The sequence below is a fragment of the Brassica napus genome, chromosome C8 (genome assembly GCF_020379485.1).
Source record: "Brassica napus cultivar Da-Ae chromosome C8, Da-Ae, whole genome shotgun sequence".
Taxonomy (NCBI): Eukaryota; Viridiplantae; Streptophyta; class Magnoliopsida; order Brassicales; family Brassicaceae; genus Brassica; species Brassica napus.
Genome location: NC_063451.1, coordinates 30,115,877 through 30,186,957, shown reverse-complemented (window position 1 = coordinate 30,186,957; position 71,081 = coordinate 30,115,877). Strand labels below are relative to the sequence as shown.

Here is a 71,081-nt window from a genome sequence, read left to right as displayed (position 1 = left end):
ATACAACCTGCCACCGGAGATGTGCATGCAACGGGAGTTTTTATTCTTGACCATATTAATACCCGGTCCGAAGCATCCAAAAAGGTCACTTGATGTTTTCCTACAACCACTGATAAAAGAGTTGAAGGATTTGTGGTCAACAGGGGTGAGGACGTATGACTGCTCAACGAAGAAGAATTTTACGATGCGAGCTATGCTTTTGTGGACCATAAGTGACTTTCCTGCCTATGGGATGTTGTCTGGATGGACTACACATGGGAGATTAGCTTGTCCATATTGTAATGGAACGACAGATGCATTTCAACTGAAGAATGGTAGAAAGACAAGTTGGTTCGATTGTCACCGTCGATTTCTTCCAGTTGGCCATCCGTACCGAAGAAACAAGAATTTGTTTAGGCACAAAAAGGTTGTGAGAGACACTCCTCCTCCATATCTAACTGGAGAACAAATTGAAGCGCAAATCGACTACTACGGAGCTAACGAAACAGTTCGCTGGGGTGGTAATTGGCATGTCCCTCGTAATATGCCTGATTCTTACGGTGTTCATCACAACTGGCACAAGAAGAGTATATTTTGGGAGTTACCATATTGGAAGGATCTTCTTCTGCGCCACAACCTTGATGTGATGCATATAGAGAAGAATTTCTTTGAGAACATCATGAATACAATATTGAATGTCCCAGGGAAGACAAAAGACAACATAAAATCGAGGTTGGACTTGCCGGATATTTGCTCAAGAAGTGAGTTACATATAAAAAGCAATGGCCAAGTTCCCGTTCCAATTTTTAGATTGTCTTCAGAAAAAAAGTCGGTTTTGTTCAATTGGGTGGCATCAGAAGTGAAGTTCCCTGATGGGTATGTTTCAAATCTTTCAAGATGTGTTGAAAAGGGTCAAAAGTTCTCCGGGATGAAGAGTCATGATTGTCATGTCTTTATGCAACGACTTCTGCCATTTGCATTTGCGGAGCTACTTCCAACAAACGTACATGAAGCACTTGCAGGTAGTTTACAATAGGACAATAATATTAAATTGGTTTAGTTTACAATAATAGTATTTGACTAACAATGTGTTTAATTGTTTTTGGAATAGGCATTGGAGCATTTTTCAGGGATTTGAGCACACGCACTCTTAAAGAAGAAGTCGTAGAACAGCTTCAGGAGAACATTCCTATCTTATTGTGCAACTTGGAGAAGATATTTCCTCCAGGCTTTTTTGACGTGATGGAGCATCTAGCTATCCACCTCCCATATGAGGCATTGCTTCGTGGACCGGTACATTACGGATGGATGTATCAGTACGAGCGAGCCATGAAATATTTGAAGGGAAAAGCAAAGAACCTCGCCAAAGTTGAAGGTTCTATAATTGCTGGAAGTTTGACAGAAGAAGTTTCTCACTTCACATCGTACTACTTTGCGTCAAAAGTACGTACCCGAAGAAGAGCTCCAAGAAGATATGATGATGGTGGCGTTGCGCCCACATATGCAGTTGTTGGTGTTCCAGAAATCTTTAGCCAGATTGGACGACTTGGTGGGAAATCAAAACAGGTTTGGTGGTCGAGTGAAGAAGACGCTCATAGTGCACACACCTATATTCTACTCAATTGCGAGGATCCATTGATGCGTTATTTTGAAAGGTAACTTAAATTGAGTATACATTATATAATTGAGAGAGATTAATTCATGTAAAATGTGATTTTACAGCATGTTTGTTTCACAAGTCGAAGAAACATTTCCTGGTATATCCACAAGTGACGTAGACAAAAGAAAAGATCAACACTTTGTTAAGTGGTTGAAGAATCAGGTATTAATCAAATACTTTTAAAATTTTCATACATGAATGATTTGTATTTCAACGTTCTTTTTATTTTTAAATAGGTTGATTATGACGACGATGCAGATTATCCTAAGTGGTTACACGAAGTAATTCAATCTCCACTTGTAAAGGTCACCACATCACAGATGTATTTCACACGAGGCTATACTTTTCACACATATGAGTATGGTAAACAGCGGGCAACCAGTAACTATGGAATTTGTGTGAAAGGAGAAACAGATTTCTACGGAATCTTGACGGAGATTATTGAAGTCGAATTCCCAGGGATATTGAAGCTAAAATGCGTCCTCTTCAAGTGTGAATGGTTCGACCCCGTCGTCAATAGAGGTGTTCGGTTGAACAAATTCGGTGTTGTAGATGTCAACGGTGGCCGAAGGTACAACAAATTCGAGCCCTTCATCTTAGCTTCACAAGCAGACCAAGTTAGCTTCCTTCCATACCCTCGGATGAGAGAGTCGGGTATAAATTGGTTAGCCGTGATCAAAGTTACACCTCGAGGACGAATCATCATAGGAGAAGAACCACCATTGCAAGAAGAACAAATAAATGAAGTTCATGAACCTGAACAAGAAATTGATGACATCCTTCTCATTGATCCGCATAATCACGAGTATGAAGATCTTACCGAAGATCCCACGGAGGAAGCTGTTGAAGACGAGTTTCATGAAAATGATGATGTTTCAAGTGATGACGAGAATGTCGATGAATCCGATTAATGTATTTGATATTTGTATGAGTTTGATTTATTATATATAATTAAAGATAATGGGAGTTTATTTATAAATAAGATATCGACATTAATTATAAGTAAAGGAATTGTGTTTTTATAATTTTCGGTTTGGATTAGAATGAATTGCTTGAGGTTAAAGGATAGAAGTGTTTGATATATGAAGTAGAAGATAAAGAAGATGTGGTTTGGGGTTTGGCGTTTCGTTTTAGGGGTTTAGAGACAGTCGTCGTACTTTCCACGTTACCTCACGGGAATTTTACGACGATTTATAATACATTACCTCGCATATTCCACGGTAACACTAAACGTCGTAATAGCCTCGTTAACTTACGTGGAATAAGAGACGCTTTATAATTAAAAAAGCGGACCTCGCTTATTCCACGTAAGACCAAAACGTCGTAAGAGCCTCGTGAACTTACGTGGAATGAGCGAGGTTCGCTTTTTTATTTTACTTTTCGTCGTTAATTCGTCGGTAAATATAAACCCTAAACTAAAATGAAACCCAAATCCCTAAACCCCAAATGCGCAAACCCTAAAACTCCCCATCCTACTTCATATAAACTAAAAAAAAATTATTTTCTATTTTATATAAACTTAAAAAAAAAAGAGAAGAAAGATATTGGAAACACATATGACGAGATACGTCAAATTCAAAATTGTAGAGTGTGTTTGATTTGTTGTGTGATATGTCAAATTCAAAATTTGTAAAATTGTTTTCCAACGTATTAAACCTTTCAAATTTAAAAAAATATATATATTGAAGTTAAAGGGTTAGAAATATATGAAGTATAAGATAAGAAATATAAGAAAGATAGGGTTTGAGGTTTGGAGATAAGAAAGATAGGGTTTGAGGTTTGGGGTTTAAGATTTTAGGGGTTAGCAAAAAAAGCCTCGCTATTTGCACGTAATGTCGATGATAAAAATAAAAATCGTCGTAACAGCCTCGTGAACTTACGTGGAATAAGAGACGCTTTATAATTAAAGAAGCGGACCTCGCTTATTCCACGTAAGATGAAAACGTCGTAAGAGCCTCGTGAACTTACGTGGAATGAGCGAGGTTCGCTTTTTATTTTACTTTTCGTCGTTAATTCGTCGGTAAATATAAACCCTAAACTAAAATGAAACCCAAATCCCTAAACCCCAAATGTGCAAACCCTAAAAAAAATTATTTTCTATTTTATATAAACTTAAAAAAAAAAAGAGAAAAAAGATACTGGAAACACATATGACGAGATACGTAAGATATTGGAAACACATATTAAACCTTTCATATTTGATACGTAAGATATTGTAAAATTGTTTTTCAACGTATTAAACCTTTCAAATTCAAAAAAATATATATATTGAAGTTAAAGGGTTAGAAATATATGAAGTATAAGATAAGAAACATAAGAAGGATAGGGTTTGAGGTTTGGAGATAAGAAAGATAGGGTTTGAGGTTTGGGGTTTAAGATTTTAGGGGTTAGCAAAAAAAGCCTCGCCATTTGCACGTAAAATCGATGATAAAAACAAAAATCGTCGCAAGAACGACGTAAAATAAAAGACGGGCCTCTGTATTTCCTCGCAAAAAAAACACGGGCCTTTGTATTTCCCTGTTAATTTGCGTGGGCCTTACGACGAAACGAAAGACGGGCCTCTGTCTTTCCTCGTTATTTTGCGATTAATCTTCGACGAACCGTAATCCTATATATAGGCGAAACCGCAGGCCCTATTCATTTCCTCTCTATTTCCTCTCTACAGCCTCTCTATTTCCTCTCACCATGGTAAGTCTCTCATTCCTCTCTAAGTAGTTTAGGGAATTTAGATTAGGTGGTTAGTTTAGGGAATTTAGTTTACGAAATTAGTTTAGAAAATTTAGGTTTCGTAATTTTATTAATTACGTAGTAATATTGTTCATAATTTTTTTTTTCTCTTGACTTTAATTTAGAAATTTAAATTTTGCAGACTATTCGCAAGCACCAGCGTACTGCTCACTACTCGCAGATGTTCGGTCCACCGGGTAGTCGGTTAGACCCGCCTTCACTTCCCGGTTCTTCTTCAGCTCCCGGTTCTTCGGGTCAGCAGGAGACCGTCCCCGAGACTCAATCTTCTCAGAGAGTCTCGCCTTCTTCTACGGCATCGCCATCAGTTCCTCATGTGCCTCCTCCGATAGCTCCTCATCCGATGCCAGCTCCTCATGTGCCTCCTCAGATGCCCGCCAATCAGGTTCATGCTGATTTGATGGTGCCACCGAGTTGTCCTTACTCTCAGTACACTGTTGAGGACATTCTCGGTTTGCCAGGCAGAGAAGGCTTACCGATCATAGACCCCGACCGACCTGACGGAACTCTCTGGTATGTATGTTACATTAATTTTTTTAAATTCATTTGTGACTTTAATAAATATTTAAAACTTTAAATTTGTTTTTTTTTTCAGGTTTGGGGTTGATAACTGCCTTGCAACAGAAGTAACCGAGACGATTAAAGGTTACTTCTCCATGGCACATCCCAACTGGAAATCCACTCCGATCTACATCAGAAGGACGTGGTTCAAGATTTACGCTGTAAGTTTTTACAATTTATTCCTGATTTATATTTTTTTAAATTTTATTTTTCTAAACTAATTATTAATATTTTTTTTTTGCAGCAAAAATTTAATTGGTCCATGGGGGTCACTGAGAAGGTGCGGAAAGAGTTTATCGACAAGACGAAGAAACGTTTGTTGGACACGGTCTCCAACTGGAAGGGTGACTGGATCGTGAAGGGCTATGAGCGGGGCAAACCCTCAACCATCACCACGGACGTGTGGGATGGCCTCATCCGTTATTGGAGGGATCCTGATGCCATGAGAGTCGCCCAGTCTTGCTCCGCCTCCCGTAACTCGGTAGATGAGCACGGCCACAGGGCGATGCAACATAGTACGGGCCAAAAGCCACACGCCCGCGTCCGTTTGGAAATGGTACGTAATTTAAATATTTAACTTTTTGATTTTTAATATATATATATATATAATAAAAACTTTCTTAACTGTTTTTAGGCCAAGGAGTTGGGACGTTTACCGACTCTTATGGAACTTTTCGATCGGACCCACAAGAACAAGGCGGGCGGATTTGTAGATGAGAAGTCTGAGAAGATCTACAATGATGTGGCAGCTCGTATTGACGAGCGTGAGACCCAGCTGGCGCAGGAGTCCGCCGACGGATCACCCGTCGTCTTATCCACAATAGAAGTGGATAGAATTTACGAGGAGGTAAATTTTATATAAATTTTTTATTAATTCCATTTTACTTTAAAATTTAAATTTTAATATATATTTTATTGTTTTTTAAGGTCGCTCCTAGGAAAAAGGGACGTGTGTTGGGGATTGGTTCCGTCAACGATGTTCCGAGAGCGACTTCCTCTTATGGCCAGAGACGGGATGATGAAGTCTCTCAGCTGCGCGACGTGTTGGAGACGACACAACATCAGCTGACGTCGACACAAAACGAGTTGGCCTCGACAAAAACGTCGTTCACAGCTCGTATGAGTGGTCTCGAGAACTTCTTGGACGTCATAGCGGCCACAAATCCGGAATGGGAGGCCATGTTCAGGACCATGAAACAACAAAACCCCATTCCAGGCGAGACATCCGTGCAAGTCAACGAGGCAGATCTCTCGAGAAGGAGCGAGGAATTCTACGACGCGGCAATGCAGCATTAGTTTTTTTTTTGTTATTGTATTTTAAAATTCAAAACTTATTTATATATTATATAATTTCATTTTGATTCGGCCAAAAAAAAATTTTCTATTCGATTTAATTTCAATTAAAATTTTATTAATAAATTAAATAAATATAATTTTTATTTTATTTTTATTTATAAATTCAGTAAATAGAAAACAAAGTAATTTCGTCGCTAATTCCCGATGTATTTACGAGGAAAATTAACGACAAAATCTCGAGGAACTATTAACGAGGATTTTATGTGGATTCTATTTCGTATACTTTACGATTCAATTACGACGAAATATTTTAGTGTTCTTTACTTTTTTATTACGACGAATATATTTAGAGGTTTTTGCGGGTCTTTTACGACGAATCCTTTTCGAGTTTATTACGAGGAAGCACAACGACCGCGTTACGTGGAAAGCCCACGTGGTCTTTACGAGGAAAACTTAATTCTTCTTTACGAGGAAAATATAACCTCGCTAATGGACGAGGAAATGGCGACGAATCTTCTCTTACGACAAACGTATAACGACGAAACGCCTTTTATCGCCATTTCCTCGTAACTCTTCTTTTACGAGGAAATAACGACGATTTTGGCCGTCGTTAAATTTGTGTTTTCTTGTAGTGTTCGGTCTCGGGTGCTGCAGCCGACATGTAAATTCCGTAGTGGCCAAGGCTCGAACCCAGGGGCGGACACTCCAGCTGGAACTCCTATACCACCAGACCAAAGCAACTTGGTTAAGTTGATTCTTTCTGAAGATCAAACCAAAGATGCCATTGGTAAAGAAAGGGCATTGCAATATGTTAATAGATGCCGAATTAACTCGAACCGTCCATAGTAAGATCTTACAATTTGCGCTCAAAAAATGGGGTTTTTGTCAAAACTAACCCACAACTTGATTTTAATTCCAAACCTATACCCAAATTTGAATTAAATGTAAAACTAACCTAAAAGCCTAGTGAAATTACAGCTCAACCCCTTGTGACCAAACATAAAAACAGAAGCCATTTTTACGAATATAGCCCCAGTAAATCGTCTGAGTCGTCTGAGATGTTGGAAGTCGTCTGGACGACTGAAGTGTAAGTCGTCTGGTACCAGTTTATTTTAAAAATAATTTATAAATCTTGTAAAAAATATTTTGATGCGTGAAAAATAAAAATCAAGTAATTATAAACAGTTTTAAGTGATATAAATTAAGATATGATAAAATTGAATTTTTTTGAAGATAGATGAGTGGAAGTAGTGAATCATGAAATACTTTGGTTTAGGAGTTTGGCAAACATATGTTGTAGTATTGTATGTATTGTTAGGGTTAGATTTTGGAAAACTAAAATGTTTTTTTCAAAAATTAGTTTTCACCTATATGTGTTTATTTCTGTGTATAGTAAACACTTTTCAAGTTTGATTTGGTTTTATGAAGTGTTTAATTAGATAATTAAGTTTAGGGGTTATGTTTAGGGTGTGGACGACTTATATTTCAGTCGTCTGTTGAATAATTTACCCGGACGACGTATATTTCAGTCGTCCACATCGTACCGAACCTTTAATTTTACCAATGTACGTTTTAACCTAACCGGATCATTTTACTCGGACGACTTACATTTCAGTCGTCTGGTGAAGAATTTAAAACAGACGACTTACATGTAAGTCGTCCAAATATTCCCGCTAATTTTTTTTTAAAAAATTATTTTCCCGCTTAAATAATTTAAACCATTGACGTACTAAAATATTTAATTTTACTTGTAAGTCGTTTGGAAAGTCTTCTATTTTAGTTTTCCGCTAAAAATATTTAATTTCCCACTAAAAATATTAAACTCTTCTGGACGACTTACATGTAAGTCGTCTGTTTTAATTTCTTCAACATACGACTGAAATGTAAGTCGTCTAGGAAGTCGTCTGAGTCAAAAATATTTAACCTAATTGGATTTTTTGTCTCCCTATATAAAGAGAAATTTACACATTCTCTCTCCTCCTCTCAAATGGCTGCAACAAAAATGTAATGTTCATCATTCTAAAACTCTCCAACCTCTCTCTAATCTCTTTGACTTGAAAACACCAAACTTTATATGAATTTTTCAGTTTTGTCTCATGTATTTCTTACTAATCTATCTCTTTTGCAGGTTTTTAATCAAATGGTACTCATCTTCCACTAATTTAAAGGTAGATCTATTAATTTTAGATATGTATTTTTGTGTGTTCTATAAATGTAGATTTATCTAATCTTCCACTCATTTTCTCTATTTTTAAGTCATTTGAACGTTTTTGGATATGCAGGTTTTTCAGATCTGGATTTGATATGCAGGTTTTTCAGATCTGGAAGACTTCTGAGACGACTTACTTGTTAGTCGTCTGGAAGTCGTCTGGACTTCTTGGAAGTCTTCTGACAAAGTCGTCTGGACTTCCAGGAAGTCGTCTGGACTTCCAGGAAGTCGTCTGGATTTTTCTGAGCGTTTTGGTAAGTTCTTATGTCTGATTTTTCTTCATTTGGTAACTTCTTGTTGTATAAAGTTCTTACTTTTTTCCCAAACTAAAACTCTCTAAACCCACTCTAATCTCATTGACTTGAAAACACCAAACTTTATATGAATTTTTCAGTTTTGTCTCATGTCTTTCTTACTAATCTATCTTTTTTGCAGGTTTTTACTTAGATGGTACTCATCTTCCACTAATTTAAAGGTAGATCTATTATTTTTAGATATGTATTTTTGTGTGTTCTGTAAAGGTAGATTTATCTAATCTTCCACTCATTTTTTCTGTTTTTAAGCCATTTGAACGTTTTTGAATATGCAGGTTTTTCAGATCTGGATTTAATATGCAGATTTTTCAGATCTGGAAGACTTCTGGGACGACTTACTTGTTAGTCGTCTGAAAGTCGTCTGGACTTCCTGTAAAGTCGTCTGGAAGTCGTCTGAACTTCCTAAAAGTCTTCTGACAAAGTCGTCTGAACTTCCTGGAAGTCGTCTGGACTTCTTAGAAGTCGTCTGGACTTCTTAGAAGTCGTCTGGTCTTGTCTACTCAAGTGGAATCCAAGCTTGTCTTTGTAGAGGAATGATCTATAATAGTTTTGTTTGTGGTATGTTTTGTGAATTACATGTCTACTCTTTTAGTTGTGAATTTTTTGTAAAATCAGTAATAATGTTTTCCAAGATGTATTAAATGTGCTAACAATGTGTTTACACATTTACAAATCAATGAAATAATAGACTTCAGTAGCCTTTTTCTTATCTTTGGATCTCTCATATGCAATAATAAACTCCAATGGCCTTTTCTCATCTTAATAAACAAGAATGTTGGTAGCTTCATATTGATACAACATTTTAAGAAGCATTTACCCTTCTTACAACTCATAACAATAGTCATTATTATTGTCTATAACAATAATACTTAAGAGATGGAAACAAACAATAGTAACTAGTCAAAGCATATCATATTTTTTTATAAGTTTGCGTTGAAAAACTTAGTCAAATTTAGTAAAACTAAGGGAGAGAACATATTTTGTAAATATGAGTTTTACATATCTTGAAGTTACTTATCACTCTTAAAAATACAAGTTATTCAAAAACTAACGTAGAAGACTTAAAAACTAGCGGAGAAGACGCGGACGACTTCAATCTAAGTTGTCCAGACGACTAAACTATACGTCGTCTGGTCAACGCATAAGTTATTTTTGCAATTGACTTTGAAATCTGTTATTTCGGACGACTGAAAAATAAGTCGTCTACTATTGTTTGGTTAAAAAAAACTCCAAAAAAGCTAGACGACTTACATTTCAGTCGTCGTAGGTTAGTTTTGCATTTGACTGGATTATTTCAGAAGTTTGACTTTTCTGGACGACTTACATTTCAGTCGTCTAGTGAAAATTTAAATAATAATATTTTTTTAAAAGTAGACGACTTACAGTTAAGTCGTCATAGGTTAGTTTTGCAATTGAAAAAAAAAACTTCAAGATTTAATTATATACAGACGACTTATAATTCAGTCGTCCACGAGACGACTTATAATTCTGTCGTCCAGGATTTACGAGGTTTGACCAGAATCTCGGAAAAAAATCCTCGACGACTTACAAGTAAGTCGTCTGGTGGACGACTGAATTATAAGTCGTCTGTGTATAATTAAATCTTGAAGTTTTTTTTTCAATTGCAAAACTAACCTATGACTACTTAATTGTAAGTCGTTTACTTTTAAAAAAATATTATTATTTTAATTTTCGACAGACGACTGAAATGTAAGTCGTCTGGGGACGTCAAACTTTTGTAATTATCCAGTCAAATGCAAAACTAACCTTTGACGACTGAAATGTAAGTCGTCTAGGTTCTTTGAAATTTTTTTTGAAACCAAACAATAGTAGACGACTTAACTTTCAGTCGTCTCAGGTTACAGATTTCAAAGTCAATTGCAAAAATAACCTTTGCGTTGACCAGACGACTTCCAGGTAAGTCGTCTACAGCCATACGACTTCCAGGTAAGTCGTCTACAGCCAGACGACTTCCCAAGTAAGTCGTCTGACGAACAGATCTGGAAAAAAACTCGATGTCATACCTTAAATTGGTGAGATAAGTTCCTTAGCATACATAAGGCTTCTCCAAGCACACATAATCACAAACGAAAGTCACCCACCCAGAATCGTTAGCTTCTATGACTCTATGAACCATAAAAAATTTAGAATCAAAATCTTGGGTTTTTTTAGCTCATTGTGGAGAGAAAGTGATAGATATGTTGTGTTTAGTTCACAAGAATGGAAAAAGAAGAAGGGTAAATCGATTTTGGGAGCATTAAGAGCTTTCAAATTGGTTGTTCATGGTGGTTGTGGTATTGATGAAAATGGCAATCTTGTAATTACTTGAGGATGATGAGGGTGAGAGAGTAAAGATGTCATTTTCGAAAAAAAAAAAAATTGATGGCATTTTCGTAAATTATATGAACTTGTGGGGTGAATAGGGCAAAACCAATTTTCAAAAAAAAAAAGAGGTTAGTTTTGTGTTTGACTTTAAGTTGTAGGTCAATTTTGCAAAAAGCCCAAAAACTTTTCTCTACTGGTCTATAAGTTTATCATTTTCTTAAGAAGGACTTTAGTTAGGCTAAACCAATTTTTCGATAGTTCAAGTATCTGCCCAACTATGATTTTAGTTGTAGAGAACTTAATGACGACTCCCCTTTGTACGTGGAGAAATAGTATGATTCTTAATCGCTAATGCTAGATGATTTTTTTTTTTTGACAGCAAGAAATTTACAGACTCATGTTGACTCTGTAAACCGTATTGGTAACTCCGCATCCATGTGAACGACGAATGACAGTTGCTTTCTTGCACTACGTGCTAAGCTATCCGCCCGAAAATTCGCAGTTCGAGGTACATGGATGATGTCTGAGTTGAGGAAACTTCCTTTGAGGAGCTTGATATCTTCCAAGTAGCTTTCAAATGCTGGTCATTCTTCTGGTTCCGAAACCATCTTCACCAATTGAGAACAATCCGTTGCAAACGTAACCTGTAACTGTCTTAAATTCTTCATGCATTCCATTACCCAAATCAAAGCCTCTACCTCCGAATGAAGGGGAGAGATGCATGCCCTTACATTCCTTGCCCCCAGAAGACCATCAAACCCCGATAAAGTACTATACCAGCCTTGCCCTGACATTAAATCCTTATCCTTCCATGAGCCATCAATAAAACACCATCGACCTGGTGTCTCTAAGAGAGGAATGGTTTGTACCGAGAGCCCCCTCGTTGGTTCATTTCCTACCTGTGCTTCTGCCTAGAGTGATGATTCCACTTCAGCTAATTTTAGAATGTCACGCGGATCAATATCCAAATTACTAAAAACTTTGTTATTTCGGGCTTTCCAAATATACCATAGAATCCATGCAAACTGATGGTCATCCATTTTCGGTTGCACTCTCCAAAAAAGATGATCCATCTTAGCAAATAAAGAGATGATAGGAAAGATATTGGGCGATGACGGAATCTTGGATAGTGCCCACACTTGACGTGCAGGAGGACATTCAAAAAATACATGATTTATTGATTCTTCCGGATCTCCACAACGAGCACAACATATATCTCCTCTTATCCCTCTTGCCTTTAAATTTTTCATTACCGATATACATCCTGAGACCAGTTGCCACAAGAAATGCTTTATCTTCGGTGGACACTGCACTTTCCAGCAGAAGGCTTTAAGTATATCCACTGTGGGGCCATAAAAATCAGGAGGTTTTACCCTATCAGGGTAAACTCGTTCAACCTGATAACCTGATTGGACATAATATTTTCCATTATTAGTAAAATGCCATCCATTTCTATCCTCAATCTGGTTCCTACTTAAAGAAATACTTTCAATAATTCTTGCGTCCTTCGGATCTACTAGATCCCTGATTGCATGTACATTCCATGAACGAGATTCCTGATTGATGAGAGAATCCACTGTGAGGTCCGGATAAATGTTGTGAGAATTTTTGTTTGCTGGTCTCGGGCGAGTGGCTGGGATCCAAGGATCATTCCATACAGAGATAGATGATCATGTTCCCACCCTTTTAATTAGTCCTTTACAAACCAGAGATCTAGCGGAAGTAATACTCCTCCAGCCATATGACGGGGAGTAAGATCGGATCGGTTCTAGGGGCGAAGCATTCCTATAATACCGTCCTTTGAAAACTCTTGAGAAAAGAGTATTTGGTTTCTCAATTAGCCTCCATAGTTGCTTACCAAGCATTGCTGTATTAAAATCCATGAGATCCTTAAAACCCAAACCACCATTATCTTTGGTTTCACACAATTTATCCCATGATTTCCAATGCATACCTTTTGAACTCCCTCCTGGACTCCACCAAAACTGAGCTACTGCGCTCGTTAACTTTTTAACTGTAGCCTTCGGTAACCGATAAACAGACATGACATGGTTTGGCAGGGCCGTAACCACCGATTTTATAATTACCTCTTTTCCTCCTTTTGTAAAAAATCTAAAAGTCCATCCATTAACCCTATTATTCAACCGTTCCTGTACAAAGCCAAAAACTTGTACCTTTGATCCACCAAGGCTTTCTGGTAAACCTAAATAGGATCCCATACCGCCTATGTTATGTATTCCCAGAACATCCCTCAGCTCTTGACGATTAACTTCCTCAATCTTATGTCCAAATTGAATTGAAGATTTCTGGAAATTAATTTGTTGTCCCGAGACATTCTCATATTCCTTTAAAACCCGAAGAATAGTTTGACACTCTTCCTTATTTGTCTTACAAAAGAAAAGACTATCATCTGCAAATAACAAATGAGAAATTGCTGGACACGCTCTTGCCACCTTTAAACCAGTAAGTTATTTCATTCTCTCCGCCTTCTTAATATTCGCGATTAATGCCTCAATGCACATAATAAATAAATACGGAGACAGAGGATCCCCTTGTCGCAGGCCCCTTTGAGGGATAATAAGACCTTGTGGCTGACCATTGATAAGTACCCTATATTGAACCGAAGAAATACATTCCAGTATCAAGTCAATAATGCTAATGCTAGATGATTAATTTATAAAAGTATAGATATTTTGGTAATGAAAATATCTTAAGCTCAATAAAGACAACTTTCAACGTAGTTAAACTACTTTAGTTTAATATAAGTATTCTACGAGATTTGATAACGTATCTTACCTTTGATAGCTGATTACCCGAATTAGGAGATATAAAGTTTGGAGAGTGTTCTAAAAAACATTACTTTGTAGAGCGCCAAACACATTCCGCCATCAGAATGATGCCACCTACACACTAACTAGACACATGTCAACCTACTTTAGAAAGTTAAGATTGCGCAAACCGTAAGTGACAAAACGATATTTTCATAATACGAATTAGTGATAAGAGACTATACACACGTAGAAGTTATATGAAATAGTTAACGGGATGTACAGAAAAAGGTGACCATCTTAATTTCTTGAAATATTGTCATACTTTAGAAAATAAAAACAAAATAGTGGAATTTTCTAAACATTATGTAATGCATGACGTAGTATTCAAGTTTGCGTAGTTTAACATACATGTGACATACAAGTATAGCTTTGTTTGTCAACAATCCCCTTTATCAAATCAATTTTGAAAAAATTACATCTAAACATACTTTTTCATTGTCTTATCATTTAAATTTTGGGCTTACCAGAAATTTTTATTGGGCTATCAATAATTGGATTTAAAGAATAGATGATCCACTGGATTTATAGATAGTATAAATTAAATAGATATAATTTAATATTGTGATACTATACCTCTATACGTTAAATATTTAAATATTTGTCGATGTTAACTTTTAAAATTATAAATATATTTTTTTTTAAATAACAAAAATCATATTATCTAACAATGATTAATTTTTATTACCTTAAATCAATGAATTTTTTTTTAAACTATACAGTTTATTTTAAAAATTAAACAAAAACTAAATGTTTAATTATTTACTCGATAATATAAATCTATGAACCAGAAAGTTTAATTTTTTAAAAACTTTCTAAATTTGTGAAATGTTACAATATCTTTGAATATGACAATAAAATAATATTTTACTAATCTTTATATATATAGTATCGATTTTAATAATGAAATAATAATCCGAAAATATATATATAGTAGAAGGTACAAATACATGTAAAAGTTTAAAACAATCTATTCAATGAAAAAAATATACCGTAAACTTATTATGTTTTAAAAATTGATAGACACATATATCATAATATATACCAATTTAGAATTGAAAACAAAATATTTATATAAAAATAAATGAAAACAAAAATCCGCGCGGTTGCGCGGATCGAGATCTAGTTTAGCTTATTTAACTAGAAAATTGCTCGTTTATTTTGGCTCTTATGAATATGGACAAGAATAATCAACTCTAAACCGAAATATAATGTATGAAAAGAGGCAAACTCAGTTAAAAAGCCAGCTATTCTATAGAATTTTCTATCATATTCACTAAGTTTAGAGCAGTCGGTTTCAGTTTGAATATATATTTTCCATATAAATCAGTAATATTTTTTTTTCTTTTAACCCCTAATGGGAGATACCATTTCTGAACTTAAAGTTTTACAAGGAATATCACTTTTAAGAGAAAATACAACATAACTCATGTGGAACATGAACCCCAAACAAAATGAATCTTGATGCTTTGGTCTAACCCTGAACTCTTTCAAACTAGAGAGAACGATATGTGGTCGTCGTTGAGTGGTGCAGGTTTCTTTGAGTGGCAGAGGGAAGAGCACTTTGCTCCATATCGAGAGAGTATAGCTTTGCTCTAAGAAGAAGGTAGATGTCTTTGACAACAGAGTGGGCGGGCTTTGAAGTCTGATTGTGGAGTCGTGAATTTCGTTCCTTCCAAATGGAGTAGACAGCAGCTTGAATGACCAGATTGTAGATAGTTTTCAGCTTTCTATCCAGCCTGAGAGAAATGATCCAAGGAACCACCATTGCTATCTGTGTTGGGATAGCTAGACCACTTCTTGTGAACATACTCAACACCGTCAAAGAAAAGTCACATTGAAAGAATAAGTGCTCAATCGATATATCAGTAATATGAATATGTAGTACCACGTTATTCCAAGTTTGTAAGATTTGAGCTGGATTATATATGTTCTAGACAGATTACGAGTAACAATAACAAAAAACTATGTGGAGAATGCCAGAATCGGCCGAAAATATGGTCGTTCTCGTGTTACTTGCCAATGCATGGTCTTTAAAAACTTTGTTTCAACGATGATGATGCATAACTAACTTTACAATAGCAGGTGTAACACTCAACGATTTGGTGAAGAAAATGGATAGACACTTGTCAAATTTTCGTTAGGTTTTTGTTTAATTCTTATGCATATAATTATTCGTTATTGCTTAGAACTTTAGGACTTGTTTACTAAAGTCTTGGTTGCAGAAGAGAATAATGGAAACAACAAAATGCAATATACATACGGAGCTTAATAATAATTATCATATAACAAGAGTGTTGTTAATGGTTAGCTCTAAGGTTATAGTCTACACATTAATTAACAAATTTTATATAACCTTCCCAACAAAGTTTTAAGAAGAAGAAGGATACTAACACATTAGATGATGCCTGCTCGGAGAGGTATGTGAGATGAAGAAACGTGTGATTACAGGAGTTTCTAAATATAGTAAATCAATAAAAAAATTGAAACTCTTATTAATCCTCTGGTTGTCTTAGTCTCAGTGCACTCTCCACTTCTTGTTTTATCAACGCCCACTTCTTTCTCCACACATGCTCTATTTTTTTCGTTTATTTTATATGTTTTTGAATAATTAATAGGAAGCTCACATCTAAACATGTCAATATACAAAACCTTTTTCAGACCAAATATTAAATGATTATTGGTAAGTCTATAATCATATCCCGTTACTAATATATAATTCATCAATTGCGAATTTGCGATTTTAAAAAATAATGCAAAATCAAAGAAAATGCATTGAAATTGACCAAATTCAATCAATTGTGGGCACGATATTGCCAAATGCCACATCTTCGGTTTATGACAATGACACTGGCAATCTCCCATTTTTGCCTAAAGAGTAAAAGACCAATCGAATACATTCTTTATGTCTTACCTTTCAAAATGGCCTGGAGTATTCACCCGAAAAGTCAAAACTGTTTCTGTTTGAACATATGCTAGATTTTGATCCGCGATTAGAAATCACCAGTTTAGTTTTTGAATTTAATAATTTTTAATATAAGATATTTTATAAGTATTGCCACATTATTCGGAACCGAATAATCAACCTGTACCAAATTGAAAAAAAAACCAAAACTGAACCAAAATTTATAAATAACCGAACAGATCATATATCTCTAGAACCAAAAAACCGGAACAGAACAAAAAAAGAAATGGATATCTGAATTTTTAAAATACAAATTATATACCTACAAATATTAATTATATGTAATTTCTAAATAACCAAATATCCTAATTATACTATTTATAAACTAAATTACCCAATAAAAACAAATTACTCAAACATTTTTTTCAAATATTAAAAAAATTATCTTAATAAATCCTGAACATTCAGTTTAATTTTCTACTAAAAGGAACCAAAACACCAAAATCGAAATACCAAAACTGAAACTGAATGTTGACGACTTATAGTGAATCTATATTTTAAATGGTGTGAAAAACATTATATATTTATAAATTATTTAACTCCTTTTAATGGATACATATGTGGTTTATAGATGAATTAAGATATAAGTGGTACCTGGAGTAGAACCAGTAAACGCAGTCACCGTATATAATTTAGTTTCAATTTAATGAAAATCCATTATTTAAAAATCCATTATATAAAATAATCTGTTTTTTTAAGTATGTTTGGTGGCACAAAAGTAATATTCCAAAGGGAAACATAGGTAAGATATAACAATGATTCTGAATTAATAATATTGATGTATAAATCTTTGGTGTATCATAGTAAGTTGAGTAATAAATAAGAGCATTGATTATTTTATAGTCAGAGAAATATAAAGTAATTGATTATTGTATAGTTACAGAAATATAAGTTGAAACCAAAAAAATAGTTAAGTCTAATTAAAGGTCCAACAACTTTTCACAAATAGATTTTTTAAGAATTCTTCTTTTTTAATAGTACAGATTAGATAACCAGGCGCTATCAAGCATCAAGAAGATAATAGACCATACTATGTGTATTTTTTTTTATTTTTTGTTGAACACAGACCATACTATGTGTATAAAGTGTGATATCTAGTCTATTCATTACTGTTGACATTTCGATTCTTGGTCGTTGTGGTTGTTTATGCATGATCTTTGATTTATGACCATCGGAAGCAAATCTTTAAAGATCAAGATATTCTTTGCCTTTGTGTGTGGGACTCTTCTTTTGATTTGATACTGATGGTGATGTTCGGGGATCATAATAGCCGCATCCTCGTCTCGAAGTCAACCAAAACCGTGATGCAAACCAAACTATAACATTTCTGAGATAACCGGATTTCTGATGTTTTGGTTTGTAAACCATAACAGGGTCCTTGGAATCTTTTTGGTACCTAAATTAAACTGCAAGGTTATTGGTACAGACGAGAGAGGATTGATTGGTTTACTTTCGCTCCAGCTCGGTTTGTTTTGGTCTAGTTTGGTATGTAGTTGCCGGTTAACTACAACCAAGTGGGTTTTAAGACCACGCATAAAGTCAAACCTAGTTGATACGGATTCTATCTTTAGACATGGAAAATAGAGACAATAACTAAGATTCGAGATGGTTGCAACTTGCAAGAGTAAAAAGTGTTTGATAACAATCAAATATTTTTAGATTTGCCATCAACTGATTAAATCAAAGTGAGTTTTTAATGTGTTTCTGTTCATATGTCCCTCCCTCCTTATAAATCAAATCTCACATTCCATTTTTCCTTTGAAATTCGTGTTTAGAGTCCAATTATTTTCTCTAATCTGCTTCTATCAACAAATTCTATTTCAATACATAATACCGGTCCGGAGTTAAGAGGCACAGAATATACTCGACCTCGCAAGGCTGAAGAACGCTGCCGTTTTGATATTTACCTTTTTTGGAAACATATCATATGCTAAAGAGGAAACAATTCATAATTTTCCTTTTTTTTCTGTAACAAACGATCAAATATCTCCTAAGTCCATGTTCAGTCAATGCAACTATGTCTGAATTTGTAATGACAACTAGATTTTGACCCGTGCATCCGTACGAATGTTTATTTTAATTTGTAAGAACATTATAAATTTATAATTAATCGGTAATTGTTGGATTTAAAAATTATGGTCCTGTTATATATTATTTTTTGACTATTATTGTATTTGTAATACGAATAAAAGAATACTAATACATTCATATATTGTTATTTTTGTTTCATTGTTTATTTGATATCGTAACCCCAATATTATAGCTATTTCTAGTATCATATATCTAACCAGGTGTTTTCCTGCACCATGTGCAGTAAATTTTTTTTAAAATCTAACTTATATTTATTAAAATTTATTAAATATTATAAATTTTACTATTTTCTTACTAATATTTAATATAGATTTGATATATATTAAATCAATTTGTATAAAACTAATAAAAATAGTATAAAAATGTTTAATTATCAAATATTTAACCTAAACAATATTTATAAAATTTGTACATATATAAGACTAATGATCTTACGATTAGATATTTAAATTTTTTAAAAATTGTAGAAATTTTTGAAAGCTTTAGTAATACAAATTGTATAAGTATACAAAGTAATAATATTTCGAAATTTGAAATGTTACATATAAATATATTTATTTTATAGATGATGTATGAACTATTACCATATTCTAATAAGTTTGCCAAAAATACAAATCAACATTAAATGAAATTATCCATGTCATATTTTTCCGGAAGCCATGTCATCAATTTCAGTAGACATGTCATATTTGTTTTGTGAAATTGATTGTAGAAAGGACATGTGGCAAAATCACTTTGCAAATATAGTCTAGGGGATTCTATTTTGGTGGTCCATAAAAAAATTAGAAAGAAAGTTTATTCAATCTATTAGTTCCTTTATATTGTATTTTATATATATATATATATTGGAAAAAAATGATAATGGTTATTGGAAAATACATTAGTAAAAATCAATTTTTGAATACATATATATTATGAATCCATTTTTTCTTTGAATTTTGTTTAATGATTAATTTAGACAAAATATGTTTTTAGTTAATTATATTGGACCAGTTGCACAAAAAAGTAATTAGATTGAGTCATTTTCGTATATTTTAAATCTGGTCCAAACAAATAATTTATAAAAATATAATGGACTTCAATTTTTTTTAATAACATAAGCCCATTATTATTTTTTAATATATTGCTATCCATATTTTCAAACAACATTATACTTCTTTTTAATTATGTTTGTTTCCAAACATTCCCAAAGGTACTTCTACTTTAATAAGATAGAAGATATAATATAGCAAAAATATGTTGTTATTTATTTTTTCATGTCATTATTAAATATCATATATGTGTCATCATATAATTAATCGTATTTTTTACCTACCATCATATAAGTAATCATATAATTAATAGTGTTTTATAATGGTTATAAAAAACATTTTTATAATGGTTATAAAAAAACATTTTAGTAAAATAAATTTATGAATCTATGTATATTCTTGAATCAATTTTTGATATAAATCAAAGCTGGTCCATATATATAGTTTTCATAATATAATGAATTTCTAATTTTTCTTGATAACATAAGTTCATTACTCTTTCACTACAAGAAAACAGCGATATTCTGACGGACATTCCGACGGAAAATAAAATCCTCGGAATATACCGAGGAATTTCCGAGGAAATTCCGAGGAAACACAAAATTGGGTTTCCTCGGAATTTCCTCGGAATATACCGACGGAATTCCGAGGAAACTACAGTCCGTCGGAATATTCCGAGGAAATTCCGAGGAAAACTGTGTTCCTCGGAAAAAACCGATGAATTCCGAGGAAATGTTATAGCCGTTGGAGAGCCGTTGGGGGATTTTACAAAATTCCGAGGAAATTCCGACGAACTAGTTTTGTCCGTCGGAATTCCGTCGGAATGTCGGCAGGATTTAAACTATAAATACAAGCACTCCTCTTCCTCTTCATTCACTTCATATCTTCATCCTCCCTCTTACTCTATTTACACACGAATTTGATTCATAAAAAATATGTCTTCTTCAAATTATTTTCGTTCTTGGATCGATCGACCTCATTTGGATCCGAACACGAGATTGCTTACGGAAGAATACCAACGAGGTATAACCGAATTCATGGGGTTAGTTCACCGACAACCGGAAGCAAAAACATGTATGTTAAGATGTCCTTGCTCTAATTGTAAAAATAGAAAGGTTATTAAAGAGTGGGATGTTTGGACTCATCTATATTTGAGTGGGTTTACACGAAGTTACAAAATTTGGTATCATCATGGGGAAACTGATTATGAACATGGTAGTACTAGTGAACCTCAGCCAGCGGTTAGATTAGAAGAGCCAATTAGAACGGATGTAGATTATGGTGTAGGTACTGAGCAGATGGTAAATGATCATTTTAGAGGGGAAGATTTACCCAATGCAGAAGCTAGGAGATTTTATGATATGTTGGATGCTGGAAAGCAACCATTGTACGAAGGTTGCAGAGATGGTCATTCAGCTTTATCATCTGCTACAAGATTGATGGGCATTAAAACATATTATAATTTGGCTGAAGACTGTGTGGATGCGATTGCTGATTTTGTAAAAGGTATTCTACCCGAGGATAATGTAGCTCCTGGTTCATACTACGAGGTTCAGAAACTCGTAGCTGGTCTTGGTTTATCGTATCAGGTAATAGATGTATGCAGCGACAACTGCATGATTTATTGGAGGGCGGATGAACAGCGGGTTACATGCAAATTTTGTGGAAAGCCTCGTTATAAAGATACGAGTGGAAGAGTTCCAGTGCCATATAAAAGGATGTGGTATTTACCTTTGACGGAAAGGTTGCAGAGGTTGTATCTGTCTGAACGCACAGCGCAACCAATGAGATGGCATGCGGAGCACTCAACAGATGGTGAGATCAGACATCCTTCAGATGCAAAAGTGTGGAAGCATTTCCAATCAAAGTATCCCGACTTTGCGTATGAGAGAAGAAATGTCTACCTTGGATTATGTACTGATGGTTTCAGTCCGTTTGGCAAGAGTGGAAGACAGTATTCTCTATGGCCCGTCATTCTTACACCATACAACCTCCCCCCAAACTTGTGCTTGCGACGAGAGTTTTTGTTTCTCTCGATTCTCGTTCCCGGACCAGAGCATCCTAAGGGATCACTTGATGTGTTTTTTCAGCCACTAATATATGAGTTGCAACAACTATGGGCTCAAGGTGCTGAAACATACGATGTTTCGTGTAAAGAAAACTTTCAAATGCGGGCAGTACTAATGTGGACAATAAGTGATTTTCCAGCATATGGTATGTTGTCTGGATGGACAACGCATGGAAGGCTATCATGTCCATATTGTCAAGATAACACTGATGCTTTCCAACTAAAGCCCGAAAGGAAAACGTGTTGGTTTGACTGTCACAGGAGATTCCTACCACCTGATCATCCATATCGTAGGAGTAGGAATTTCTTTACGAAGAACAAGAGGGTGTTTGACAGTCCACCTCCGGAAATTTGTGGGAAAGATTTGAAGATACAACTAAGAGATTTTGGTGCAGAAAAGACGCCAGAAGTCGGTGGACATGAGCGTTTTCCGGTAGATGCTGTTGGAGAACTACATAACTGGCACAAAAAAAAGTATTTTCTGGGATCTGCCATACTGGGAGGATCATCTGCTAAGGCATAATTTAGATGTCATGCATATTGAGAAGAACTTTTTTGACAATCTCATGAACACGATCTTTAATGTTCAAGGTAAAACAAAGGATAATTTGAAGTCAAGACTGGATTTAGTCGATATATGTGCTCGTTCAGAACTTCATGTTGATGAGAATGGTAGGGCTCCTTTTCCCATATACCGACTTGATGCAGCGGGAAAAGATGCGTTCTTTGATTGGATTTCAAACGATGTGGAATTTCCAGACGGTTACGCATCAAATTTGCGTAACTGTATCGACAGAAAGGAAGGAAAGTTTACTGGCTTGAAAAGCCACGATTGCCATGTAATGATGCAGCGCCTCCTTCCGTTCGCCTTCAAGGAACTATTACCACGAAATGTTCATGAAGCAATTGCAGGGATAAGTGGTTTCTTCCGCGATTTATGCACGAGATCAGTGACTCTTGAAGGTATTGAAAATTTGAAGACTAACATAGCCGTGATTCAGTGCAACCTTGAGAAGATATTTCCTCCCTCATTTTTTGATGTTATGGAGCATCTTGTTATTCACCTGGCAAGAGAATTGGAACTTGGTGGTCCTGTGCAGTATAGATGGATGTATCTGTATGAGCGGTATATGTTCCATTTGAAGAAGATGGTGAAAAATTTAAGTAGGGTGGAAGGTTCTATAGTCGCACAGATGATCAATGAAGAAACTTCAAACTTTGCCGAGTACTACTTTCCAGCAGAAGTTCAGACCAAAAACAGAAGACCTGCTCGGCATGATGATAGAGGCGAACGGGCAACATATCATGTTACGGTTCCAGACATTTTCACAGACGTTGGACGACTTAGCGGAAAACCAAAGGACCGTCGACTTACTGAGAAGGAGCGCAGTCATTTGCAAACATATTTGCTCACCAACTGCGAAGACGTTCTTCAATATGAGAGGTAAATAAATGAGCTTACAAATTTTTATTTTTACAAGTTGAAATTTAAATCTTAATTAATTACATTATTGTCATCATATACAGGATTTTCATGGCAGAAAAGCGGTTCGAGTATAGATACGCCACAGAGGACGAACTAGAAGAAATGAAGCAGAGAGAATTTACTGGATGGATGTTTACTTATGTTAGTGCTTTAAACAAATTAAAATATATTTTATCACATATTTATACTAATTCACATTTATTGATATAATATATATATATGTGCTATTAATAGGTGTCTTCTGGTTTGGCCAGAGGTGAAATATTTGACGATTGGATACGTGAGATTGTCGTTGGACCAAACTTTGTTGTGAAGTCATATCCGAGATTTTGTACTCGAGGATATGTTTTCACAACTCAGAAGAGGAGACGTTCGAGTACGACTTATGATGCTGGCGTTTGTTCTGCATCAGGAGATGATGTATACTACGGACACATACATGGGATTTTGGAAATCAAGTATTTGGGCATGGTTGGATTGCGCTGTACTGTTTTCTATTGTGATTGGCACGACAACACCCCAGATCGAGGTGTGAGAACAGATGCATTTGGTGTTACATCAGTAAATTCGAGGCGAAAGCTGCAATATTATGATCCTTTCATTCTTGCTTCCCAGGCCGATCAGGTAATTAAATGTTAATTATTCAGAATGATTCATCATCATGTGTATTAATTTATAATTTTTCTAAATGTTACAGGTTTGTTATATCAAGTACCCCCGGGTAAGGAACAGAGATGATCCATGGGTTACTGTTACAAGACTCAACCCGAGAGGCCGAGTTCAGGGAAGTTCTGAGCTGGAAGACCCACTACAACTAAGCACATCCGGCAACTGTAGTGCAGCAGAAGATTTAGGTGGAGTTGGCCTTGTAGTCGATTTAACCGACTTTGGAGAGGAAGCCGTCTTTCACGTAGAGGATGAACCAGTGATTGGAGAGTTTCACCAAGATCCAGATTCAGATTCATCTGGTGATGATGACTCGGAAACAGACTACCATTGAACTTATTTTTTTTTTTTTTAAGAAATACCGAAGAAATTCCGAGGAACACTTGATATAACCTCTTTCCTCGGATAATAGTTATTTGGTTTATCTAGCAAGGCAAAGCTGAATACGAATTAAAAGCTACTCAAAACACAACCAAATAAAACGAAGAAACCATGTAAAAGAAATACGAACTCATAATTAAGAAACCTAAAAAAAAACTCAGTTCAAAATTAACAGAAAATAAGACCATAAAACGTTAGAATAGAAAAGAAAATAAAATATCCGCTGATAGCTCCTACTCCTCGTCTCATGCTCCAGATGTTCCTGCATCGTTGGGTCTCTTGGACCTCTTTCTTACCCTGTGTGTACCACTCGAACCCGAACCAGAGCTGGATGGAGAGTTGTCCCGATGAACTACATCATCCTTTTGGCAACGACACGGCCTGATACGTGAAATGGCAGCCCAGATCTTGTGTAGCATGTCGTTGTTTGTCTTTATGCTCTGATCTCTCCAATGTTGTTGTTGGCGCGAAGTGGCGTTCGGTGGAAGCTCTTGCAGCTTGTACTGGCTGGAGTCTGATGGGAGTAGCTGATGGGGTTGTGAATCATCTGGAATGGCTTGTGCAGCCTCATCTTGTCCTTCTTCATCAACCACGCCCTTGCCTTTGGTCTGATATTTGGGCGTGAAGAAGGATGGCTTGTCTACTAGTGCGGTAGCAGGGGGTAGGAACTCAACTGCAGCCTCTGAAAGTAGAGCAGTCAGGCCGATCTGAGGCAGGTGGCAGTAGAGTGTTTTCTTCGCTCGGTCCTGGAATACGTAGACGTAAGGACCATCCCGATGGATCCTCTAGTGGGGACCAGCTATGAACTCCTTACTTACTAGAGAAATACACAAAAACTCTTTTGAGAAGTTCATCTCTTGGATTTTGATTGTTATGTTCTTGTGTTATTGTTGATTTCTTATCTATTTCTCTACATGATTAATCTGAAATCCAATATGGGTTTAAGAGGAATCATGGAGATTAGTGAGTAATCACCTTTTGAATTCATGGGTTAGGGAGATCAAGGGTGATTAGGTTAGTTCTAGGATGTTTTAGTGTAGATCATTCTTGTTCCTTCTAGTAGAGTATTCATAATGCATCTTCTGAGTTGGCCACTCAAAAGTTGATCAATAGACATTTCCCACCCAAAAGGTGTTTGATGAAATGCCTGAGACAACTCTCCTAGGCTTTTAGTATACTTTGCAAAAGACATTTGTTGTTAAAGGTGCTAAAATAGTTAATAGACTTGTTAGTAATGATTGCTTTCATATTATTCAACCAAAGACATTTGATGTTTGAGATATGTTAGCAAATGAGCATTCATCTAGACATAGAGCTTGCTTAGAATTGTGTCTAGGCTTAAGGTCGATAGTTTGATTGATCATTTGTCATCCTTAGTTCGAAACTTGATCACCCAAGGTCTAATCCCTATGCCCATGAGTTCTCTTTTCCCTTAGTCAAGAAAGTATCATTCTGTTATTGCTTTTTAGTTTTAGTCATAGCTTAAAACTCATCTAAATCATTGGTTGCACTTAGATTAAGTGAGTACTTGCATTCTCGGTGCTTTGATATCCCTCAGAACTGGTTCGACAATCATTTATACTACAACATTTGGCTTAGGAGCCTTGAAAACTCCTAACATCAAATTGGCGCCGTTGCCAAATTCTGAGTAGATTTAAACTTTGAGATTTAGTCACTTGCTTGAGACTAAGTCATTTTTATTTTCTTTTGTTACTGATTCTCCTTCTTCACCTCCCTTTACTTTACAGGTGTACGAAATTGAGGAGCAAAGGTCCATCAAACCTAGTTCCAAGAGCCGCAGACATCAGAGCTTTAGAGAGAGAGTGTGCTAGAAAGAGACGAGAAGAAGAGCAACAGTCTCACTTGCAGAGATTGGATACTGATATGGGAGACATACCTCAAAATGATGCCAACAACGTTCCACACAACCAACAGTGAGCAGCTCGACCCATTGGCACTTACGACCGCCCCAACATACATGGTCATAGATTCGGAATCCGAGCACCAGTTGTGGCAGCCAACAACTTTGAGGTCAAGTTAGGACTCCTCAACGTGATCGAGAACAACAAGTATCATGGCTTGGCTCTAGAGGACCCATTTGATCACTTGGATAGGTTCGACAGCTACTGTGGGTTGTCAAAAACCAATGGTGTGTCTGAGGACGCCTTGAAGCTGAAGTTATTCCCTTTCTCTTTAGGGGATAAGGCACGTCAGTGGGAGAAGTCTCTACCCAGCGACTCTATCACTACTTGGGATGAGTGCAAGAGAGCATTCTTGGAGAAGTTCTTCTCTACTTCAAGAACTGCTAAGCTGAGAAATGAGATTTCCAGCTTTCAACAGAAGAACTTAGAAGGCTTCAGTGAAGCCTGGGAGAGATTCAAGGGCTACCAAGCTCAATGCCCACACCATGGTTTCTCTAAGGAGAGCTTGCTGAGCACATTCTACCGTGGTGCTCTTCCTAAGTACAGGGCCAGACTGGATACAGCTAGCAATGGGTTCTTCTTGGGGAGAACTGAGGAAGATGCAGAGGAGCTGGTTGACAACATGGTAAAGAGTGATGCAGTCTACAGTGGAGACCACGACAGAGGCAGTCGAACAGATGATAAGCAGACGAGGAAGGAGTTGAAAGCTCTACAGGATAAGATAGACATCCTCCTTGCTGATAAAGCCACACAAGAGCAGCTGCACTTTGTTGGTAACCCAAGCCAAGAGACACCACCTATTGTCCATGAGGTTGACGGTTTGGAAGGTCAGGAAGAGCTGTGTTTCATCAACAACAATGGTAATTGGTACAAAAAAAAAGAGCTCAACTTTCAGTATAACAACTACCAACAGAAATCCTATCCCAACAACCAACAGAGTGGTTATCCGCCTCGACACAACCAGCAAGGTAGCTATCAACCTCAGCAAAACCCCTCATCTGGTTCCTCTGCTCCTCAAGAGAGCAGCACTGACACCCTGCTGAAACAAATCTTGGAGTCTCAGACTAGAAGTGAGAAGCATGTTGGTTATGAGTTGAAGAACCTTCATTCCAAGATTGATGGGAGCTACAATGAGCTCAACAACAAGTTCTCACATCTTGCTTCTACAGTCAAGAATTTAGAGAATCAGTTTGCTTCCATGAACACTCACCAGACTCGCCAGCAAGGATCTATACCTGGAAAATCTGACCAAAACCCCAAGGAGGCCAAAGCTATCACCCTTAGGAGTGGTAAACATTTACCTCCTACAACCCTCACCAGGGATGCTGAGAAACTAGATGAGGAGGTGGCCATCAACTTAGATGATGAAGTGGTGATTGTTGATGAGAAAATCAATGATGAAATCTTGGAGAAGATTGTGGAAGCCAAGGGTAAAGGAAAGGTTGGGGAAGCGAAGAAAACAGTGAAAGATGGTGAAGTTCTTGCTCCAGCAAGTGAAAATTCTTTTGTTCCTCCTCCCTATGAACCCAAACTACCATTCTCTGGTAGATTCAAGAGGCAGCTGCTAGAGAAGTACAAGGCTTTGTTTGAGAAGCAAATGAGTGAAGCTCAGGTTGCAATGCCCATCATCGATGCTTTCATGTTGATTCCTCAATACAACAAGTTCCTGAAAGATGTTGTAGCTGCAAAGAAGAAGGAAATGGAAAGCATGATGATTCTTACCCATGAGTGCAGTGCCATCATCCAAAGGCTTGATGTTCCAGGGAAGTTAGAGGATCCAGGATGCTTTACACTACCTTGTGCTCTTGGACCTATGGTATTTGAGAAATGTCTCTGCGATTTGGGAGCTAGTGTCAGCGTGATGCCTTTGTCTGTTGCAAAGAAGCTTGGATTCACTCAGTACAAGAAGTGTAAACTCTCTCTGGTGTTAGCTGATCGTTCAGTGAAGTACCCTGTGGGCATCATAAAGGACCTACCTGTGAAGATTGGAAGGTATGAGATACCTACAGATTTTGTGGTGCTTGAGATGGGTGAGGAGGCTCAGGACCCATTGATTCTTGGAAGGCCATTCTTAGCTACAGCAGAAGCAATTGTTAATGTGAAAGAGGGCACGATTGATCTCCATTTGGGTAAAGGGCATGTTCTCCACTTTGACATCAAGGAGAAAATGAAGAACCCAACTGTGTTCGGGCAAGCCTTCTACATTGAAGAGATGGGCACTCTTACTGATGAGCACCTTGAAGAGTTACCACCTGAGGACGACGAGGAGGGAGCATCTCCCTCTACTCATTCTCCATAGAAGGTAACCCACTACTTTCCCTTGTATATACCATTTCGTTTTTGCATATTAGTTTTCTCTTTTTGGGTATCTCTCTCTCCTTGACAACACAGAGACTGTGTCATTTAAGTTTGGGGGAGGTACCAAGTATTTGATCACGTTTGCTTTGATGATTTTGAGTCTCATGCATTGCATTATACATATATATTTGCATTAAAAAAAAAATTCATTTAGTTTGCATCATTGGCATTTCTAGGAGAGTATAGAGCATATAGGTTGCATTTACTTGCATTGGGAGCAATGATTTGAAATGCCTTGTAAAGAACATTACTTTGCACCTGAATAGCTTATGCACCTCTCAAAAACACTTGTATGCTTCGAGCCTTGAAGACTCTTCCTGAAACTTGTTGATTGCTGAAACTCAGTCTTTGAAGCCAACTACAACCTTATTTGAACTGAACGAACTTAATGCTTCTTGCTCATGGTCCCTTGTGTACTGAGTCATGGCTATACACACTTGAGTTGTCACATCCTTTATGCCAATCTTATTTTGACAAACTCTAGTGGAAGACCACTCCCAAAACCTTTCCCTTCTTTTAAGCTTTCATTGTTTGATGAGTGAGGCCTTCTTCGGAAAGTCTTACATGTGCATAATGTTGAGAGTATCGGGAACGACAATGCTTGATCTTCATTCTTGCTAGATTGGGCACTCTATTGTCTAGCTATAGGTGGGGGTGAGAGTTGTGATTATGATTTGGGAGCAATGAAAAAGGAAAAGAAATGACTCTTTGTGTTTAAGTGAATTGTCTTATTGGGATAAGTAGAAAAACCTCTAGCTCAAGTTATGAAAAGTCTTGGCCCCCATCTAAAAAAAAAAAAAAAAGAAATAAAATATGAAAAGAAAAGAAAAAGAAAGAAAAAGGGGGCTAACAAAGTTGTTAGGAGCTAAGTAATGTTTTGAGGTTGTGAAAAATCCTTTGTAGATTTCAAAGAGAATGAGTTAATGTTCTTAGGATCTTTTGGTGAGAGATGTGAGTTGGGTTTGACATTTGGGAATGATTGTGTAATTGTATGTTTGGGAAAAAGGTAGAACAATGGAGATTGAGCATTGTATGCATGAGTTGATCCCTTTCTTAGATATATTATGTGCAATGTCAAGTCTACTTGTTTCGAGAGTAAACCACCTTAAAGATCATATGTTTTGAACCTCTTGAATCACTTGAATAAAAGTCTTCCCTTACTCAACCAAATGATTTGGACCAATTGACCATTTGCAAGAATTCACTTGATGCTATGCTTAATGAACTTGAGAGTTGGCTGATTTACATGTGTGAATGCATGATGATGAGTGTAGGGATGAAAAAAGTTCAGATAGGCCTAGAGAAGCTAGAGTATAATAAGAGAGGGTGTACTAATGCTGAATTTAAATGTTGATTTGAGGGCTTTGTGTGTTTCTTTTGGCTATGAGCTCCCACCTTCAAACCTTTCTCCCTATGAGTTCTAGAAAGTTCACTTGAGGACAAGTAAAAGAATAAGTTTGGGGGAGTTGATATCTTGCATATTCACATTGTTTTATCCATTTATTCATGTGCATTTTCATCATATAGATTAGGATTTAGCCATGTCTAGGTTGCATTTTGCATACATATGTCTCTATCAGGTATTGGAGTACCACATGGAGTTCCTGGAGACACTTGGGTGCATTTGGAGCTCAAAGGAGGTGATTAGAGTGATCTTTGGACGAGCACTGCCTGGAGCGACCAGCCCAGAGCGACTATCTCAAGTCACTCCAGCCAGAGCGACCTACCGGAGCGACGCCATGAACTCGCTCGCCCTATACGCTTCGGATCGACCTCCTAGAGCGACAAGGCGAAGTCGCTCCAGCTCCTAGAGCGACCAGTTCAGAGCGATAAGGCGAAGTCGCTCCAGCTTCTAGAGCGACCTCACCACAGCGACCAGTTCAGAGCGACACAGCCAGGTCGCTCGCGAGGAACGACCCGGGAGCAACGTCTTCGGAGCGACACAGCCAGGTCGCTCGCGAAGAAACGACCCGGGAGCGACCTCTCGCAGCGACGTGCCGAGGTCGCTCCACGTCTATTTGTTTGGCCGAATTCATGTTTTCTCAAGGGCCTTTTGGTCATTTCATTATGCACGTTTTACATTTCTAAAACCTATGTTTTAAACATCTTTGGTAGCCACCAGGCAGATTATCTTTTGATCTATTGAGAAATACACAAAAACTCTCTTGAGAAGTTCATCTCTTGGATTTTGATTGTTATGTTCTTGTGTTATTGTTGATTTCTTATCTATTTCTCTACATGATTAATCTGAAATCCAATATGGGTTTAAGAGGAATCATGGAGATTAGTGAGGAATCATGGAGATTAGTGGGTAATCACCTTTTGAATTCATGGGTTAGAGAGATCAAGGGTGATTAGGTTAGTTCTAGGATGTTTTAGTGTAGATCATTCTTGTTCCTTGCTAGTAGAGTATTCATAATGCATCTTCTGAGTTGGCCACTCAAAAGTTGATCAATAGACATTTCCCACCCAAAAGGTGTTTGATGAAATGCCTGAGACAACTCTCCTAGGCTTTTAGTATACTTTGCCAAAGACATTTGTTGTTAAAGGTGCTAAAATAGTTAATAGACTTGTTAGTAATGATTGCTTTCATATTATTCAACCAAAGACATTTGATGTTTGAAATATGTTAGCAAATGAGCATTCATCTAGGCATAGAGCTTGCTTAGAATTGTGTCTAGGCTTAAGGTCGATAGTTTGATTGATCATTTGTCATCCTTAGTTCGAAACTTGATCACCCAAGGTCTAATCCCTATGCCCATGAGTTCTCTTTTCCCTTAGTCAAGAAAGTATCATTCTGTTATTGCTTTTTAGTTTTAGTCATAGCTTAAAACTCATCTAAATCATTGGTTGCACTTAGATTAAGTGAGTACTTGCATTCTCGGTGCTTTGATATCCCTCAGAACTGGTTCGACAATCATTTATACTACAACATTTGGCTTAGGAGCCTTGAAAACTCCTAACATCACCGTTGCATACAAGCAAACAATGATATAGCCGACCGTGGACATAACTTATGTTTGTGCCCTTTATAGCCGACGGTGGACGTAACTTATGTTTGTTCACGGTGTGCTATCCTGTAATAGCGTTTTCTTCAAGCTATATATGTGACGTTTTCTTGTAATGTGGGTCCTGGTGAAGTAAACGAAAAATACTGATTTATTGGAATGTTCTGGCTTAAGGAGGCAAGTGTTAAATGTTGGAGGAGACTAAGGGCTATTTGGTTTGTCGGTCGGACATGAAAGCTAACAAGTGCAGAGTCATGGGATCATTTTGAAGAGGTAACAAGACTTTTTTTGTATTCCTCTGTTATAAGACTAGATGATAAAGAGGATAACCTAAACAAAGTTGTATGAGTCCATGAGGAAGTCAAGGGGTGACCCTAGGCCCAAGGTCGCAAAAAAATTTATATGAAAATTTAAGAACATCAAAATTTTAGTGATTTATATAAAGTAGATTTTATATTTTTGATGGGAGCGGAAGGGCCGGGCATTTGAGGATGACATGGTTCTAATTTTGTTAATGAATTTAACATGTGTTTTATATTATATTCTGGCTTTTTACGAACATTAAGACTTTTTTTTTTAATCAAACGGCTCACGGAATTATGGTGTTGAACATAGTTTGGATTTAAAAATTATTAAACAGTGTCAAAAGTCAAAATCTCATTGTTATCTAGGAAGCAACAAAACAAAAGAGCAAAAGAAAACTATCCATGGCCGAAAAAGAAAAAAAACATTTTGTAACTTTTAGCAAACTTTGTTGATTGTTCAGAAAAAGCAGAATTTGATGAAAAGTGTCATTTTTCATTTAGCAATATTTAATTTAATTCAAAATGTAATTAATTTAGCACCAATAACAATGCGAATACGCGGAAACTTAAAGAAGATGCAACTAATTATATTGTCGAATAGTGTTGAAATGACGGTCACTTACAATAGTGAACTATTATTGCATTTTTACCAAAACATATACATTTTTGGTAATCCAAAGTATAAATCTTATGTTGACCATAAATTAGATTTTATTCTAGTTAACATTAAATATCATTTGACGATGTTAATTGTAACGGTAGTCAAAACAACAGCGTATAAAAATACAAAATCTTCAAATATCATTATAAAATTTTCAATTCTTATTTCATTCCACTCTATTTACAATTGGAAAAAAGAGAGAAGAAACTAGGGAAGAATTACGAATTTTAAATTGAAATTCAAAACTTATTCTGATTTTTTTTTCAGACGACGTTTTAACAACCGTCTGTTTATAATAAACGGCGGTTAAATCAATTAATACTGACTAGATAGTCAACGATATGAGTTAATATGGTTTTGGGATTATCAAGAAATCTACTAATTTAGGATTATTTAATGATTTTATTTCTAAAATAGTTTTTTTTTAAGATTATATATACATACACTTAATACATAGCTGAAGCAAAACCAAGAAAAAATCATCTAAAAAACTAAGCATAAAATCTATTTCTATGGCCATGGATAGCTTACCTCTGATTCTCCAAGAGGAGATTCTCTTAAGGTTAGATCCCAAATCTTTTGTGATGATGCGATGCACGAATAAATCTATGGAACATATAACCAAAGATCCGAGTTTCAAATCTCTGTACTGGTCTCGAAAGGGATCCAGTTTGCTTCACATCGGGGTACATGGCTCCAAGTTAGCATGTTTCCACCCTGTTGGTGATGTTAGGCCATTCTGTAGCGAAGGTCCCTCAGAGTGCATATGCTTCATCCTTGGGTACTGTTCCGGCCTTATCCTAATCTACATTGATGGATGTTTTTGCGTAGCGAATCCCCTCACGGAGAAGTACCAATTCCTTGATTACCGTTATATGCAATCAAAGAAGAGCATTGGGTTTGCGGTTGATCAAATCGATAAAGCCACACAGAGGTTCAAAATTGTCTGCATAACCGAGCTCGCTGGTCCAAATCGAGGTGAGACCATGTATGGATTTCATGTTAGTGCAGGGAATTCATGGAAAATATCAAAAACCATGATTACTTGTCACTCAAGCGATCTCAGGAGGGATATGAAACCAGTTTACTTCCAAGGAGGTCTCTACTGGTTGAGAAGCGACGGAAGCATTATAACTTTCAATCCCGAAACAGAGAAAGCACGTCTGAATCCGACCAAATTCGATCAGCAAGTGGGAGCGAAACTCTTGCTCAGTGCTGGCGATAACAGTCTGACATTGATCTCAGCATCGGAGGAAATGGTTTACCTTTATGCCCTCGAGAATATCTTCACTGATCCTAAATGGATCCTCTCGAGATGGATCAAGAACGAGCCGGTGCACCAAAGAATGCTATCGTGCTGGTACGTGGAGGGTTTTGATGGTAGGCATGTATTGGTGAGGGCGAAGGATAAAATAGAAGATGTAATTTATGGCTATGACTTGAGAGCGAACACATGGGGAGTCGTGGGTGTGGTTCCAGGGTGGTCCGATGCAGGTCTTGATCTTTATCAGTTCAAGCCGTCGTGGTCTTCTGTAATCGGACTACAGGATCAGAATAATGGTGGGTCCATGCTCAGTTTCTTCACTAAGTTTAGATCCCAACGTCGAGTCTCTGTAGAGTGCATTATGGAGCTGATTCATGTTCATTTCAGAATCTAAATCCGTTGATTTAGATAAGTGAAGAGGGAGGGCGCTGTTTGTTTTCTGTTTTATGTTTCTATTTCTGCAATTTGCTTCCAGTACTTTTGAATTCTGCTAAACTATGTAACCTCATAACTAGTTGCATTGAATAAAATTTGCATTTGTTTTATATTCAGATCTTCAATTTCACTCTCTTTCAAACGTGAGGATATCCTTTGGTCACCCATAGACGCTTTAAGCGGCAAGAAACCCCAGATTTCTATGGGTCTCTTGGTGATTAGTCATTGGGCCTAGAAAGCATTTGGATACACCAAGGTACCAAAAAAAAAACGTGAAGATATAACTTTTTTTCATTAAAAAAAATATATTCTAAACAAAAATTGATATAATAGGAATTTGATTGATCTCATTTATTCAATTGTTTGATTCATAGTTTTAATCCTAAAATTTTGAAGATTATAAATATCTGGTAGTGAAGATGTATTAAGCTGAACGTTAATAAAACATTGTTAAGAATCAATATATGAGGCCACAAACACAATAATCAATTATACCAAACCATAAGAAGAACAAATAACTAACAGGCCATGATTTGTGACCTTTCTATATTAATTTGGCTCGCTACTTGGTTTAGCATAAGCTTGGGCACATTTATCTCGAACTGAAAACCAAACCAAAAGGTTCGGTTCGAGTTTGGATTTTACCAAAATCTAATGGATACCGAATTTCTATATAATATAATTTATATACTTATAAATATAAACTATATTTAGTTTTACAATAATAAAATAATTTCAAAAATAATATTTATAATCTGAAATAGCAAAAAATAACAAAATACCAAGAGTACTTTTTATCCGAAAATCCAAATTATCCAAATTTTTATTCGAAACCCATCTCTCCCCCCCCCCCCCCCCCCCCCCCCTTCCCCAAAAAAATCTGATATCCAGAGACCCAAATTTCCAAATTTTAGCATGAATTAACCAAAAAAACTGAATCGGAACGGAATGCGATTCAAACTTATATCGGATATAAGCCGGTTTCTAAATTTTTTATCCGAACCAAAGCAGGAACCAAAAAAACCAAACCAAAACTGAACCAAATTTTCTAAATACTCCAAACGGATCCTAAATTTCTAAAACCGAATGCATTCTTGCTGTGGCCACTATAATATAAAGAGCATTAGTAACCCTTACCTTACGTTAATCTCAAACCTAGTAAGTAGTTTTCATACTAAAATCTGAGACCGATCAAATGATTCCAATTACCAGGGTACGATATAAACAAACAAATCAATAGCTTACAGCAAACGCAAACAAGAATCAAAATTTACAACATATACCCTCAAAAGTATTCTTTTAAATCACTAAAACCTTACTGGACATATTAAAAAAAGACATCTCCCACCAACCTATGCCATGGTTGGGAATATACCCGAGAAGTTCGGGATCTTGTCTATATGTTTCAACGCGTTCTCAGCGATCTGCCGCGTCCTGAAATCGCCGTTTTGAAAAGCGTCCACAAGCGAAGCGCTCACGTTCGGCTGCTCCGCGACCTCTCTCGCTATGTCTTCGATCCTCAATATCCTCTCCACCAACCAAACCGCTCTCCTCGTCAGCTTCTCCGTTCTGTTCTCCGTCAGAACATTCAGCACATGCCTTATCCCGTCGGCTTCATCGAGTATCTTCACCCCTTTCTCTACATCTAAACCATCTTCTAACAAGCTGGAAAGAGCCGCGAGCGAGGCCTCGACCACTTTAACGTTCTCGTGGTCTAATAACGCCACTAGCTTCTCCACAGCTCCTCCTTCCACGAGGCAGAACGTTTCTCTTAGAGAACACACTCCCTGGTGGATCTTGCATAGACCCGTTACAACGGGAGGTTTGCTCATACATGAAAAGATGGAGCCGCAGCTCGGAGGAGGCAGATCAGGCATGTGTGATAAGTTAATAGACTCTAGAGAAAGATTCTCTAAAGCCATTGCGGAAACCATCTGGATAGTGTCTTGACCGTTGGACTGAATCAGATGGATGAAGAGAGAAGCAACATTGTACTCACGGCAAAACGTAATAGCTCGAGTCTGGAGAGCCTCGTTGTTGAAAGCGAAAGTGATCCTGGAGAGTATACGCACAAGCCCTTCTAGAAAGTTTCTCTCAAACCTCATCCCTTTGATCTCCCCTTGGCGGATTCCGACAACTTTTGAGATGATTTTCTCAAACGCACCGACGCTTAGCATCTCGCGAGTCAGAGCCAAGTCTCTCTCCGGAAGCTCAGCTAATAGCCCCGCTGCTGCAGCCTGCTCTTCGGAGATCGGTATCTTCTCCGAAATGATGGCAACGAGGCTATCAAGCTGTCCAGCAGTGCCGCGTAACGCGTTGGCTAGCTCCTCGCTCATGAACGGTGAAAGGTTATGGAGAAGCTTCACGGAAGCCAAACGCAGATCCTCGTTCTCTTTGACCTCAACGAACTGGACCAAACTGATGATCGCTCCTGAGGTTTTAATCGCCGAGACGACGTGTACGACTGTTTTCTGACAGGTAGTGAGTCCGACGAGAACCTCCAAGAGCTTGCACTGGATGGATGGACCAGTGTTGCTGATTAAGTATAAAAGATTCTCAACTCTGTTGTCTGAAACGAGAGTGGCTTTGTCAAAGTCGTATCCGATGTTGACTATGTTGGCGAGGATAGTGGCTGAGACTTCTTTCAACCGGATGGGGAGGTTGTTTGGTCCTACGTAGAATAGATCTTTGATGAGTGGTGGGAGTATCCCTATGCCGATCAAAAGTTTGGCGCTCCCTTCGTAAGATGAGATGTTGTTGAGAGCTCTCAGGGCAGCTTCTCGTTGGGGCATGTCGCCACTTCTCATGAGATCGACTAGAGAAGAACCAACTGTCTGAGCCACGTAAACCTTTGTGTCATTGTTTAAGGAAAGCTCCCCGAGAAAGGTGGTCATGGAGAGTTTCGTTTCAGGTGAACCTGCACCAAAGCAGAGGTGATGTTGTTAGATCAAAACCAAGCAAAGGGAAGCAGTTCTATCAACTAATAGATAAACATAGTAGAGACTAGGCTGGGATTTTGATCTAAACCAAACCCACCGAACAGAACCGAATTTTTCGGTTAGTTTGGTTAGGGGTTCGGTAGTTTCTTTTAAAAGTTTGGTTTTTGGTTCGGTTCGGGCAATCGGCTACTTCGGTTTTTTTTAGGAAAAAACTAAAAAAAATTATAACCAAACCATACCAAATACTCAAACCCAACTAACCGAACTAACCAAATTTTAAAACTAAACTAACAAAACTTATCCAAAACTTTAACAAAATTAAACCAAAATATAACCTAAATAAAAAAATTTAGTACGATTTTCAAAAACCGAACTAACCGAACCGAACTTTATTTCAGGTTAATTCAATAAGATTTATGATAGAACCGAACTAACCAAATTACACAAACTACCCAAACCCGCAGGCCCAATAGAGACCGATTAATCACCTTCGAGGATTTTTCCTAGAAGAGGCTGGAGTCTACCATAAGAAGCCATCTGCCTAACAACTTCCTCAGACCTCTCCATGTTCTCCAACGTTCTCTCAGCTTTGTCAACAATAGAGACGTTCACCGAGTTGCTGCTTGTCAAACCAACCAATAAGATAAGCGCTCCATTAACCGAACCAATCTTCTCACACAAAGCTTCAGACTTTGAGAGCTCAAACAGCAACGAAACCGCTGCCTCTTTCCCCTTTGATGGCTCGTGTGACAAGAACTTAACCAGTGTACGCACAGTGTCTCCTTCAGCTAGTATCGCCTGCAAGATGCTGAAACTTTTTAATAAGTTTTACCATTACAGTTAGGTACCAAAACCAAAATAATCCAAACCAAATTTCATAAATAACCACAACAGAAAAACCGAATGGGTACCCGAATTTTTAAAATATAGATTATATATTTAAAATATCAATTATATTTAGTTTCGAACTAACCAAATATCTTAAAAATGTTTATAAACCGAAAATATTTTCTTACACAAAATATTTAAGATTATATGAGTTACCAGACATTTTTATACGAACACCACGAATTCTGATATTTGACTTTTAAAAACCTAATTATCTGACATTTTTACACATATTATCTAAAATTACCTCGGAAACCAAAACCAAACAGGAACCAAATTGGACCCTAGTTTTTCCCGATATTAGCCGGTTCCAACTTTGTTACCCAAACCCCAAAAAACTAAAATAAACTAACCAAAACTGAACTGAATTCTATAAATAAACGAAAGTTTTCTAAATCTCTAGAACCGAAAACCAAAACATCTGAACCGAAATCGAACCGAAACCAAAAGCCGAGACCTAATTACAATGCAATAGCAGAAGATTGAGATACAAGTCAGAACATAACCTTGCTCTCCTCATCTCCTTCAACGACAACTTGAAGTGTCTGCAAAGCCTTATACCTCACTTTATGGCTGTTACTTTTCAACACGTCGATGATCATACGCACAAGCTGAGAGTTACGCACGCCTTGCCTGTTCGAACGTATGCTCCTGCAAATCTGCCTCACGTTCATCAAAGCCTGCAAAACATCACTCTCGTCGTTCCCTAGAAACAGTGCCTGACGAGCGACGTCGAGCTTTGCGGCGTCGTTCCTCCATCTCCACTCTTCTATAGTGTTGCGCAGAGCTATGCTGGGGCTCACGTCGGCGCTACTCAGCTCCTGAGAAGTTATAGGACAAGAAGGAGGCTTATTACTGTCCTGACATTTCTTGAACCATTTCTCGATGGCTTCACGCTCGAATGTTCGTCCGTTCTCTAACGTGACGGGATCGTGCATGACTTCTTTTGTCAAGGGGCAGATGAATGCTTCGTAGATGTGGTCTACGCCTCGCTCGAAGTGAGAGCTGTCATCTGACTCGCCTCCATCCATCTTATTCCTAAACACTCACTGCAAACGCATAATGATTATTGAAACCGATATTAAAACCGTTGCTCAAGCCCATATATATAAAACTATGTCAATATTCTTTAACGCCTTGCTGACTAAGTCGCTTTATTCTCTATAAAGCTTCTAGTTACAGCTAAACGAAGCATGGTAGAGAGGATCATAAAAGGCAGCTAGAATCAAGACACTGAATTATTAAATGCAAGAGTTTGGTAAGAAGCAGACAACACAAAAGGGGACAATATATACCAGATTCAGCTAAGTTCATTCACAGTTTTGTTTTTTTTTTCACACCAAAGGAAACAAAACCATAACATTAAGTACGAAAAACATGAATCGAATCTTTCTAAACCCATTCCCATAAACGCTAAGATTACTAAATTTAGTAACTATTCATGGAGACCGACAAAAAAAAAGAGAGCAAACATTTCAGGAGAATCATTACAAAACACCACAAGAGAATGAAACATACCAAACTAATTCAAATCGCAGTAGCGTATCAGAGATTCAGAGAAGAGACAAAAGCAAGAAAATAAATGACAGCTTCTTTAATAATCTCTTTGAGCAAAAGACGCGAGAGAGAGTGTGACTTCTACGTCGTCCATGGATCCAACTGCAAGTAGAGTCGAGCTTGGATTCAACGGGAAGTCCTTTGTCTATCCCCGTGCGAGAGCGAGAGAGACAGGCAAAGATAAGGGAATGAACAGACAAGGGGGACAAGAGATGGGTTTGAAGGAAAATGAAATAAAAAATGGAGACTTCGATATTAAATAAAAGTTGGAAAAAATATGAAAGCACGAGACGCTGACTTAAATCGAAAAGTCATGAGAGAGAGATAGAGAGACGTGGAGCCATCAAACGCCAACTTGACGAACGGTCGGCCGTGTACACACTTACCTGACCCAGACGCGTAACCAAGTTAATGGGCTTTAACAGATGAATTAATGGGCTTTAACAGATGAATTAATGGGCTTTAGTGATGGGCTTCGTATAAGCAAAAGATTAATGAAAATAGCCTCGAGGGTCATTCTCTCTCCTCTCTCTCTCTCTCTCTCTCTCTCTGAGCGCTCTGGATCGATTGGATCATCCATTCGTGTTTGTTGGAAGCTAAATCGAGATGGCGGGAGCTGAAGAGATTGAGATTTGCGAAGAAGGAGAGGAATCCATTGAAGCAGAAGCTAAAACTGAGCGAGGAGATGAGAAGGTGTTGCAGTTCTTGGATTCGTTGGATGGGTATCTAACGCTTATGGATTCTCTCAATTCAAAGCTTCGAGAGGTAAATGGTAGTGTCTTTTTCATTTCTGATCTTTAAAAACTCGATCATGTTGAAAAATGAGTGTTCTGTTTGAAGGGATGGTTTGATCTAGCTAGTGCTCGACACTCTATGGGAACTTTACGTATCAACACCACTCTCTTGGACCTCAAGGATCATTCCGCTTCTTCCACATTGCAAGTCACAGACCAAGAGGGTAAGTTTGGTTTCATAAACTCATTAAAGTATTAGCATTTTTTGTGGGGGGGGGGGGAGCCAAATACTTATTATATTCACAAGCTTGCGGGACTCTTGTAGTTGAATCTTTGGGATCGGTACCTCGTTTTGCTTTGTCCAAGTGGGCTTCTAAGGGCGGTAGTGGGAAAGGCAAAGACTTCTCTACTGTTGCAGATTCGGAGATGGGCTCTCCTCGTAGCCCACAGCTACGGCATCGAGGCTTTGCTGGTAAAATTAAATAAGAATTATCTGTTTGTTATTCTTTCCATGCCCTTTTGTGTGTCTGTGTCTTTATCTCTTGCTTATTTGATTCGGTAGAAGAGAAACCATCAGCCAAGGGTGAGACCGTGTTAGCAGCTGATGAAGATGCAGAGGTGAGCAATCATTTAATCTTTAGAAAGGTACAACATGTGTTTTACCGTTTTACTAATTTGGATGTGTGTTAATCTTCAGATTAAAAAAGAACGAGCCAAGTCTCTGTCGGTATTCGGAGGTCTAGTCTCGCCTAAGCTGCGTGGTGCTCAACTTTCATTTGAGACAGGTAACACTCCTCATCACCACCAACTATACTATACTCTCACATAAAAAAAAAAAAAAAAAAAGTTCCAGGTTACAGCTGGTGAAATAACTATCATTTCTCTTCTGCCTTGCGGACAGCTCTTGAAACTCTTGTGGAAATAGCCAACACACGAGCAGCCATGCTAACTGCCTTTGAGCGGATCACAAAGAAGTAAAAGGCAGAATGTGCCAATGCGTTACCTCAATTTTCAGTTTGTAACTACCACATTCTGTGTGTATCTTTTTTTTATCAGAATTGCTTACAGACATTGAGATAAACAAATATCAAATAATATACAACATTTTGGAGTAATTTTTTTATATGCAAATGAATTCATAAGAACAGAAGGGAACCCATGCAGAGACAAACGTCTTCTAACGCTTTTGTCTCAACCAAAACATTTTGGGGAAAAACTTTACAAGATTTTTATGAAACAACCATAACTTCACCAATCAAGAATATATGGAAAAAAATATTTAAAAAAAAAAAAAGAATTTATAACCAACTGTGGCTAGAAGGAATTTTTCTTGGGGCTTTTATCATCAAAGGAGACTTTGAAGGGACCTGTGGAACCAAACGGGTCTGCATCATCAAACGAGTATCCATGGCTCCCACTGAAATCCTTTGTACTATTCATTGAGTCGAATCTTGAAAGTGAAGGACCACCAAAGTCTCTGCTACTGTTGATGGAATCAAACCTCGAAAGTTTCTCAGCACCTCCAGCAAAGTCTCTGGAACTGTTGATTGAGTCAAACCTGGAGAAGGCAGCTCCCCCAAAGTCTTTGGAGCTGTTTATGGAATCAAACCGTGACAGTCTCTCGGGCTGGGAGGAGGAGAAACCGGCGCCACCAGCTTCACTATGGTTGAAGGAGTCGAATCTGGAGAAGCTGTCAAAGTTATTGTTATCTCTGATTGATGCGTCGCTGAACCTAGGAGGAGAGTTCCCGAATCTCGAGAGTGGAGTGCTGGGAACTGAGTCATCAAATCCAAATGTGCTCTTTCTTTGACCGGCAAAGCTTCTTGAAGTTGGAGAATCTGCTCTTCCTGAGTTTTCACCAAAATAATCTCCATCCTGAAAATTTCAATATTATAACGGTAAGCTTGGAAGACTGTGAAAAGCAATTCTAAATCTGAAAGGCACTATGGATTGTGTACTAACCTGGCTTGTCGATGCATCAAACCCCCAGACTGAGTCCACATCTTCGTTAGTATCAAATGCACTCGCCCAATTCGAGTCATCAAAGAACTCGGAACTCTTTTCACGAGCATAATCTGGAGAAGGGACCTCAGTAGCAGTCCTAGAGACCGGACTGTCTCCAGGACTTCTGCCTGATTCACCTTCACTCTCATGGTGGCGGTCTGAAGTTTCTGAAAAAGGTCCATAGTTCTCATCTAAATGAGTCGGCGAATCAGGTGGTCCACTAGTACCATCATCCACCGTCCCGTTTTCCTTTTCACCGGACGAGTTTTGCTCTTTTGATTTGTCAAAAGTAATCTCATTGCCAAATCCTAACGGTATGAGGATTATCAGTCAACGTCTGTGTTATAGGCTTAGCTATAGATTTATAAATGTGTAAGTAACATTGTACCTTCATCTTCAAACTTATCCCATTCTTCATCCCAAAGAGCTGCCCCTTCTTGAATCCCAGGTTGCCAACCTGTAAGTCACACACATTAACAGTTTCCAGATGATTTTTATGCATATAGAGGGAAAGGAAGAAGTAATAAGGCGACAGAATCATATGTTAGTACCAGCGGGAAGGTCTACAAGGGCCTTCGACTTAACCTCCAACCCATGTTTCTTGCAACGTTCAGTTAAAGCCTTCATCAGCTCCTCTAGATCTGATTGTATTCTATCAGCCCGGACCTAAATATGGTCCAGTGAAGCATCAAATCAGGTATGTACAACAGATACTCAAATAGTTTAGGCATCACATAAACATAGAGTGCATGTACCTGAAGTAAACCATCAGCACTACCACCTTGCTCCATGTTCACAATTGCTTGACTCAGTTCCATCTTCCGCCCCTGGATTGGGTTAGCAAAACTGGTACATTAGTTGTTGGCACTTTATGTTCCCAGCCAAAAGGAATTAGCCATACCTCAATCTCGCGGAACCTGGCCTCTTCAATAGTTAATTTTGATCCTAATTCTGCAACCTGCTTATACTTCTCTTCGTATTTCTTTGCCAACATCTCAGCCTAAAGCAGAAATTGTTCTGTAATAAGACAAAGATAGCCTCGGAGAAATGAGTAAACTGAACTTTTAATGTGAAAAGCACCTCACGCTTGTCAGCGGAAGCCCCTTCAGAGATCTCATTTAATCTATTGTCACACCTGCTTTTGTACAGGACCTGACAGAGAGGAAACATACAAGAAAAAAAATGGCATCATAAGGATTGAATATCACAGTTACCTAACTCTATAAAGTGGCATCATAAGACAGATAACCACCGTTACTTATAAGTTATAACCAAATAACAAGAGTAATTTATAACGGAGTACTCACAATATCCTGCATTTTCGTCCGGTAGTATTCAAGTTTCTCCCTGGAATCCATATAGGCATTCTTTTTTTCATCAACCTACAGTGATTTGAAAAAATTGTGTCACAGGCATCCCATAAAATGCGATGGAATTGTAACTTGCCTAAGCTTGAGAGTAAGTGTTTTCTACTTTTCTTTATAATAAAGTGGAAATGTGAAATATTACCTTTTCCCCATCAGTTGCTGTTTCTGGAGGATTCGAGCTCGCAGAATATCCGTTACCTAGGTGACTGGCAAAAGGATCATCCAAAGCAGGCGCTTGATTCCTTTCCTGATTAGAAGCTATACCACTACCGGGGTGAGGGGCTGGTGCGGGGACTGGTGGTCTCATGCCAGTCGGTGGAGTGGTTGGCCGCGCACCCATCACTGGTTGCTTGACAAAACCTTGAAATAGAGAAATTCGTGAAAGTATCAGGGAAAGGTAGATGATCATTAAAATGCGTGAATTCTGAGCAATACCTCGACCAGATCCCCATCCAGCATTTGCATAACCACGAATAGGTGCACCTGAGATAGATAAGAGTGTTTCATCATACATGATGCTGCTAGGAAGTGCTGGTGGGAGAGGACGGCCTTCTTTATACCGCTCCATCAAATACAACGAAATGCAGAACTCCCTCAGAGAAAGCATAGTATCATTGTCCTGATCAGACAGTTCCCACACATGCTTCAATACCTCTGGAACCGAGCAAAAGGCAAAATGTTAGCATAAACAACTTATAGCATAATCATTTACAGATATCCTTACCCCTGGGTAGCCTCCAGCTTAAAAACAGATTCCTCGCCTGCTCACCAGTGATTCTCCCATCCCTGTCACTATCAACTTCAATAAACACCTTTTTGTATTTCTGCACATCGGATGGTTTCATTTTTGGCCAAGGAGGCTGATTATTTCCAGCAGGGGTTGGATGGCCGGATCCAACTGCACTTCCATGTGGCAAACCGGAGGATGGACCCTGTGAGCTTGCTGCTGGCCTTGGCTGCTGAGGTTGATTTCCTGCTGGCAGCATTGAGAAAGTACTCTGTAGGGAGTCGAGAGCATTAGGCTTCAGTGGAGGTTGGGTTCCAGCAGAAGCAGGAACAATGGCTGAAGTGATTGAAGAACCACTCAGAGTGGGTTGTGGTTTTTGCTGGAAGGAAGAAAACATGTCACCTCCGTTTCCAGATACAACCAGCGCTTTTGGATCTATATGTGACTCTGGTTTAAAACCAGGAGAAGGTGCTGCTAAGCTGCCCCCTCCAAAGCCTGACGAGTATCCGCTGGTGTTTCCAGCATACTAATTATTAAGATTGAGCGTTGAACCACCAGGACCAGATGCAATAGTGGGAACCGCCTGAGGAGGGCGAGTAACACTACCAGCAGGACCTGGTTGAAATTGACCTGGTAAGGCACTTGGTCTATATTCTGAACCAGCAGGACCAGGAGCACTAGTGGGAGCGGCCTGAGGAGGACGAGTGACACTACCAACCAGAACTGGTTGAAATTGACCTGGTAAGGCATTTGGCACTTGCTGGTTCTGTTGAGGTCGAAAATAATTCTGGTTGACATTCGCATTTGGAGCACCTGGTACTCTAAACCCAACATTCTGATGACCTGGTGAGGAAACCGGACGAGCTGTGGTAGCAGGAGGATTAGGTTGGGGTGCAGGAATAGCTGAAAGGTTAATTTTGGGCGCAGGTATTTTGGCTGCGGCAGGAGTATTGAGTGCTGCATTAACAATCTCAGGTGTCAGGTCTCTCTTGCTCTGTGCTACAGTTACAAGCCTCAGAGAGTTATAAAAGTCTTGCCGACCAAGAAAACCACTGCCTGATCGATCAGAAAGCGACCATATCTACAAACGCAGAACATAACAGATCAGTAGACAAATATATATATGGAACATCCTTAATAAAACTCCTCAAGAGAAACACACTGTGTAAGAAAGGTTACAGATTCAATTACATAGTTATTGGTACACTAAAAAAGGGAAAGAGCTTATATCCACACGCATATACCATGATATGAATTGACAATAAACCTGTATTCCTGGAGAATACTCTTTAAATGCCCTAGGAACTCTCAAGCAACCAGACTAAAGAAACACAGCCCCAAAGTAACTGAATCAATCCTCCCATTTCGACATGAGATACAACAATTGATGTCCTCATGTTAGAGGCAAATCCAAGAAAAAAACAAAACCATTACCCTTCCTCTACCAGTGAATATTCTAAAACCAAATGGCAATAGTGACTTACAAAAACAACCATCTGAAAGATTGTTAGCAGTTTCTATGACAGCAAAAGAATAGATGCCACTAAGTTTCCTCCGTAATTGTAAAGAGATATCAGCTGTCATGCGTCCAACATAGAACTTCTGCACAACAGGTCCTAGCTTAAAGGCTGCTCCTATGAAAGCCAGGATCTTTGTAACTTCTAACTCAGTTCATAGGCTATTCAGAATCTAACAATAAAGTATGCAATTCAAATGGAAGTAACAAAATTAACGGCATTTCAAAAAAAAAAAAACAAATCAGATCTTTCTCTGGGATGGGATTACTCAAAAATCTCGCCAGAAACAATCAGAAAGCTGCAGAGATCCAAGAAGAGTTTATTTTAAAAACCTGGAAGAGAACTGGCTTGGGCAAGCCAGATCCTTGAAAAAAGCCAACAGCTTCGGCTCCACTGATCCGACCATCTCCGTCCAAATCAGCTCTATTGAAGTACGCCTCGAATTGATCCATGTTCGGATTCTGCCCTGCCATTTTTGAGGGATCACCCTATATATATTTAAGATTCGAGCTTCCAAATCAAATATTTCTATCTCCACCAGAATTCTCCTTGCCCGACTCGAACAGATGCAACAAAAAGAAGGCATAAATGGGCTTGAAAGGCCACTTAAGGTCCATTGTCGCAATGGAAAACTACAATTTGAGAGTGGGTTGCAATCTTGTCTGTGTATCCAAATTTATCCTACGTTTCCTACAATATCTACTTTCGTCCTCATATTGAAGAGCCTATCTAAATGTATTTCGATGAGACTGTCTACCGGTAAGTAAGCTTTTCCCATTGGCTCAAAAAGTATAGAAGACGAAGAATAAAATATCTAGCTCTAATTCACAAATGGAGAAAGACTCATCACCAATGCTTTTAGGAACCAGTCATGTTTGTCCAATGTGCCATTTTGAGTTGCCATGTGAAAACATGAACGTTGAGTTTTAATGAAACTTCTAAATTAAACATTTGGTTAGAGTTGCAGAAGCAGGAGAGATAAGAAAGAGCAGTAAGATGATAGCATATTTTAGAATGATAAAAAAGCTAAATCGTTACATAGAGGTGCATATCTCTAATTCAAACATTCTACACACACTTTTTCCATTACCGGTAGAATCATAATCAGAGAGATAGTGGCAGCTTTACTAAGTTGAAAACATCAGTAAAAAGAAAGAAAATAAAAAACATCCGAGATCCTTGATGTAGCGTCCTATATTGTGCTACCAGCTTCAACTTCTTTAGTCATCGTCTTCCTCCTACATATCAAACCAGAGGTTTTTAGATGGTAGTGATACAAACAAATAAAGCAACTAAATAGAGTTGTGATTCATAAATAATGATCTTTAAGGACTAACCTCATCACTACCATCATCGGCATCATCCTCATCATTCACCTCGGACACAGACTTGTCAGATTCCTCCTCGTCCTCCTTTGGACCTTCCTCCTGAAAAACAACAGCACATGAACGTTGGTCAACCAGTACCACTCACTCTTAAACAACCACGAACATGCTCTGCTGATTAAATGATTAGTTTACTTATGTACACTGAAAACAAGACCTACCAGCTTCTTGTTGTAGGCTTTCATGGTCTTCTCATACTCAACCTTGCGCTTATCAGCCTTAGCTACGAAGGGAGCCTTCTCCTACAATATTGTCCAACTCAAAAGGTTAATAAACACTCATACAAGCATGTAAATGCACAGCTACAATCAACTGAGATTAGAGAACGCACAGAGTCGGACAAGGACTTCCACTTTTCTCCACCAGCTTTACCAACCTGTTTAACATTAAAGTCAATCGTCAGTATACATCATGAAAAGCCTATGTTACAGTAAAACACATGGAATCCAAAGCAAAGAAGATAACACTCACAGCGGCAACAGATTTGTTGCTGGGGTGTTCCTTCTTGTAAGTCTGGCGAAAGTCCTCCCTTCAGATCATAAAAGCCAAAAATAAGGTCAAATCGATACAGTCAACGCAAGTAGTAACAAAGGATCACATCAAGAACAAACTAATGAACATATTATATTCAAATGATTACATGAAAACGAAGAAGGCACTGGCTGGCCTCTTAGGTTTGTTAGGATCCTTAGCCGCCGCTTTGCTGCGACCTGCTGCTTTAGCAGGCTTCTTGGCCACAGAGAGCCTAATCAACAAACGTAATCCAAATCAGAAAACGATAAGATCTATTGACTAACTAGGCAATTAAATAAATAATCACAAAGTGGATCTGGCTGAAACGTACTTGGAGCTCCTGGTTTCAGTCTTTGATTTACCTCCTTTCATACTCGAATCTGCAAACGGTATATCAAAGAGATCAGCGAAGAAACTACAGGGATAAACGATATCATACGAGATCGATACACAACATCGAGAAGATTTAGAAACTAGTCAGCTAATGATTATAATCGCAAACAGATTAGGTTAAAAATAGCAGGAAAACAAAATCTATAAAACAGAGAGAATATTCGGCTCAGAACATACACAAAAAGCGATTATCACCAAATACACAATCGAAACGAATTCGAGAGAGAAACTGAGAAGAATCAAAACTAAAAAAAAACGAAGAAGATCGGAGGATTCTCACCTTGAAGAAGAGGATTGCAGGGTTTCTAGAGAGAGAGAGAGAGGAGAGCAAAAGGATCGTACGTGTGTTGTGAGGAGATTCAAGTGAGAGGCCGAGAGATTAAGAGAGGGGGATAGTGGGGAGAGTTGTAAAAATATCTTAGGTCAATAAAGGGCAAAAAAAATTGAATTTCGCACGAGATGTAAAAAGCCAAGGGGTTTAGGCGGGATTTCAAATATATATCGCCACGTCATCGATCCGTGGGGTTTCTCATCATTGGCTCTCGAGTCTCCAAGGTTTAATTTTTGGTCTCGCTTATGTGTTTTCTCATGTGCTTCTTCGTATTCAGCGGCAAGTGATATGACTCTGTGCTGCCCTTCCCTTAATCGTGATAATTAATCATAGCAGTAATTGCGTTTATATTTATTTATTCGCATTAATATCTCTCCCTCGATTATTCGGTTCGGTTCACTGCGTCGGTCATCCGGTTTATGAAATAAAAAAATTCCACTCGATTCAGATCGGTTTGCGTTTTGATTGCTAGGGTTTCTGATTTAGGGGTGAAAGTGGGTGTGTATATATGAGCTCCTCCTCCATCATCTCTGCAAAGCTATGGCGGACATTGATTGATTAATTAATCATTCATGAATAGTCTTTGCGTTTTTACATATCATCTTTGCCGATTCGAATGAATTTGGGGTTTGATGTTGTTTAATTAAGTTATAGTTTCCAATTAGAAAAAAAAGTGTTTTGATTGAATTGATTAGAGTTAGGATTAGAACTGTATGATGGTGCAGAGAGGGAGGGAGCAAATGATGGGATACACTTGATCTCTGAATTTTAACAGGTAAGTTCTTGTTGATAACTATTCATCTGCTGATGCTCTCTCACTCTGCACCCGATTGTTTTTTTATGATGTGTGTGACCTTGCTGTGACTAAGTGATGATGATGATATATATATATATATATATATATAAGTAATTGATGTTTAGTTTTAAGCTGAGTTCCTATAGAATATATACTGAGCATGATGATAGTTAGAATAGTTATAAAACGCGGCTAACATGTTTGATGAAATGCCTGAGAGAAACTTAACCCACTATTGTTTTAAATGGCATGTCTGTGGAATGACAAAATTTTGAAGCCTTTTGTGAAATTTCTTTTGACTGGTTCGAGGAATCATGGAGAGAGCGGGAGCAAGTGTTGTTGGTAGACTTGTAATTGATGTGTTACTCTGATAAGTTGTATCTCTATTTCAGAAATGAGTTCCTTTGTAGTGATGCATAACCACACTAGCGATATAGATTCTGAGTTCTTTTGTAGTGACGCATAACGACACTAGCGAGATGTAGTGATTTTAAACGCTTTGGAAGCAAATAGTTGGAGTATTTTTCATATTTATGCCATGAATGTTAGCCAAGTATTCAGTGAAAGAAGACTCAACCTTTTAATTTAACGACTTCACCAGTATTATATATGATGTTAAATTATTAATCCAAAACGTATCAATTGAATTGAATACATTGATATAGTAGCCTTGATAGTTCCCCAACTCTACATGTCGAGCTACACATGGTATTTGAATGGCTCACACTTCGTTTATCCCAAAAGTACTATGACCAGAAGAAGTTTTCAGCTTAATATTGGCATGATTAGCATTCAAATATATATCCAAATGGGTTCTTGGATACGGTACTCAAGTGCATTGTCTCTAGAGATTGAGGTTCCAATCTGAAGAGAATCTAGTCGAGGATATGAAAGGTAAGCCATTTACTTCCACTTCCCTACTGATTATTTTCGTGTCTTTTTCACACTGAAATTTCATTAACATAACAGAATTGAGAGCCATGAAAATAGAACATGCTCATCTCCTGAGATAACCCAGATATGAGAAACTAGATTGAAAAGACGAAACAAACCATAACAAGTTCAGTCTAAGAAACCAAACAACTCCAAAAGAAACAGAGCCAAACCCAGCTAGAGACCAATAAATTAAAGAACCAGCGCAAATGATTTAAACATCAACGAGCAAAGCTAAAACCAACCAATTTCGTTTGTTCATCAGTGAATTGGTGATGAGGTTGTTAATAATTATCTTTTAAAAATGAACAAGAATTTGCAATTATTTGTTTGTGGATGACGTTTATTTGGTTCCCATGTGCTAGTCTGATGCAGTCTCATGTTTTAAGTATTTCGAGTCTATAATATCAGTTGTATATAAAACTAATTTTAAGAAAAAAAACGAAGTGATATTTCTTTGTGGTGAATGAAAGAATCTATATTATAACGAGGGAGTTTCCTCACTCCTGAAGCTATTCACGTTGGCAGATTGTGAACCCCATAAAAGTAAATAAGTTTGCTCAATTATCGTTTATGTTCTTCTTCATCCTCGGCGTCATTTCCACGCCGTTTACAGCGATCTCAGGACAAGACCGATTCTGCTATTGAATCTGTGAGATTGTTTGATTACTTTGTTATCACGTTTGGATTTTGAATATGCTTTTGATTTTTTTGTTTGTTTGGTTTTGAATCTGATTTTGATAACATATCATATACCTTACAGGTGGACGATAGTACAATGGGTTGGATTTAAGCCTAAACGTATGATGAAACGTTTCAAGTAGGTAGAGAATCATCTAGGCCCGGATTAGGGGTTGACGACAATATGCGATGTTAAATTTTTATAACATCATGAGAAAATTCCGGTTAATTCTGGTCTATTACGTCATCTCCACTGCGTGATTTTGGATGACCTAGGCGTCTGCGGTGGCGGAACCGGCGGGGTCTTCATCATCGAGTGAGGTTCCAATCGAAAACCAAGGACCCTGTTCGGATTCTAGATCGGAATCTGGAGAGCCGGAGCTGAGATCCTCTGATCCTCAAGGTGTGGATGCGGAGAAGCTTGTTGTTCTCACTGATGAGCCTTTGAGGGAGGCCTCCCCTGAAACCGATGTTAACCCTGAAGTCGATGTAATGGCTACACCTACAGTTGCAGGTTTGGTCTCTTCTCTTAGTGTCTATTAATGTTCTGTTTTTATAAAGAAAGTTACCATTTCTAAATGTTTTGGTGAGTTTGTGGGTTTAGAGGAAGTGGTGGCGGATGGTGAGGAAGTCTAATGTCGAGAAGTGGGGCCAAGAGTTGCAGAATCGTAAAAACATCATTCCCTAGATAAGGTTCACATCTAACAATACCCCTCAAAACTAAATTTGCTACGCCCCAAGATCGAAATCATACATTGGAGTTGTCAAGAACATGTAAGCTGATACATATGGATGTATACTATGCTGGTAATTATTCCGGTTGGGTCCAAGTTCTTCTTCTCAATGTGTTGTATGTTTAAAATGATTTGACTACTACCTCTAGGATCATCTTTCCAACTGTTCGATCCTGTGATATTGTGCAGCATGTGAAACCAGAGATAGGGAACCAATATAATGGTATTTGGTTCTATCTTTTTTGCTTCATCATTTGTTTTTTAATAAAGACATTTTAGCTTGAGCATGTCATATTTTGGATTCCTATCAGGATATGCTCCAGAACCATTTGATGTTCGAAGGATATTATGTTCAAACATTCTCTCAAATGGACGGGAAGTCAACGTTACAATAGATGGTCCAGTTGATCCTGGTTGGTTTTACAAAAACTGCCCACGATTCAAATTTGAAGTGGCAGTAAGGTAGAAAACGATACTGAGTTTACACGAGAAACGTTTCGGAAACGTTTCCAAAACCTAACTTCACCGTCTCCAAAAACCTTTGCCGTCCCCACCTCTCTGAAACGTCCCCACGCCATCCCCACACTGTCCCCGTCCCGGAAACGCATCTGGTACGGGAGACGTCAAGGAAATACCGTCCCCGTGCTTCGTAGTTCCACCATTCCTTAACCTATTGCGATAGCTTTTCTTTAAAGAACTCGATCTTTCCTAAACAATTATTTGATTTACACTAATAAAATGGTGGTCTTGATTGTAGTTAGGGTTGCTTTGTATGAGCAGAATGACAAGCATTCCTCTGCTTTAGAGTAAGTTTCTAGAAATGCATTTTGTTTCTCACCATTATATATTAGTTCCTAAGAGAGTGACATAATCTTTAATCCATGTTATACTTAACCAGGTGATAGATTTTGTGAAGCAAATTATAAAACGAATTAGGTCAACGAGTATGATTTATCCTGTTCTTCAGGTAGTTGATGGAAATTTCGGTTAGGGCTTCAAATACGAAAATCACAGTTTTTATTATTAGTTTCGGTAAAAAATTGCATTCCTACTATGATCCTTTGGTGTATGGAAATCTCAACTATTTGATAGTTTTGGTTATGATCCTTCTTTCGTTCTGTTTCAGATTCATTCAGAAAAAGCTAGGAGGTCCTTAAGTCTCTGACTATGAAAAGCTTCAAGCAGAGAAGTCTGATCTTTAAATAAAGGACATTGAGATTTTGGCTAAAGATCAGGAAAGTTTCATATAGGTATTGATTCCTAACTTAAATTTAGCTTATCATTAAACCATTTATAATTGAGTAGCACATGAGTCCATGCTTATGTAGTACCTTAGTATTGGCGTTGCAGTTGCTTTCTTCACAATCTATAATCATGAACATATTGAGTCATCCTTTGTCCATTTATCTAGAGTAGCTAACTCTATTTGTAGCTAAGTTTTTTTCATGGTCACTATTAACAGGAGTTCGTAAAAGTATAAAAGTGTCAAAATCTGCGTGGCACATCTATTTGTGGTTAATGTTGTTGTGAGCTTGCGTTCACGAAAAAACTCTTCAAAAGACAGCAATTCTTTTGTAATTCTCGCTGCGACATTTTAAATCTCCACTAGCGTTATTATTCTGAATGTCTTTTGTTTCCTATACTCATTTAAGACAGCAACAGAAAAAGATATGATTACTTATTCCAGTTTTAAAGGTATGGCAACGTTATTATTCCATCGTGTTAACATAAAATATAAGTTCTAATTTTTCTAAGTCAGCTTTTTCATTTATCATGCAGGTCAGATTATGTGTTTGTCACAAGCTGTTCTCAACTCTGATTGTGCTATGTACAATAGAAGTGCTTATCTTAAGATGTCTAATTATTTCTTAACGATCTATAACTCTATGGATGAAGATGAGACACTAAAGAAGCTGATATAGTAGGTATGGTTTCATGTACTATCAAGCGGCCGAGGAAGTTTGCAAGTTATCAAGGTAAACAGAAAAAAACAGTTTGAAGCAAGGATATCCTTACAAGTCTTCTGACGATGAAGGAAAAAAAAAACCAAAATAAAGGTTTATTCAGAAGCATCAGATTCAAGGCGCAGTACATTTAAAGCCCAAATTTTTTTAACTCATTTTTACTTTATCATTACGTTGGGTCTTAAAGCAATATCAATTTATATTTTTGGTCCACCATTTCAAACTTTTTTTCGCAGCCTCAAACAATCTAAACAAAATCCAGTAAAAAACCTAAAAATAATAATTATCTAACTATATAATATTATAATTTTATAGAGTTACTACTTTATAAAAATATAGTTTAATACAATACAAAATTTTTAAAATCAATTACAGATAGAATAAGGAAAGTAATTAATTTACGGTTCATATAAATTGTTAAAATTAAGATCAAAATTTTAAATCTTTTTCTTTACACTATTTGAGTTGTATACTAACAAATACCAAAATTTGGTCGAACAATGAAACCACTAATAACGCTAATTGTCAATTTAATCATTACAAAGATAAGATTTATCAATATTTTCGTATAAAAACTTTAAAAAACTAACGATAAAATCACAATGCCAAAACAACACAATGCATCATCATCGTATCCGGCTCCGCGCTTGCGCGGAGGTTATGCCCCTAGTATACAAGTAATAACCAAGAAGAGGTAGTAAAATCAGAGATACAATTTCTCATGGTAACACATGAATTACCCACGTAAGATCACAAAAATAAAGTGGTGTTGTAAACTAAGCGAGAAACTCGGAAACTGATTTACTATATTTATTATAGTTATATATTGATTTGTGAATTTGGAAACGTAGAGAGAAAGGGAGTTATCATAACTCCACTTATGATTATTATTTAAAAGGAACTGGTACAACATATTTATAGGGGAAGTCAGTCGGTTTATTTTGACCGACATAAGGAGAAAAATTGACAAGTGTCCTAGTGATAATGCAAGAAACATAAGGTGGTGAAGACAAGTGTCCATACAAGATGACTAATCACTTTTTATAACACTCCTCCTTGATTATTCATCTTGTGTTACGTAGTGCCTCGTTAAAAACCTAGTCATGGAAAAACTCATTGGGACAAAAACCATGACAAGGGAAAAAGAGTACACTGCCGTAATCTCCCCCTGAGAATAGTGGACATAGCTTTCTCGTCACAGGTCACGCAAATGCTGCATTCCGGAATGTTGTAGTCGGAAGAGATTTTGTGACCAAGTCAGCAGGATTGTCGTATGACCATACATACTCGATGTCCACTTCTTTATTTTTCTCGAGTTCTCGTATGTATGAGAAAAATCTTGGAGGGATGTACTTCACTCTAGTTATAGCTTTCTTTAAGTTGAGCGACCCACGCCGAATTATTTTCAAATATTTTCGTCAGCTCTTTCTCGTTAACTATTCCGCTTGATTCTTGTATGTGGTGACTCATTGACCGAAGCCACACACATTCTCGACATGCTTCGTGAAGCGCAATAGTTTCTGCATGATTTAAAGATGTCGCAACCAGAGTTTGTTTCTGGGACCGCCAAGAGATCGCGGTTCCACCAATTGTAAAACCATATCCGGTTTACATTCGACTTTATAAATAGCATGTATATGCAAATCCATACCAAACTCGGGGTTTCTAGGATAAACCAATTCTGAATCAATACGTACCTTGGAGAGAACTGACATGTTCTCGACGCCATTCTAATTTCCATAAATAGGAAATGAGATATATCTTGCAAAGACATTAGTGTCTAAAAGTATATTTAATCAAATACAACTCGCAAGATATATAAGCTCACATATGCTTTATTACCATTAGCATCTCCAAAGTACTTATTCATGTAAGATCTTACCGGGATCTTTTAAACATCTCTTTCAACATCGAGAGATCTATTTATCATTTGAGTACTCAAAGGAGTTGCTTTATTCATACAAAAGCGTTTCAATAACCTTTTCGTATGATTTGATTGATGCACAATTATTCTCTCGGAGATGCTCTATCTGGAGCCCAAGACAAAACTTTGTCTTTCCGAGATCTTTCATTCCGAACTCCTCTTTCATATGAGTTCAAGCATCATCAACCTCCTTTTGAGTTCCAATTATGTTCAGGTCATCACATGTGTCTGGATTGCTTTAATCCGTGAAGTGATCGCTGTAACTTGACCAAACAAATGTCCCTGGATTTTTCTTTCAATGCCCCTGGCATTTTCAATCCCTCAGGGAGTTTCATATATATATCGTTATCCAACGATCCATACAAATATTCAGTCACAACGTCCATGAGATGCATTTCAAGATTTTTAGATGTCGTTAGGCTCATCACAAATCTACATGTAATTGCATCAATTACCGGGAAATACGTTTCCTTAAAATCAATTTCCGGTCTCTGAGAAAATATTTGGGCAATTAATCAGGCTTTATATCGTGTTACTTTTCTCACGAATACCCACTTATGCCCAACAAGATTTATATTCTCAGGCGTTATGACTATAAGTCCAAAGACATTCCTTTTATTTAGGGAGAATAATTCAATTTGAATGGCCTTCTGCCACTCCTCCCAATCATGTCTTTTAACATTCCAAAATGGATCTTGGATCGGGATCATCATTTTCATGATCGATATCTTTGGACACAGAAAATGAGAACATTCCATCAACATCTTTTATCTATTACTTTTCATCAAGGGCGTAGTTGATGGAAATCTCGTTCTTTTTTGTTCCCTTTTCTGTCATTTGGATCATCTTTATCTGGTTCATCTTGATCCTTTTCATCTATGCATTCTTTCAGACATTTTTCAGTATCAGGTTCTTCTGGAACCTTTCCACTTATGTCTTCTTTCAGACATATTTCAATATAAGGTTCTTCCTGAACCTTTCTGCTTTGCTCAACAATTTTTTTTCCGGGGATTTTTATCTTTAGAACCCGCTAGTCTCCCCCTCAATAACTGAACCCTAGGTTCATTCATTTTGTTACCATCAGTTTGTTCTTTAGGAACATCAACTCTTGATGGAACATTTTCAGTGGGTATGTCGTATCTATGAACACATTTGGTAACTGGTTTGTCAAATTATGCAAATGCATAATTTCTTGAATTTTCAGCTCTTTTTGATTCGTAGGGAGATCAAGGTGTAACAACGACGGTGTACACCAAGTAATCTCATTAGGAATTCTACTAATTCCTCCCCCTAACGCTGGAAATCCATTCTCACTAAAATGGCAAACAGAAAACTGTGTCATAAACATATCACCAGTTACCGGTTCAAGATACCTTATATACGGCTTGTTTTAACTCTTCCATAGTTTTATACTTTCCCGAGAATATCATTAATTCTCCAGGGACTACTAAATAACTAGATGCAACTCAAATATTTTGTGTCCTGCCAGACATATCAATATACTGCATCTATTTTAAATTTTCTCCAATGACCTCGGAACAAGCCGTTTTTCATACCTCAAGGTCATCTTTCATTTCATTCTCTGGAAAAATATATACCATGGACTTTTGGTCCAAAAATTTCTCGTTTTTTCTAACGAGCTTTATATCGAATTGATGGCCAATCAATTCACTCTACCCTCATATATAGAGTTAGATTCATAATCCTTATTTATATTGCGCTTTTTCATTTTATTGTCGACAATCTATTTTCTCTTTGGTTCCATCTTATTATTCGTACTGATATGGTTAATTGAGATCTCTTTATCATCATCAATGATTTACCCAGGTACCTGACTATTATATTAACCATATCAACGGTCTCATCATGACATTCATCCTCTATTTATATTTTTTGCTCCTTTTCGAGGACTTTTTGGAACCAAAGTGGTCTATCACGTCTCCAACATGTTATAGACTCATATATCGTCCTTTTAGGACACTATTTTCTTATTGGGGCATTTTCAGCTAGAATATGAGATTTCCTTATTTCATCAAAATGTCTGGCAGGCATTTTGTAAATGGATTATTCTACTTTTCATTGTAATCCATTTCACATATCTCATTTCATTAGCTTATCATATGCTTCTAGCAAACTTGCGAGCACATTTCTAATTATTCATATACTTTATCCTTTTGGATTGTATATGTCTTTATTACATGCACAACTGCATTACACCCGATCATGGGGATCATCTTACTTGAATTTACTTTATCAAGTTCTTTTTCAAATGCGAACATAATTTCTCAATGTTCCACTCCCTAGGATTCTTTAATTCTCCCCCTCGAGATGATGACACTCCATGTCTAAAATCTCGTACTGAATCCCACTCTAGAACCAATAACATATTCAGTTTTCCCATTTGGGATGAATTATGTTTCAAATCCTTTAGAGTGAGATCTTAATTTGGGGTCTGCTTAAAGAAATCACATATAGTGAACTTGATTGATGATTCAGCATCCATGATGGTTTCTTTTATTTTCTTTAAGACATGTTATATGAAAAACTTCTGGTTTTTCAACATTTCACAATAATGTCAATAACATTATTGGAGATGGCTATATATCAATAAACTTCAGGTTTACCACTCATTTATAATTTTGCCATCTTTTTCTTATGCATGTCTTTTCATCATAAGCTCTTCTAGGGCCAATAATATGTTTATATTACTAGATACTATACTTATTTAGTTTGAGTGAGGAGAGATAGTTGTTACCTTTAGTAGTCATGACGATAACCCAATACTTATTTAGTTTGAGTGAGGAGAGATATTTGTTACCTTTAGTAGTCATGACGATGACCCAATACTTGTTAGGTATATTTATCTCCATCCTGAATCTCAAAATCTTATTCAGGAAGATAATTCTTATATCACATCGATATTTTATTTTTATTTTCTGGACCAACCAGAAAATCTGAATCATCGAGATGAATATTCAAGCCATGAAAAGATGGTTCGGGCTCATAAGAGATGAAGTTTATTTCACTTCCTTTCTCTTTTTTCTTTTTGATCTCGATACAAATCGGCTAAATATTTGGCGTACGACAACTACGTACCCAATTTTCTTTCTAGCCATATCTATAGCAAACCTTTTCTGTTTGCCTTTTATCACCCGACCATTTTTATTTTTCGTGAAAGTTTCCATTATTCTCATAGGGACGGAATCTTCTTCCTCGTCCTCTTCCACGACCACGATAGCGGTTTCAACCGCATCCACACCTTTGTCCTTTTCAAAAAGGACCGACTTGATGGTTTAGTATCATGAGTTTCTTTTCTTTTCAATTCTCACGGAGGATTTACATCAACTCCAACAATTTGGTGAATCCTTTCTTTCAAGGATTTGATTATTCAAAGATCTTCTAGATCTTTCTCATGATACACCTCATCTTATACACCATCATTAAAGTGGTGTAAATTATCATGGCTTTACCTTCTTCTCATCCGATATAGTTTCAACTTATCAATGATTTCTAAAAGCTGATTTTATCTTAGGTGCATCTTTGCACCCACTGCCCAGGTCATATAACTATTTTCCGTAATATCAAGGGTATTTATTTTGAGCTTTGTCGAATTTGACATGATAACCAAATTCATAGAATAATAATATATAAAGACGAAAATTGAAATGCATAATTTAAATGCAGAAATTAAAGGCATAAAATCATAAACTTAAATTGCAGAAATTTAAATAGCATAAATAAAATCGGGAGGCTTAGCCTACCACATGATCCGAGGAGTCATAGACTACCATATTGATCATTTTTATCAAGGTTTGAGGAGACAGTGTCTACCATATTAACCTTTTATTTTTATTCAAGGTCTGAGGAGACTTAGTCTACCATTTTTTACCTTTTCTTTTTATTTACGGAGGCAAAGCCTTCCACGTAATTTTTTTTTCAATTCACGAAGGTAAAGCCTACCACGTGACCTTCTGATCGTGAAGGCATAGCCTACCATAACGATCAGTCGGGAAAGACAACGTCTACCATCCCGATAAATAGACGGAGAAGGCCTAGCCTCTCACTCCGAAATAATAATAAAATTTAAATAAATTAAATATATTGAAATACATAAATTTAAACATTACCTCGGCTGGTTTAAGAACTTTCAGATTGATAAACCTCAGTTGGCCAGAGTTTCGTGCTGATAACGTGTTGTAAACTACGCGAGAAACTTCGAAACTGATTTACTATATTTATTATAGTTATATATTGATTTGTGAATTTGGAAACGTAGAGAGAAAGGGAGTTATCATTACTCCATTTATGATTATTATTTAAAAGGAACAGGTACAACATATTTATAGGAGAAATCAGTCTGTTTATTTTGACCGACATAAGGAGAAAAATGGACAAGTGTCCTAGTGATAATGCAAGAAACATAAGGTGGTGAAGACAAGTGTGTCCATGCAAGATGATTAATCATTTTTTATAACAGGTGGGTCATATTACAGAAAATGGTATCGAGCCTGTTAAGGCCCAAATAGTTAGAAACATTATTGCAGCACATTTATGTAACCTAAAATCTTAGGTGAATCACGAACTAGCCCAGGTCTACGTTACACTTTCTACACGTGCGATTTCACACAAGTAAGAATTTTAATTTCAATTTTTAATATTAAAAAACGTAAGAAAACACAAAACCAAACGCCTCTCTTGGAGGAGAAAGAAAAAGGTTGCGAGGAGAGAGAGAGAGAAGCGAGGATGGGTGAGGTAGCAGAAACAATGACGAAGAAGAAGAAGAAAGGGAGGCCATCTCTTCTAGACCTTCAGAAGCGAGCTATCAAACAGCAACAACAACTACAACAACACCACAGAAACAATCACGATGACCATAGATCCGGCTCCAAAAACCCTAATTCTCCCAACTCCGGCACCCGATCCAAGCGCCGGAACACTAATCCCAACGGAGTCTCCTTCTCCGATTCCCCCTTGAGCGAGGAAGACGACGACGAGCGGCGCGAGAAGAAACACAAGCTCCTGTACGGATTAAACTCCCACTCCAATCGTCATTCTCCTAATCCCCAATCGCGCGGCTCCGATCTGAACCTCGTCGAGTCTCCCGTCAATAGACGGAAGATCGGCGGTGACGGCGGCGGCGGATCTGGATTCACGGTTCGTTTTCTAATTCGAGTTTAAACTATTAAATTAGTTTTAAATATCGTTGGGATTTTTCGCGCGTTTGTTATGTGAAGTGTTCGTCTTCTGCTTGAAGGAATATTTCAGTGGATGAGTTTGACCGAGTCTTGATTTTAATTGGTTAAAGCTTTTTTTTTTTGTAAATTGTTTTCCTTTTTGTTTTCGTGTTTAATCAGTTTATATTCTCGCTTTAGTATGAATTTATATAATAGTATTTAAAGTTGTCTGGTTTCCGATATTTAAAACCGTTGTTGAACACTAAAACCATCATGTCTCTCAGACAACAAGTTCCAGTTTGTCTTTTCTGTAATAGCAGTTTCTTTAGTTTTACTTCCACTTGTATTGTGCACGTCTTGTTCGATTATTTGCATTAGCATGAGCAAATGTAATTATTTACGGAAAGAGCTGACCTTTTAAATGGATTCTTGGAATTGATGATGATGATGATCTCTGCAGGGAGAAAACGCTTCGAAAGCGACAGACATTCTTCAAGGTACCATATTTATATAAAATAAAGACATTTTTAATTTCCTATATTTAATTCTTGAAAAGGCAATAAACTGGGAAAATTCGTACGAGGATTAAAAAGCGAGATTTTTTTTTTCTTCTGATGTTTAATTTTTAAATGTGGACAGGGTCACCCGTGGAGTCTGGCGGTCCCACCACACCTCTGCCAGACAAACAGTTGTTGGTGTTCATCCTCGATAGACTTCAAAAGTGTGGTTCATTTCCTTTCTCTCTGACATAGCCTCTTTATTTTGTGTTTTGGTTGAAGTGATTCCCAACTGGGTTCATGTTATTTTACTAATACTTGTAGGAAAGATACTTATGGCGTTTACTCAGATCCAGTTGATCCTGAGGAGGTTGCTTTCTTGTCCCTTTTGTTGATGTTAAAGCTCATCCACGACTCTGTTTGTCTTATCTCTGTTTGGTATGTATGTGTTAACAGCTTCCTGATTATCATGAGATTATCACGAATCCAATGGATTTTAGCACAGTTCGGAAGAAATTGGACTCTGGAGCTTATGCCACTTTAGAACAATTCGAGGTACGGTCTTGTACTTTGACTCCTCCTCGATGCTTCTCCCTGAACTTTCTTCCAGAGTCCTATCCTTCATAGTTTTGATTTGTTGGTTCCTCTTTCGCTTAGTGCTGTGCTAAAGTTTCAGCTGCAGAAAGTTTTGTTGCTTGGCATCTTCATTTCAGAACGTTCTTACAGCTTCTTATGGCTTGTGGATGTTGTTTGCGTGCATGTTGTTTATAGTGTTAGGGTGCAGCACTAAGTCTGTTTCATAACTTGTGTCGAAGTAACTATTTGATCTGTTTCGCCTCAAATTTGTCTCCCACTTTGAATATATGTGAATTCATGACGAGATTGGTGTTTGAACAGCTCTTTTTACCTTGTCTGATAAATCTCTCTTCTCGCCCTCTTTTTTTTTTTGGCAGGGGGATGTGTTTTTAATATGTAGCAATGCAATGGAATACAATTCATCAGACACTGTATATTATCGACAGGTATGTCTTAAATTGTGTCTCCTTGTTAGATATAACGTGGTTCGTTTCTGAAAATAGTGTCATTTTGGCTTGTAGGCGCGGGGTATACAAGAATTAGCCAAAAAGGACTTTGAGAATTTAAGGCGAGACAGTGATGATGAAGAACCACAAAGCCAACAAGACCAGCAACAGCAACAGCAACAGCAGCCAAAAGTTGCTAGAAGAGGCCGTCCGCCAAAGAAACAGCCCGAACCATCTTCCATTGACCGTACTGCTTCCGAAATTTCAGCTGATGCGCTCATTCCTGGAGGAGACGGCTCTAATAGGTTTTCTGGTGCTTACAATCTAAGAAAGACTCCTCCTTCACACAAATTCCGACAAGCCGAAACATCTGTTCGGATCAACCATAACAGCGAAACGCAAAGTGGATGGTCCGTAGATTGGGAGAACGAGTTTCCACGTAAAAAACAAAAATCTCTACCTTCTTTCGGACTTTCTATATATGCCAATATTGATTATCTTCTCTGTTTCTCTGCAGCTTCGGTTGTGAAGGCGGTTAACAAGTATGGGATGAAACATTTCAATGTCGATGAAAACAAACGCGACACATACAACCACCTCCCAGCTTCTACACAGGAGCCATCGGTTTTAACAACGCTTGAAGACGAGTTAAAACAGTTGATTCCAGTACGCTATTACCAAATTCTACTAAATCATTTTGTATGGTAAAACAAAAGTGTCTTATCATTTGTTTTTTTTTAACTTTTTCATCAGGTTGGACTGACCACTGAGTACGGTTACGCAAGGAGTCTAGTACGATACGCTGCGAACCTCGGTCCCGTTGCATGGAAAATCGCATCCAAGAGAATCGAAACCGTGTTGCCGCCTGGAATCAAATACGGTCCAGGTTGGGTTGAAGAGAACCCAGCGGGAACCGAAGAGGATAATGAACCTCAAAAACAAACCGTGCTGGGAAAGCAAAAGTGTTCTAATGACTTAGCGTCTAATGATTATTCGAACAGAATCCTATCTCCAACCGCTTCGGTTTCAAGCGCTTTCATAGGAAACAGACATTCTTCTTCCCAGGGAATTGAAGAGACTGCTGCACCTTCTCGTGCCTTCCCTTCAGCTTCCTCCTCTCGCCAGGCAGGACCGATGATCAAACCTGAAAGCAGCATCAACGGTCTAACCCGCGGTTTCAGTGGATTCGGCCATAGTCCAAGTCCAGTGATCGGAGCCACGAGACAGAAACAGCCAAACTTAGCCAACGAGACCATGCCGGGCCCGCAACAACAAGGGATGTTGTTTCCTTATAACAAACAGGAGCTCGACCGGTTTCCACCGGACCTTAACGCTAGGCTTGTATCACCGAACTCTCCCGGCGCGAATCAGCAGACTGGTTCGTCCTCGTCGCAGCATCCGGATCTGGCGTTACAGCTCTGAAAGATGATTGAATCTTTGAAAGAGGAAGGATGAGTAACAAGAAGAGGCATTTTCCATTGGCTATTCTCAGGCGTATATTTTTCTGGTATGCAAAATCAGTTGTGGAAGGTCATGGCCTATTTGTTGTGACATGAAAATGTATGAGACTAGTCTCTCTGTTGTACAGATTGTTGCAACATCCATATTTTTTTAGGGGTACAAAGAAAAGAAAAAAAAGGCAGTGAGAAAAAAAAAACACAGGAGTCCTGCAAGTTGTAGAATATAGTTTATAGTTTTAATTTATTATTTTTCAAATGTTGTAAGTTTTTAAACCTTGCGTTAAATAAGAAACAAAAAGTCTTCAAGTGGATTCCAAAAGTCGAGAAGGTCGGCTTCTCTCGAACTCTCTTCTTCTTATCTCCTTTGTATCTTTCGGAAGAAAAGAATTTGCTGGCGATTTTTTTGTCTCGATCACCGGTCTCTTCCGGTTTATGGCTTCCGGCAGTTCGGATTTTTGACTCCGGAAAGTGGTGGTTCTTTCAACGCTATCTTCGCCGGTTTTTGTCTCCGGGAATAAATGATTCCATTACATCTTCTTTGCCGGCTTTTCACCGGGGTTTTCTCGATTTAGTTTGATCGCCTTTTCTGCTCCCACCTTGCACCATCGACTCTCGTTCTAATCCCCCGAATCCTTCCTCTCCTTGCGATTAGGAAGATCATAGTTCTCTTAGATCGATGGAAGACGACGATGGCTTTCCTGAAGCGGTGATCCGGTTGCGTTTTGGCTGTCCGTGAAGACTGCTCTGTTGGTCGTTCACCGATCTTTCTCCGCTTCGGCGTAGCTTCGACATGACTCCTTCCGAAGGAAATAGAGGCTCTTTGGCTTGACGCGTGTTTCAGATTCGTGTGTCGAACGTACACGTGGTGGCAAATGTCGTCATACTTTTCCTATGGTTTTTCTCTAGTGGGCTGAAGACCCATAGAGTTTTGTAAATGTGTTATGTTGTTTTGGACTTTAGTTTCTGTTTAGTCGTTGTTGGACTTTGACCCATTAATAAAATTATCCCATGGAAAAAAATAAAACAAAAAGTCTTCAGCATTTGACTTTTTGGAATATTATCATCAGTTTCTTTCTTAATTATGAGACTCTTGCTGGCTTTGGTTCTCAAGCTCCTCGGTAATAGGAAACTCCGATCTTTTGTTTTTTTTCCGTCTGATATTTTATTAAAAAGGCAAAAGCCTAGAACCAAACAAAAAGCCCAAAAACGGGCAAACGAAAGGACTAACATTTACCGACTATCCAACTTGGGCCATAAAATTACACACAAAGCCCAAATCTAAAACCCAAAAACACTAACATCACGCGATCCACGTGTCGATAAAAGAGTGTGGCAAGACCACGTGTCCAGACCTCAACTGCGAGGGGAAAACGCGTTACCCTACCCAATACACGTCATCGCCGCGTCATCACCGCATCACCGCCGCGCCATCGTCGTTCCGAGAAATCACCGCCGGTTTCACTCCCCGACGTTTCACCGCAATCACCGGAGACGAAATCACAACACTCCTCCCTTGAGAACCAAATCACCCTTCCACGGAGAGGTTTCCTCGACCAATCGAGATCTCATCCGGAAGAACACAAACACACTCACCACTCTTCTGTTTACAAATCTCCGTTCATCGGAGATCAATCTGGCGGATCTACGAACCGACGAAAACATCAACCGCCTACAATCGATCCTACAAGTCCAACTATCATGCAAGAAGAATCATCGGAGTTTCGGAAGGAGAGGCAGCGAGATAGAGGAGAACAAAGTCGTAGATCCAACGGAGCCGGGAAAACAACCCGGATTTCAGCCGGCGATAATGATGCTTTAAGGAGCCATCACTTCCCGGAAACAAAGCCGGCCGTCCATGGCTGGAGAAGAAAGCAAGGACGCCGGAACCACAGTCGGTCGGATGAAACCGAAACCGGAAACCGAAACACCTACGGTCTCTCTCATTCTGAAAAACAAGATCAACCTCTCCGAAAGATTTTTTGAAGATAAGAGAGAAAGATTGTTTGAGAGAGAACTCTCTCTCTAGAAGAGGAGAGAGAGCCCGTTCCTCCTTCTCCCGTCGAAAGATATTTCACGTCACTACTCCGATCTTTTGTAAACATAAAATACTAAAAACTGTTAATAAAATACTTAAAACGGTTAAAATTTAAGGTGGTATGTATTGGCAGTTGATTACTGGAATATAAAATGGTACTCATTAGTTTGTTTAAAAGAGTACAAAAAATATTTAACAAATATTACCAAGTTGGAATTATTCACGTGCTTAATCAGGAATGTATTAAATGAAACTTACATCTATCGATCAACGTTTTACCAAAAAAAAAAAAAAACTATCGATCAACGTTTTGTTTACTACACAGTACACATATAGTTTCCAAAATCGTAGCGTATATAGCTCAATAGCCTCAATAAATGATAGTAGGTTTTAATCAAGGTGTTGACTTATATGTATGTTCGTATGCCTTCAAGGGACTCACGCAGCATCACGGGACTTACATGAACGTGTTGTTTGTTTGGTGGGTCTCCAAGCCTCGTGATATTTATTTTCCTCTGATGAATCCGTTGGTTTTTTTTTTTTTTGAACAAACCATACTTTCATAACTTAAAAACATAAGGTTCATGGAAATTGACCTGTTTTTACTTTGTCAATGAAAATTGTTGTCTGAGATGTAAACTCATATATTTTCTTTAAAAAGTGAGAAGTGGTAGTTAATTTTATTTATTTTTACTTGAAAGTTACATGTAAAAAAAGTTTTTCGAAATTAGAATGTTCACAGATTGTACTCCCTCTGTTTTTTATTGTATTTGGTTTAAGCAAAATTTGTTTGTTTCAAAATATAAGTAGCTTTCATAATTTTAAGTAATTTTTACTTTTATTGGGTATAGTGTTACCAATCAAATAATATATATTTATTTATGATTGGTTTAACTACACCTAATTTATATATCAATGCTACTTTTAGAAAAATTAATAATTTTCTTAATATTTGTGCATTTATCTAAAACTAGTTACAATAAAAAACAGAGGGAGTATATATCAATTATCCCACAATATCTATAACAATAAAGAGGAGTTTTCTCTCAATTCCTGCTGCCACGTCACCCTATAGGGTGGGACATTTCGCGACACTTGTCAGCTCATCATTCTTCAACTCTTTTTTCCATTTTTAACAAAACCTATATGGGCCAGCGTATATTGTTCACGTTTATAACCGAAAAATGTCCTCTGTTTGGGCCGTCCTGCAGTCATATTATTCAGGCCCAGTGTAGAGTTTCATCATCGTATTAATAGAACTCTGCCGCGGCTCTGGTTTTCATTTATGTACTCTTTAAATATGTGCATTAACGTGATTTGACCACTTGCCCACCATCTAGCATTGAATCGACCTCTTCATCTTTCACGGTAACGGGCGGAAGCTCTCCTATATATTTGCAAGATCCCCAGTGAAGTATTTGCTAAATTGTTTTTTTTTTTTTTTTTTTTTCATCTCTTCTTGAGATTGTTAGGCATTGGAGACGATGATTTAGTCCGACAATGATAGGAATTTAGGGAAGATTGTGCTTGATCATCGGGCCGTCGACGCTGTGCTCTATGATTGAGAACGTCGCTTTGATAAAGGCAAGCTTCCTCATCTTCTTCACGATAAAGGTAATTAAATCCCAACTTATGAACCCTAACCTCCTTAAATTTTCAACTAATCGTAACGGGCACACTGGTTTTGGACCAAATAGGAAATCTTTATTTATGTAATTGTGAATGCAGTCCTTCGTCTATGGCTTCAGTCGGTTGGTTTGGAACTGTAGACCTTAAAGAGGGCTAGGGCCGCTGTTCCATCAAAGTGCGTTGATTCTTCTGCTAACTTGCATCCTCCTTTAATTTCTTCTTCTTCTTCTTTTTTTTTTAAATTCGCAGGGATCGACAAATAGAACAAAGCTTATGGTACAGAATTCAGAAATTCAATAATTATTCGTTTCGGGCTTTACTTTTCAAGTCCTTTTCATATTCCTCTATTCTTCCGTTCAAATGTGAGATTTTTTTAGTGGGTTTATTACAGAATCGCATGTTGAAATGGAGTTACAGTGACGAATATGCTTATTACTTATCGATATGTCATATGGACGGCGTAGCGTTGACAACCAAGGTAGTAAAATCAGCTATAAAGAGAGTACTTGGCCACTCTGAATTTGGAATACCAGTTTCATGACTATTTAGTATTTACCCTCTCTTTATGTGCAAGAGTTAACTCACATATTGGAACCATGAGATTTAGAAACAAATGAATAATATATGGTTGAATTGTTTTCTTCCGGTCGTACTGATATCTTATCTTAATTATTTCGTATGTTTACAAGATTCTAAATTGATTTAAACTTCGTGATCTTTTAAGAGATGCAAGGAAAACATTTTGTAGGAAGTTAAACAGAGAAAGTCAACAACAGGTCCGAGCTTGGCAGATGAGTTGGTAGCTTGAAGAAGACTTTTCTCTTGGAATATTTGCAGTTTAGGAGTTGTTTATCATAAGTAAAGGAGTTGTTATCATAAGTAAGAGTGCCGAAGGGCTTTGGGAATTCCGACTGAGGGTCGTAATCATAAACAAAGCAAAACGTAGGTCCTGAGGTGTTCTTAGATCGCAATTGAGAGTTCAACAGATCTTCAAGTGATATTTGATTTGTAGATTTTTTTTTATTCAGATTCGGTTATCCATTGTACGCTGGTTCTATTTTGCAAGTCGTCTTCTTACATTGAATAAGAAATTACCGAGATCTGAAGGTAGGATTGAGAGTTGTTATTGAAAGTTTGTAGCTTATGTCTTATCAAACGGTTCTGCTACTAATTTAGCAGTTAAATTTTGGACATCTCGAGGACCGTGCAGCTGATTGTAAAGCTCGATCAGTATGAGTCTATGAGACAATGCTATGAACACTTTTTAAGGTAATCTATCCACTATTAGTAGATAAAATGTTAGTCTACCGGTTCGAGAAATACACCAAAAATTGCTCATCTGATGCTTGATGTGGAACAAAATTGTTGTTGCTTTCTTTTGTGATTAGACATGTGTTTCCAACTTATAAACTATTTGAATGGAGCTCCGACTTATTAGTTACATATGTTTTTCCTTTAAAATTATATATTCTAATCACGAGACATTAAACTAATCTTTAGTTTTCCCTATTATATGTCACAACGATGGAAAAATCAGAACGTTGAACACAAATCTGTGGTGCATTTTCTTATATGCTTGAGCAACAAAAGAAGTTAGTTTAAAATGATGTGCTGATCTTTTAATTAAAGCATCACAGATATTGAGCGTATATTTTTTTGTTAATGATTATACTAATTATGTATTTTTTCCTCCGGCATTTTTTGTTTGTTTTAGATTATGAATCGGTTTCCTTTCTGTTAAACATCTTCTCGTCATTTGAATTACCAATATTAGAACACTCCTGTTTTATAAAATAAGTTTTGAAAAAAAAAATATACAAAATTTTAAAGCGAATTCTAACCAAAAACTCGGTATTTTTTATTAGGCTAACAAATCTAAAAAATAAAATATACAAACCCTAGTATGGAATAATCGTACCGTACGTCATATATTCTTCACGGAACAGCTCCACCGTTTTAGATAGCGTCGAGTATGCATGTGTCTGAGTGTACAACATTCAAGTTTTTGGGTGAGTATCGGTGTCATAAAGTGTTCTGTAGTAAGTAAATCATAAGAAAATAATTTTATAGGGGTGAGTCTATCTATCTAGAATGCGTTTACACGTAGAGTCAATTGTACTTGTGTGTTTTTATGCATCAATTTCTGTGCAATTTCTACAGTCTGCAGACACGATTTGTTAGTTGTTGTTCCACTTGCGATAAATAAAATAAACATGTTTTCATATAAATCAAAACAAATGATAGAAAAAACAAAAGAAGTGATTGTCATCGTATGAAGATTTAGTATTTTCCATGTTAAGATTTCCTAGTATCTTGCAAATTAGTCAAAGACACAATTGCATTATTTTGGTTCTTCTTAATCACATCCAACATTTTGTTATAAACAAAGAAATTTAATTATGTTGGATGTCATCTCGCGTCAAAACCAAATATCACCATTTAGCGGCTTTGAGTGGTAGGTATAAGTAAATTGCTAGTAGTTGTTACAGAGTTTTTTTTTTTTGTCGACAGCTGTTACAGAGTTAATTAGCAGTAATTGAAATTAAATTTCAGAAGATCTACATTAATTTCAATAAATATGAATATGGAGTAGTAATAAAGAAACCAGTATGTATCTAAAACGGCGGTAAATAAAGTCAAAATGGAATATGAGAGGACAGTGTGACCACTTACAAAAGAAAATTAGTAGGACCCAAAAAAGGATGTAATAAGAACGTAAGGTCAATGTAAAGAATCTTGACCGTCCATTTGTTGAGATAAGAACCGAACATTCGCTGTCGGCCTCGTGGGTTTTCCTCATCAGACACTGTACTGTGTTTCATTTAAGCGACGGGTCAATCCGAGGGGTATTACGGGAACTTGAAACGGCCAAGCGTTATTATGCGTAAGGCGATAATTGTAAAATAATGCACAAGGGTGGACCTGACCGTTTAAACGCCAGAGAAGCGAGTTGAAGATGATGATGAGAAGATATTATAAATTTTTATTGGGCGGAAATTGATTTTTAAATTTTTAAAAGACGATAAAATAAGAAAAAAAAATATTTAAAAATAAGGAGGTCCTACATGGAAAAGAACGAAACGAAACTTGTCCTCTTCTACCACTTAAATTTTAGTAGCTCCAACTAAAAAAGAAGGAAGAAGAAGAACCCAAAACTAAAAGCGGTTGCAAAAACTCCGTGATTTTTCTCTCCCCCGTTTCCTGTGCTGAAATTTGTTTTCTTTTTCTTTCTTGTTTTCATATGATCCTTGTCATTTTCTATCGTGTGATTAGATGGAATCTGTAACTCTTCAGTTCTTTTTTATTCATTAGAAAAATG

At 37.5% G+C, this 71,081-nt stretch overlaps 6 protein-coding genes, 2 non-coding genes and 1 pseudogene across 10 annotated transcripts in view; 5 read left to right on the top strand and 4 right to left on the bottom strand.

The window, feature by feature from the left end:
* Positions 1-26,912: 26,912 nt before the first annotated feature.
* On the bottom strand, positions 26,913-27,019 carry LOC125592265. The gene has a single exon (XR_007328103.1). It is a non-coding gene; the product is annotated as a small nucleolar RNA R71 (small nucleolar RNA).
* A 6,296-nt stretch (positions 27,020-33,315) lies between these two features.
* Positions 33,316-34,668, top strand: LOC106431138 (putative F-box/kelch-repeat protein At1g20790). The gene has a single exon (XM_013871954.3). The coding sequence runs from the start codon at positions 33,372-33,374 to the stop codon at positions 34,515-34,517; it is 1,146 nt and encodes a 381-aa protein (XP_013727408.1). The 5' UTR covers positions 33,316-33,371; the 3' UTR covers positions 34,518-34,668.
* Positions 34,669-35,740: 1,072 nt separating this feature from the next.
* On the bottom strand, positions 35,741-40,195 carry LOC106431158 (U-box domain-containing protein 44). Its single transcript, XM_013871966.2, has 4 exons — positions 39,904-40,195; positions 38,892-39,434; positions 37,986-38,295; positions 35,741-37,475 (listed from the first exon to the last, which is right to left on the bottom strand). The coding sequence occupies exons 2-4, from the start codon at positions 39,414-39,416 to the stop codon at positions 35,911-35,913; spliced, it is 2,400 nt and encodes a 799-aa protein (XP_013727420.1). The 5' UTR covers positions 39,417-39,434; positions 39,904-40,195; the 3' UTR covers positions 35,741-35,910.
* Positions 40,196-40,447: 252 nt separating this feature from the next.
* LOC106440726 (coiled-coil domain-containing protein 115-like) lies at positions 40,448-41,791 on the top strand. The gene is made up of 6 exons (XM_013882462.3): positions 40,448-40,707; positions 40,783-40,900; positions 41,002-41,148; positions 41,239-41,294; positions 41,374-41,461; positions 41,578-41,791. The coding sequence occupies exons 1-6, from the start codon at positions 40,549-40,551 to the stop codon at positions 41,652-41,654; spliced, it is 645 nt and encodes a 214-aa protein (XP_013737916.1). The 5' UTR covers positions 40,448-40,548; the 3' UTR covers positions 41,655-41,791.
* Positions 41,748-47,074, bottom strand: LOC106440725 (annotated as a pseudogene).
* A 203-nt stretch (positions 47,075-47,277) lies between these two features.
* Positions 47,278-49,113, bottom strand: LOC106431160 (high mobility group B protein 2). Of its 2 annotated transcripts, none has more exons than XM_013871969.2 (8): positions 48,863-49,113; positions 48,521-48,569; positions 48,317-48,421; positions 48,148-48,205; positions 48,008-48,052; positions 47,838-47,918; positions 47,629-47,718; positions 47,278-47,529 (listed from the first exon to the last, which is right to left on the bottom strand). In XM_013871969.2, the coding sequence occupies exons 2-8, from the start codon at positions 48,559-48,561 to the stop codon at positions 47,512-47,514; spliced, it is 438 nt and encodes a 145-aa protein (XP_013727423.1). In that variant the 5' UTR covers positions 48,562-48,569; positions 48,863-49,113; the 3' UTR covers positions 47,278-47,511. The 2 variants fall into 2 exon arrangements, with proteins under 2 accessions (XP_013727423.1, XP_048622440.1); XM_048766483.1 differs by lacking the exon at positions 48,863-49,113 and adding an exon at positions 48,760-48,852.
* Positions 49,114-49,658: 545 nt separating this feature from the next.
* Positions 49,659-49,725, top strand: LOC125592214. The gene has a single exon (XR_007328056.1). It is a non-coding gene; the product is annotated as a small nucleolar RNA snoR101 (small nucleolar RNA).
* A 10,887-nt stretch (positions 49,726-60,612) lies between these two features.
* Positions 60,613-64,409, top strand: LOC106431169 (transcription factor GTE4). The gene is made up of 9 exons (XM_013871977.3): positions 60,613-61,099; positions 61,580-61,616; positions 61,759-61,840; positions 61,941-61,986; positions 62,073-62,171; positions 62,570-62,638; positions 62,714-63,077; positions 63,156-63,304; positions 63,392-64,409. The coding sequence occupies exons 1-9, from the start codon at positions 60,689-60,691 to the stop codon at positions 64,058-64,060; spliced, it is 1,926 nt and encodes a 641-aa protein (XP_013727431.1). The 5' UTR covers positions 60,613-60,688; the 3' UTR covers positions 64,061-64,409.
* Positions 64,410-70,894: 6,485 nt separating this feature from the next.
* Positions 70,895-71,081, top strand: part of LOC106431165 (probable serine/threonine-protein kinase PBL21) — a 2,223-nt gene continuing 2,036 nt past the window's right edge. The window contains exon 1 of one of the 2 annotated variants that reach the window (XM_048766482.1): positions 70,895-71,081. This exon is cut by the window's right edge and continues 394 nt beyond it. The gene's annotated coding sequence lies outside the window, so the exon portion shown is untranslated. The other variant, XM_048766481.1, reaches the window with a different exon arrangement.

What these genes read in the sequence shown, in the direction of transcription:
- LOC106431138 (XM_013871954.3), top strand. Translation starts at nt 33,372, where the DNA reads ATGGCCATGGATAGCTTACCTCTGATTCTCCAAGAGGAGATTCTCTTA.
- LOC106431158 (XM_013871966.2), bottom strand. Translation starts at nt 39,416, where the DNA reads ATGGATGGAGGCGAGTCAGATGACAGCTCTCACTTCGAGCGAGGCGTA. An exon ending in AAGGAGATGAGGAGAGCAAG is followed by an intron (nt 38,296 to 38,891) that starts GTTATGTTCTGA and finishes AGCATCTTGCAG; the next exon opens with GCGATACTAGCTGAAGGAGA. An exon ending in TCTAGGAAAAATCCTCGAAG is followed by an intron (nt 37,476 to 37,985) that starts GTGATTAATCGG and finishes GCTTTGGTGCAG; the next exon opens with GTTCACCTGAAACGAAACTC.
- LOC106440726 (XM_013882462.3), top strand. Translation starts at nt 40,549, where the DNA reads ATGGCGGGAGCTGAAGAGATTGAGATTTGCGAAGAAGGAGAGGAATCC. An exon ending in ACGGCATCGAGGCTTTGCTG is followed by an intron (nt 41,149 to 41,238) that starts GTAAAATTAAAT and finishes TTGATTCGGTAG; the next exon opens with AAGAGAAACCATCAGCCAAG. An exon ending in TCAACTTTCATTTGAGACAG is followed by an intron (nt 41,462 to 41,577) that starts GTAACACTCCTC and finishes CCTTGCGGACAG; the next exon opens with CTCTTGAAACTCTTGTGGAA.
- LOC106431160 (XM_013871969.2), bottom strand. Translation starts at nt 48,561, where the DNA reads ATGAAAGGAGGTAAATCAAAGACTGAAACCAGGAGCTCCAA. An exon ending in GCAACAAATCTGTTGCCGCT is followed by an intron (nt 48,053 to 48,147) that starts GTGAGTGTTATC and finishes AATGTTAAACAG; the next exon opens with GTTGGTAAAGCTGGTGGAGA. An exon ending in AAGCCTACAACAAGAAGCTG is followed by an intron (nt 47,719 to 47,837) that starts GTAGGTCTTGTT and finishes GTTGTTTTTCAG; the next exon opens with GAGGAAGGTCCAAAGGAGGA.
- LOC106431169 (XM_013871977.3), top strand. Translation starts at nt 60,689, where the DNA reads ATGGGTGAGGTAGCAGAAACAATGACGAAGAAGAAGAAGAAAGGGAGG. An exon ending in AGCGACAGACATTCTTCAAG is followed by an intron (nt 61,617 to 61,758) that starts GTACCATATTTA and finishes AAATGTGGACAG; the next exon opens with GGTCACCCGTGGAGTCTGGC. An exon ending in ACACTGTATATTATCGACAG is followed by an intron (nt 62,639 to 62,713) that starts GTATGTCTTAAA and finishes TTTGGCTTGTAG; the next exon opens with GCGCGGGGTATACAAGAATT.